Genomic DNA, 72,089 nt, shown 5'->3' on the forward strand with positions numbered 1-72,089 from the left:
TGATAGAAATACAAAGTGTATATTCTGAAGTCATTGCTGAACAGACCAGACTCCATTTTGTTATTCTCAAGTTAACAAAGACACAACATTTCTTTCCTTTCTCTATTGCTGACCGCTTAGCCAGAGCTGAATGGAATGTGTATATAAACAAACCAAATAGATAAGACATTGAGAATGGGGGTAGACAGACTGTATAAATTCTATTCCCAGACTTAGGTGACAGAGGAGATTAAACAATTAAATTTTACTTTCGATATTGTACAACGTCCCATTATAGTTTAAGGTGAAACTTAGTTCACAAACTATCAATTTTAGGAATTATAGCAGAATTTGCAGACGCATAGTCTGGACAAAACTGAGAAAAACTGTGTGATCTGACAGATAAAATAAGTTATTGGATACCTAAAGATAACGTAAATGACGTCAAAAATAGCCATGAGGAAAAGTTAACTCTTTCCTGGATAGGTATGTCTAGTGGAACAAGGCTGCCCTCTTGAGTTCGAATATTAAAATGATTACCTAGAAGGCAACCACACCCCACATTTGTGATTGGCTATCACCTAAGGAATTTTTCCCTTTAAAAAGTTAAGACAAGGGAAGAGAGGGAAGATTAGAAATATTTGGAAGATTCAAAGATTGAAGAGAGAGACATTACGACATAGAAACATAGAAACATAGAAACATAGAATGTGACGGCAGATAAGAACCATTCGGCCCATCTAGTCTGCCCAGTTTTCTAAATACTTTCATTAGTCCCTGGCCTTATCTTATAGTTAGGATAGCCTTATGCCTATCCCACGCATGCTTAAACTCCTTTACTGTGTTAACCTCTACCACTTCAGCTGGAAGGCTATTCCATGCATCCACTACCCTCTCAGTAAAGTAATACTTCCTGATATTATTTTTAAACCTTTGTCCCTCTAATTTAAGACTATGTCCTCTTGTTGTGGTAGTTTTTCTTCTTTTAAATATAGTCTCCTCCTTTACTGTGTTGATTCCCTTTATGTATTTAAATGTTTCTATCATATCCCCCCTGTCTCGTCTTTCCTCCATGCTATACATGTTAAGATCCTTTAACCTTTCTTGGTAAGTTTTATCCTGCAATCCATGAACCAGTTTAGTAGCCCTTCTTTGAACTCTCTCTAAGGTATCAATATCCTTCTGAAGATAGGGTCTCCAGTACTGTGTACAGTACTCCAAGTGAGGTCTCACCAGTGTTCTGTACAATGGCATGAGCACTTCCCTCTTTCTACTGCTAATACCTCTCCCTATACAACCAAGCATTCTGCTAGCATTTCCTGCTGCTCTATTACATTGTCTGCCTACCTTTAAGTCATCAGAAATAATCACCCCTAAATCCCTTTCCTCAGATGTTGAGGTTAGGACTCTATCAAATATTCTGTACTCTGCCCTTGGGTTTTTACGTCCAAGATGCATTATCTTGCACTTATCCACATTAAATGTCAGTTGCCACAACTCTGACCATTTTTCTAGTCTACCTAAATCATTTTCCATTTGGCTTATCCCTCCTGGAACATCAACCCTGTTACATATCTTAGTATCATCCGCAAAAAGACACACCTTACCATCAAGACCTTCTGCAATATCACTAATAAAAATATTAAAGAGAATGGGTCCAAGTACAGATCCCTGAGGTACCCCACTGGTGACAAGCCCAAGCTTTGAATATACTCCATTGACTACAACCCTCTGTTTCCTGTCACTCAGCCACTGCCTTACCCATTCAACAATATTGGAATCCAAACTCAAAGATTGTAGTTTGTTGATAAGCCTTCTATGTGCAACAGTGTCAAAAGCCTTACTGAAATCGAGGTAAGCAATGTCTACTGCACCACCCTGATCTATAATTTTAGTTACCCAATCAAAAAAATCAATAAGATTAGTTTGGCATGATCTCCCTGAAGTAAACCCATGTTGTCTCTGATCTTGAAATCCGTGTGTTTTTAGATGTTCAACAATCCTATCCTTTAACATGGTTTCCATCACTTTCCCCACTACTGAAGTTAGGCTTACTGGCCTATAGTTGCCCGACTCCTCCCTATTACCTTTCTTGTGAATGGGCACAACATTCGCTAACTTCCAATCTTCTGGGACTACTCCTGTTATCAATGATTGGTTAAATAAATCTGTTAATGGTTTTGCTAGTACACCACTAAGCTCTTTTAATAGCTTTGGGTGTATTCCATCAGGTCCCATTGACTTATTTGTCTTTACTTTTGACAGTTGAAATAGAACCTCTTCCTCTGTAAACTCACGTGTAATAAATGACTCATTTATCCTTTTTCTTAACTGAGGTCCCTTTCCTTCATTTTCATCTGTAAATACCGAACGACACTCTGGAGATTCAGAGAGATCCTGGCAGAATCGGACACTCAGAAAATCAAGACACTCCAGAGAGAAACATTCCTTGACACTTAGCTACCTGAGGATATCTGATGAGAAAATATCTACATAACTGGTAAATATACAGGCATTTAATTAATTAATTTAAATTAATTAAAATTAATAGCATGATATATGACTGGATAAATCATGTTTGATTTCATATTTAGAAATCTTAATTATTAAAGAATATATATATGGTTATAGCATCCCATCTGCAGCTGGGATCAATATAATCATTAATGTATTTGTGTGATTAATATCACGTTAGCATATCATGACCATTTATCCAGCTGTATTGATTGGCTCTAAAATAAGATAAAATATCTATTTAGACAAATTAATTAAAATATCAGCTAATATAACATAACAGATTTCTCTCATTGGATAAAATCAAGGAAATGGTTGAAGACTGGTTAAATGTTATTTATTAAAATTACATAGGAGTAGATCTTAACTACTTAGGAGGTCTAACCAGCATTGAAAGGGTTACTTCTGCCAGAAAGTTTTACTGCAGCTCTAAGGAATGCTCTGTCTCCTTAAAACTTTGTTTCCTTAGCTGTAAAGAAAGGGTCGTAAATCAGTCTTGACAGCTAATGGAGTCTATGCCGTATTAACCAGGAAGTAAATGGCCTATTGTACTGCATATACGATTTTATACTGAATATTCATTGATTATTGCCATATTGTATTACATATTCATGTTATACTCGAATTCCATTGATTATTATAATGCATGTTACTCATCATTATTATTTAAATTGTTAAGAAATAAATATCTATTTTTATAACAATTTGTGATTTTAATTACCGGTATATGGTTATACATTTCATTTAACACGATAACGATTAAGGATCTGAGAATTGAAAATCGTGGGCAATTCTCTCTGTTTACAATTAATATCCCATAAATATCCCCACAAATTGGAGGCACTGTCGCTGAGATCGTTTAAGTTGAAATTATATTCCATATACAATAATATTTGTGTAATTCATGCAATTAATCTTAATATAGAAAAGCGTTTTGTATTGAGATTAAATCATTGTATAAAATATGGCCAGCGATACATCTGTAACAGATAATACTGAAATAATTGAAGACTTAAGAAAAAATGCTCTAATCAATATTCATAAACATATGAAAAATGATTTAAGCTATGATGTTTGGTTAAAAAGTATTGAATGGGATGCTAAATGCACAATGATAACTGATGAACACATACTGAAACAACTTAAAGTAATTGCTGAACAAAAGAACATAGAGAAAAAGATGGGGTACATAATACACTCCTGGCCTTTCTTTATGACAGCACTTCTTAAGGCGTTAAATGAAAACAAGGTATTGAATACCAAACTGGACACGTACAGTGAACAATTTGGCATTCAAGATGGGAAACTCCAAGATTTACTTGCTGAGCATAAAACTCGTCAGGCTGATCATGAAAAAGAAATGACAGCTTTGATGGACAAATATGCACAGGAAATAAATCAGCTCAAAATGCAATTGGATAAATATGAAGAGGAGAGTCTGAAATCAGGCAGTGAGGTTAGTAGTCATCATTCTGTACCAAAAAGTTGCACAAAAATGAAAGAAAAGACTATCTATAAATCCCCTCCTTGTCATGATTTTCCCACACCAGACCAAGTTTTCATAAAACAGTCTGTAAGGAATGAGGTGAGTAATTCAGGAATATCACCTGTGAAACAGAATTCTCTATCTCCTGGCATTGCCAAACAACCTTGGCAATCTTGGGCAGAACAGTTTGAAAAAGCTGTCTTGGCCAAACTTGAGAGGGAGAGTCCAGTTCAAGGTGATAGGAATGAAAACAGACATGGTTCTGTGCACTGGCAGGATTCTGATGCTGATCAGAATTGTGACAGTGAACAAGAAGCTCAGAGTGATGGGAGTGAAAGTGATTGCACTGTCCACTCTGAAGGCCATGTGACTGATATGCCATCTGCACTGTTGTACGGGTCTAATTCCTCTTCAGCAGACAGATCGCATAGACGTTTAAAAAGAAACAGAAGTCGCAAATCAACGACGCCTGTTTATGAATCGCCAAAGGTTGTTAAGTTCCTTAGAGAGACTGTCCCACAATTTTCTAGAGGCTCAGGAAACATATCCGAACATCTGGAAAATTATGATAGAGCAATGAATTCATTGGGCATGTATGATGACATTCAAAAGAAATTGTTCATTACATGGACCTTTGATTCAATGTGCCGTGTTCATCTTGAAAGTCTTCAAGCTATGCAGTTAATGTCCTGGTCCAAGATGAAATATGAAATAATCATGGAATATGGTAAGTATAAAACCGTTGCTTCTGCAAAGAAGGCGCTTTATAACTTAAAGTGCCGTCCAGATCAAAGTCCCAGAGAATTTTTAGTAATTCTTAAAAATGCATACTCCGTGGCCCAAAGAAAACCCAGGTATGAAAGCACAGACTTCAAAGATCTGTATTTTCATGCCATGCCGGTAAGTATACAAATGAATCTAGCAAGAGATTATGATTGCAAACTACCATTAGAATGGCTAGTCAGTCAGTGCATGAAATTGTATACCATACACCATGCACATGACGAAAATCAGCCAAAGGTTAAGAAACCTGGTGATAAAATGGTGTCAGAGACTAAAATTCAGTTAGGTTTAGAAACCCAACAGAAAAAGAGGACCTATTCTGAGGTGGTGAAAACACCAAAGCCTCAGAAACAGGAAAACGCCAGAAGCAATTCTGCAAACTCCTCTGACAATAACTCTGAAAAATCCAATGCCAATGGGAATAAACGCCCCTGGGTTAATAAAAACCAAGGCAATTCCCAATGGAGAAGGAATCCTCAGGGAAATAGGAGATATGGAAACAGAAACAACCAATCTGCTTCCAATAGCTCCCAACAGTCTCAGCCATCCCAGCCAAATTCTAATGGGCAAAGACAAAACGGCAATGGGGGAAATAATTTGCGTCGTCAGGTTGGTCAATTGACAGATCAGATGGGCAAATTAATGGAGCAAATGACAAAGATCAACCAAGTCTTTGCTATCAATCCTTTTTTAGGGACAGCTCAAATTGCAGAGACACCTGTTCAATTGCAACAGCAACAACAAGTTCCGCAGCAAATATAGCTACAGTGACTAAACAGGATAGGTTGTCAGTAGATGTAATACCTAACCCTGTTTCCTTTCCAGGTACTAACAGTCAAATAAACAATAGTTGTGTTAGGAAACCTATTGCCAATCCCGTCACTTCACTTCCGGGTGAAGGAGGCGCAACGTGTTCCTCTGTTTTTTCATTTCAGCCAAAGGCTAAAATAGCCCCAGCAACCACTAGTTTCCAGGATCCAGCCCTGAAAGGGTTAACTGATGAGATGCCGACCACTAGTTCCCGCTTGACAGTTCAAGATAATCCTAAAAAGGATGGGCCTGTGGGTAAGACTGAGCACTCCTCAGTACAGGTAGAAACTACTGCTGTGACCGGTAATGTATGGAAAACAAGTAATATGTTGACACATTCTAAATTCTTATGTGAATTAGAAGAACATGAAGGAAGGTACTACATGTCTGTAGAAATACAGGATTCGCTACCCCAGCCTTTTAAAGGGTTAATAGATACTGGTTCACAAGCCACGATCTTATCCAATACCTACTTCCAGAAGGTAATGGACTTAGCAACGGATAAGCCGAAGCTAAGAAATTTCCCCAATGCTTTGTTGAGCGTTGGAGGAAATGCACTTCATGTTATTGGCAATACCTGGTTAAAGTTTAAAATAGGTAACAAAACCTTTAGACACCTGGTGATAGTGGTAGATCTCCCCTATAACCGACTGATTCTGGGTATAGACATACTCAGAAGACTTAACACAATTATTGACTGTGTGAATGGAATTGTATGGTCACAAGCTAAGGTTCCTATAACCTATGAGAAATCACATGTACAATCTGATCGTAACTGCCATGTAATAGAAGAAAGACCTGACTCGATAGAGGTACATTTTAGGAATAGTCAGTCACCTGACGTGACTATCCTGCAGGTGAATGACGCAATCGCACCTGTAGATGAGCATTCCGTAAGAATTGCTCCAGAGAGGATCCAGAATGTCTCTCTAGAAGGTGATGTTTTAACCATTTCTCTCCACAGGGACTATGTTGAATCTGTAGATCTGGCAGGTCATGCTCAATTCCTTGCCAGAATTGAAAGGGTTAATAACAACTTATTCTTTCCTATTCAGATAAATGACTTAGGAAGAAATAGGAATGCAAAGCTGGTCTTACAGAGTGAGAACAGCTATATTAGCAGAAGTCTGTTAAAGCAGATCGCTAATCCTAAAATGATCAGGTACGCTTCCCCACATGACAGGTGGATCCAGAACCTGGATGGCGAATCAGAGAATCATAATGTGATAGCAAAATGTTTACTATCTATTTCCATCGGAAATAAGACAGTTAAACATTTATTCCTAGTGATAGACGAACCTCGCTATCAGGTTTACATTGGCAATGATGTCATACATCGTTTTGCCATACACCTTGACCTGATTAATTCCAACTTGTGGACAAGGTTAAAAGGCAATCCTTGTGGATACCTACACGAGGAAAGCGCCCTGAAATCAGGACAAATACTCCCATATGCGGTAAGTATCCAAGTACCTGATGACATAACCATTCCACAAGGGACAAGTAATTTTCTTTTACCCCTACAGGTCAAGGAGGGTCAGAGATTAGAAAACTCTGATGCCCTAATCTGTTTATCCAACAGGATACAACAATTAGGGGTGGTGGTAACACATACACCAGAGGTAAGTATTGGTAAGAATCCCACCTATATCATGGTCAACAATGTTACACCCAATAGTGTTACTTTACCAAAAGGAACATTATTAGGTCTAGCATTGGATGCTGAGTACTATACATTTGGTTTCCAAAACCAAATTATAGGCCTCATCCCTGAAGAATACTTAACTGAGGACGAAATTGTCGATCAAATATTCCATTCCTCCCCAGAAGGATTATTTACTATCCTATCTGCATATCCCTTCAACGTCGAAGACGGCTCGTGTAAAATCGAAGAAGCATCAATCACCTTCGATCATCCGCTCAATGAGCAGGAATCACAAGAGTATCACGACCAAAGTGAAAAGGTAAGTCAACACCGAACTGACCTAACTTCTAGGCTTGAAGAAGCTTATGAGATAGGCCAGCCTGAAATCTTTCCAGGATTTCAGGAAAGGCTAGAAGAGCAAATATCTTTAGCTGACGGTTGCTCCAACGATGCTGAGCGACAGCAGCTAAAGGAAATCCTTTTGGAATTCCAAGATATTTTTGCCAAAGATTCCTACGACTGTGGGTTAACTAACCTCCACGTAGCCAGAATACAAACTGACCCAAATTTACCACCTGTATTTATCAAACAATATAGACTCCCATTAGCGTCATACGATGGTCTACAAGACATCATTCAGAACTTAAAGGAAAGGGGTATTATACGTCCAGTGCACAGTTCGTATAATAATCCGATCTTGGGGATTCTGAAACCTAATGGACAATGGCGTTTATGCGCTGACTTACGACAGCTAAATAAACGCGTCTATATGTCTGGTTGGCCAATGCCCTACATAGACCAATGCTTGGTACAAATGCAGGGATCCAAAATATTCACTGCCATTGACTGTGCGCAGGGATATTGGACTGTACCAGTCCATAATGAAGACCAATACAAATTGGCCTTCACATTTGGAAAGCAGCAGTATACCTGGACCCATATGCCTTTCGGTTACATAAACTCTGGTCATGAATTCGCTGTGTTCATGCATAAAGCTATGCCTGACGCACTCGAGAGAGGAACGTTATCATATGTCGACGAGGTCTTGCTGAAAAGCACTTCCTTTGATAAGCATATCATAGAGATTAGACATGTTCTCACTCAGTTAAGAGAGGCAGGGATTAAACTGTCTTTACAAAAGGCGCAATGGTGTCGCACCCATGTCAATTTCCTCGGACATGAGGTAACCTCTGAAGGATTAAACCCCCAGAGGAAGAAGGTTGAAGCCGTACTAAAGGCTAAAACACCTTCAAACATCAGGGAATTAAGATCATTCCTTGGTATGACTAATTACTCCCGTAAGTTTATAGATAACTATGCAGAAATAACGAAACCACTCTTACACCTGCTTAAAAAGGAGACTACCTGGAACTGGGGGAGCCTCAGGACCTAGCGGTAAGTGAACTGAGGAGGAAGCTCACTCAGGCACCCTGTTTAGCATACCCAGAGGGGGGTAAACCCTTCTATCTGGAGACAGGATATACCTATTTAAGCATCAGTGCTGTTCTGTATCAGAAGCAGGACAGTTTAAACAAAGTTATTGCATATGCTAGCAAGACTTTGTCACCTGTTGAAGTTAAATTCAACACGTGTGAGAAGGCGTTATTGTCGACTGTTTGGGCACTACAAAATTTTCGTAGCTATATCCAAGGTGAGAAAATAATTGTAGAAACAGCTCACCAACCTCTACAGTATCTGCAGAGTGAAAGAATTAGAGACGGTAATCTCTCTAGCAGTCGGATTACTGCATGGACTCTATCCTTACAGGGATGGCCGTTAGAAGTCCGTTATAAACATAATAAGAGAAGCCCAGTTGCCCAAGGTTTAGCAGAATTACATGATTGTACTGCTCCATCTCTGGATGATAATGACACCGGAGATGACTTCCTAGAAGAGCAATTGTTATCCCCTTATAAAGTTTATGACAAGGAATACTGTCGACCACTACCGTGGGTATACATTGATGGTTGTTCATACCACCACGTCGCTGGTGCTGAACGGAAGTTAGTTGCAGGTATCGGAATCGCCTGGTTAGGTGATTATCCCAATGTATCTATAGGATACAATATTGGTCCCGAAAGCAGTCAGATAGCCGAACTCTGTGCAGTATATAAGACCATTCAAATGGCAATAGAATATAGTATCACAGAATTTGTTATCATAACTGATTCCAACTATGTTCGCAACAGTTTCGTCGAATATCTGCCTAGCTGGAAACGTAACCAAATGCTGAAAAGCAATAACAAACCTGTTAAACATGGGAAATTGTTTTGTAAAATCGATGAATTGGTTAAGGAACATGGTTTAACCATATATTGGAAGAAAACCAAAGGCCATTCTAAGATAGAAGGTATTGACAAGGATGGTAATGACTTAGCCGATTCACTGGCAAAACAAGCAGCCATCAATGGTGAAACCCTAAACATTGATGATCTTATGGGTTCAATTCACGTTGAAGCCATAACTAGACGACAGGCTAGAGATAATGCCGACTTAAATGTCGTGCAATGGAGTCATGAAGCTCCTAGTGAGGACCTGATTACCAGTCAGAAGAATGATCCTGTCATAGGCATATTCTATAGACATATAGAAGACCCTACTGCCAATCCCATCACAGATGAGGATTGCAAAGATAATGAAGATTTACGAATCTTGATGAGATATAAAGTCCAATTTAGTATCATGGATGGGTTGCTGGTCAGAACTTCTAAACATGGTATTCAACAATGGGTAGTCCCAACTGTATACCGAGGGTTAATGCTCCAACACGCACATGATGCACCTACATCTGGGCATCGTGGTGATAAGATCACATATGAGATATTGCGTGATTATGCATATTGGCCACACATGTTAAGAGATGTTAAGACATACTGTCAGGGATGCTTGATTTGTCCGCAATATCAACCCCATGGTCCAACCCATCGTGCACCACTTCAGAAGAGGGGGGTGTCATTACCCTGGTCTGATATCCAAATTGACTTTATAGGTCCTGTAACAAGATCTTCAAGAGGTTACAAATACATGTTAACCGTTACATGTATGTACACAAAGTGGATAGAATGTTTGCCTTGTAAAGAGAACACGAGTACCGGGTGCGCCACTTTGTTGATTAACCATGTCTTTTCCAGGTTTGGTCTGCCTCAAAGAATTGAGTCAGACAGAGGTAGTCATTTTACCAGCGAAGTAATGGCTAAGATGTGGAACATTCTTGGTGTTAAATGAAAGCTACATATTGCATACCGCGCTGCGTCTAGCGCGGGGGTAGAGCGATATAACCAGTCTATCGTTAATATTCTGAAGAAGTATGTTAAGGAGTCTGGTAAAGACTGGGACATTAAATTGCCCCTAGTTTTAATGGCGATTAGAGCTACACCTAGCACTGCTACCAAATTGTCACCTTTTGAATTGATGACAGGAAGAAAGATGGTTTTACCACAGCATTTACTATATCGTACTTCGGATCATAATTTGATCAATGCTGCCACTACGCATCAGTATATCGAAGATTTGCGCAAGCATTTACAACATGCGTTTGCTTTTGCCCAAAAGAATCTAGAGAAAGCAGCAACAGGGGTTAAAACCTATTACGATTTAAAAACCACGAAAAAGGAATATGAGATAACAGATCAAGTCTATCTGTATAATTTTGCGCGAAATCAAGTCAAGGAAAATAAATTCTTACCTTCTTGGAAAGGGCCATATGTCATCATTGACAAAATTTCCCCAGTAGCGTACAAAATAAAAATTCCTAAGGATGGTGATTTTATTGAAAAGTGGGTTCACATTAACCAGTTGCGTGCTTGTCGTACAAAATCTCAATTAAGGATTATAGGTGTGGATTCGGATGCAGAAGGGTGAACGACTAACCTGGATGAATGCTTGATTCACGTGGTATCGTATGATGTGAAATGTTGTGATGTGCCATGATCTCATGTACGTTCATGTCATTAACCATTTCCTTGCCATCCAATAACTACATTTCCTAAGCAGGTTACTAACTTGTTTAACTGCTATAGGCATATTGCTGAGGAGTCAGTAATAAATGTAGTGAGGGATGAAGTTATAAAAATAGAATTAGAGAGAATACATATGTTGATGCATCGTAATAATGCGTTGTCCTAGGCCAAGTGATGTGACACTGTTATAAGTTTGTATACTTAACAAACCTTGAATCATTAGTAGATAAGTCTGAAACGAGTTCCTGATCCGTGACTGTCGAAAGATGTCTATGAAGGATGGGACCATCCTCCGGCATCCTGATTCAAGAGACACCAGGGTTCATCTTGACAGAGAAGAGGATCCTTACCCGGCGTGTGTTCGTCAGCTTGGACCCCAAGATTTCCATCGAGAAGGCGTACAACATTTCATCGATGCAGCTTCCTGAGTTACAGACTTGGTACCAGATGCACCTCCAAAGAGCACAGGACCGTGTGCGAAACATCTTGGAGCAAGCCCGGAAACCATTTGTATCCAGTTCTTTTTCGATGAGCAACCAACCAAAAGGTTCCTCACCGCTATAATTGTTGCATTAGTTTGTGCCACTGTTGGTGCAGTTGTCGCAACTGGAATGTCTGCCGCCAACTCTATTACTGTCCAAAAGCTGGATATGGAAATCTATGCGCTAAAGCAACACATTAACGATATTCATCAGGTGATAAAAGAGCAAAGAACACTTCTCCAAGACGTGTTAACTATTGTGGAAGACACAGTTGTTACAACAAATTTGCATTCGGAGTTAATTGCCCAATCCACTGAGTTGCACCAAAGTCATGACTTATTTAAGTGTGAACTTTTATTTCTGCATGACCCAATATTGTTCCACACACTTGCTTTTCTCGACGAAGTGCAAACTGGAATGATCGAATTGGCAGGGGGACGCATACCTCTGTATTTTGTATCCAAGGATATTGTTCATGCGATGCTTGCCAATGTGGATGGAGAAACAATTGAGCCTATGCAATTAAATCTGGCCTTTGAGATGGGGAGCGCTATACCTCTCTTAATTGATCCGGAACGTATGGAGATTTGCTTTTTATTGGCCATACCATATGTAACTCCCAAAAACATTTTTCAAATGAAAACAATTTACAACGTTGGTACATGGAAGGACAATATCCATGTAAAAGTCCAAACCCCAGATGTTTTGGCTTTTCAACCGTGGGTACCAGATTGGTATTCAATACCCATTTTGAATGACTGTGAGAAATTCAAAGACAATAATTTCCAATGTGATGGAAAACCTTTTGTGTACGATTCTACCAATGCCTTGTGTGGGATCGAGTACCTTAAACATGGCTCTGAAACATGTCAAGTGACTATGTCAAAAACCGACAGTAATGCGTTAGTACATGCTATCTTAGTAAAAGATAAATGGTTGGTAAGCACGTGTCTTAAAAACATGAGTGTTTTTCGCAGGGACCAGGTGACTAATAAAGTAATTGCCTTACCAGCACCTGTATCATTGATCAAGGTTCCCCACGACTCTCATATCACCATCGGTGACGTTACGCTATACCCAGTGTACACTGACATCCTCGAAAGTGCTATTGAGATGGTGGATCCCTTCCAGAATCTAGATATCCCTCTAGATCCTAATCTTAAGTTCTTGCTGGACCATAAGCCCAACCACACTATCCAAATGTCAATCAAGAAAGATAACATTTCTGTGGACACATTTAAATACTCTGAGTTAGATACTGACCTTATTGATCGTGTTGACTGGTTCATCCATGTTAAGATTGTTATTGGGTGTGTTATGATAATGATGTTACTATGGTTGATTGTACTAAGCATAAAGTTCAAAACACTTACAGGTACAAAAATATACAAATATGCTCATTCCACGCATGAGCCTATGTTAGAAATGATGTGATTGCACAATATGTCTTGTGACTTCCATAGTGCCTACTCATAAGCTAAATTACTTGGCTATGATATCCACTAAAGGGGGGTTATGTCAGGGTATTTATATCGGCAGACATTTGTGCTATGATAGAAATACAAAGTGTATATTCTGAAGTCATTGCTGAACAGACCAGACTCCATTTTGTTATTCTCAAGTTAACAAAGAAACAACATTTCTTTCCTTTCTCTATTGCTGACCGCTTAGCCAGAGCTGAATGGAATGTGTATATAAACAAACCAAATAGATAAGACATTGAGAATGGGGGTAGACAGACTGTATAAATTCTATTCCCAGACTTAGGTGACAGAGGAGATTAAACAATTAAATTTTACTTTCGATATTGTACAACGTCCCATTATAGTTTAAGGTGAAACTTAGTTCACAAACTATCAATTTTAGGAATTATAGCAGAATTTGCAGACGCATAGTCTGGACAAAACTGAGAAAAACTGTGTGATCTGACAGATAAAATAAGTTATTGGATACCTAAAGATAACGTAAATGACGTCAAAAATAGCCATGAGGAAAAGTTAACTCTTTCCTGGATAGGTATGTCTAGTGGAACAAGGCTGCCCTCTTGAGTTCGAATATTAAAATGATTACCTAGAAGGCAACCACACCCCACATTTGTGATTGGCTATCACCTAAGGAATTTTTCCCTTTAAAAAGTTAAGACAAGGGAAGAGAGGGAAGATTAGAAATATTTGGAAGATTCAAAGATTGAAGAGAGAGACATTACGACACTCTGGAGATTCAGAGAGATCCTGGCAGAATCGGACACTCAGAAAATCAAGACACTCCAGAGAGAAACATTCCTTGACACTTAGCTACCTGAGGATATCTGATGAGAAAATATCTACATAACTGGTAAATATACAGGCATTTAATTAATTAATTTAAATTAATTAAAATTAATAGCATGATATATGACTGGATAAATCATGTTTGATTTCATATTTAGAAATCTTAATTATTAAAGAATATATATATGGTTATAGCATCCCATCTGCAGCTGGGATCAATATAATCATTAATGTATTTGTGTGATTAATATCACGTTAGCATATCATGACCATTTATCCAGCTGTATTGATTGGCTCTAAAATAAGATAAAATATCTATTTAGACAAATTAATTAAAATATCAGCTAATATAACATAACAGATTTCTCTCATTGGATAAAATCAAGGAAATGGTTGAAGACTGGTTAAATGTTATTTATTAAAATTACATAGGAGTAGATCTTAACTACTTAGGAGGTCTAACCAGCATTGAAAGGGTTACTTCTGCCAGAAAGTTTTACTGCAGCTCTAAGGAATGCTCTGTCTCCTTAAAACTTTGTTTCCTTAGCTGTAAAGAAAGGGTCGTAAATCAGTCTTGACAGCTAATGGAGTCTATGCCGTATTAACCAGGAAGTAAATGGCCTATTGTACTGCATATACGATTTTATACTGAATATTCATTGATTATTGCCATATTGTATTACATATTCATGTTATACTCGAATTCCATTGATTATTATCATGCATGTTACTCATCATTATTATTTAAATTGTTAAGAAATAAATATCTATTTTTATAACAATTTGTGATTTTAATTACCGGTATATGGTTATACATTTCATTTAACACGATAACGATTAAGGATCTGAGAATTGAAAATCGTGGGCAATTCTCTCTGTTTACAATTAATATCCCATAAATATCCCCACATGTCATAATCAGACCACTTTTTTCCCTATCCAGAAGCATCTTGTCTTTTGTCGCAACCAGAGTTTGATATACTACCAACATTAGCGAGATCGCATTTTCTTAATTTCACTTACGGCCATACAAGTCTGAAAATGCCAGATCTCGGAAGCCAACCAGGCTCGGGCCTGGTTAGTACTTGTATGGGAGACTGTGGCGAAACCGACCTCGCCACGTGTCCTTGGAGGGGGCTGATTGCCCGCCTCTTGCCTTTGGACTATGGACCAGACTTTATGGGAATGTGATACCCCAGATAGCCATACCATGGAGCCTATTCATATAATGAAAGACTATGGGAAAGACTTTAGCTCCATGGCAATTGTACTGTGTGAGTAGGATCTGCGCGCTATTCGGTAGTTTTGTGCGTGCAGATCCCAGCTATCTGGGGATAGGTGAAATGTCTGTGTGTTATGTGTAAATGTGACTTTATGTATTTTAAAGTGTTTTATGTTGTTTTGCAACCACGTGGTTAATGGAGTCTGCCTTTAGTCCTGGGTAATTGGATTACTTCTCCAATTAACTCCAGGGCAGAAGGGAGGAAACCAGGGTGCATTGTGGGGATGTTTTTCTGCCAGCCAGAAAGGAACAAAAGATACTTTTAGTAACTTTTGAACCCCTGGTCGGATTCATGCCATTTTTTTAATATGTTGTTCCCCTGAATGGATTGATTGTGGATATGTATTTTTATGTGAATGTGATGTATGGTTTTAAAGTTATGAAAGTTGTGTAAAAGTATATTTTACACTGTATGCATAATGGGATTATGTGTCACACTAAGGGGAGGGGATGTGTGGGAGGTAACATCTATGTCATTGGTTCTTTTATGCCTCCCCCTGGGTGTGGCCTGTATGTGTGAGTTGGAAATAAAAGCCAGGCTGGATGAGCCAGTCCAGAGTTCCTGTTTTACCCTCAAAGTGATGTGTCGTCTCATTATTGGGGGAAGGATTTATTGTATGCTGTTCCAGTTGACTGCTAGGAGTACAAGCCTATTCGTATGGTTCCTATTCAATGGTCTACAGCATTCATATGCTTGGGAGAATTTAAAAGGTTTCTCGGATTCGGTGATGGTGGTGTCTGCCAGAGTGCTTGGAGTCCTCAGGAAGCACTAGGAGCATCCATTAACGGAGGTACCAAGTCGGGGTGCCAGGCGATCCGTTACAGAGACCAACTAGGAACCTCAGGTGCCGTAAGCTTTTGTTTATTTCTTTTTTGCATTATGATGTCATAATCAGACCACTTTTTTCCCTATCCAGAAGCGTCTTGTCTTTTGTCGCAATCAGTGTTTGATATTCTACCAACATTAGCGAGATCGCATTCTCTTAATTTCATTTACGGCCATACCAGTCTGAAAATGCCTGATCTCGTCAGATCTCGGAAACCATCCAGACTCGGGGCTGGTTAGTACTTGTATGGGAGACCAATTAGGAACCTCAGGTGCCGTAAGCTTTTGTTTTAATATGTTGTTCCCCTGAATGGATTGATTGTGGATATGTAATTTTGTGTGAATGTGATGTATGGTTTTGAAGTTATAAATATTGTGTAAAAAGTATATTTTAAACTGTATGTGTGCCGTATAATTGGGTTTACTGTTATCTGATGGGAGGGGATGTGTGGGTGGAACCATGTATGTGATTGGTTATTTTATGCCTCCCCCTGGGTGTAGCCTGTAAGTGTACAAGTGTAATAAAAGCCAGGCTGGATGAGCCAGTCCAGAGTTCCTGCTTAACCCTCAAAGTGGAGTGTCGTCTCATTATTGGGGGAGGATTTGTTGTATGCTGTTCCAGTTTGACTGCTAGGAGTGTAAACCTATCGTATGGTTTTTCCTATTCGGCTGTATACAGCATTCATATGCTAGAGAGGATTTCTATGCTTCTCAGAGTCGGTGGTTGTGGTGTCTGCTGCAGTGCTTGAAGTCCTCAGGAGCGCTAGGAGCATCCTTCAACGGAGGTACCCAGTCGGGGTGCCAGGCGATCCGTTACAAGAAGCGTCTAGTCTTTTGTCGCAACCAGAGTTTGATGTTCTACCAACATTAGCGAGATCGCATTCTCTAAATATCACTTACGGCCATACCAGTCTGAAAATGCCTGATCTCGTCAGATCTCGGAAGCCATCCAGACTCAGGACTGGTTAGTACTTGTATGGGAGACCAACTAGGAACCTCAGGTGCCATACGCTTTTGTTTATTTCTTTTTTGCATTATGATGTCATAATCAGACCACTTTTTTCCCTATCCAGAAGCGTCTTGTCTTTTGTCGCAACCAGTGTTTGATATTCTACCAACATTAGCGAGATCGCATTCTCTTAATTTCATTTATGGCCATACCAGTCTGAAAATGCCTGATATCGTCAGATTGCAGAAGCCATTCAGACTCGGGCCTGGCTAGTACTTGTATGGGAGACCAACTAGGAACCTCAGGTGCCGTAAGCTGTTGTTTATTTCTTTTTTGTATTATGATGTCATAATCAGACCACTTTTTTCCCTATCCAGAAGCGTTTTGTCGCAACCAGAGTTTGATATTCTACCAACATTAGCGAGATCGCATTCTCTTAATTTCACTTACAGCCATGTATGTACGTAGTGGGGAATCGCGATGCAGCCTAGAACAAAATCTAAACCCCATTAAACCCCCCAATAACGACAGACCACTTAGTATGGATGAAACAGGCCACAGCATTTATTATCACAACTAAATTACTGCATAACACATCCATAACTTTATTTATTAAATCTCTTCTTTTCTGTAACCAAAACATTAGACATAAATAAGCATAAATTAACATATATACATATATAACTCCACCCATAGTGTTATACAGTGACCCAACCGTCCTTGCCAATAAAAACATGGAGTGGTTCCTAATCACCACTCCCTCTCACCTCCCCCCTCGTCATAAAAATCCTTCCAATGCCTGCCATCAGCCGACCTTATCCACGCTCGATGGGCACGAGACCTCAGGCAACCTAAAGTTAAACCTTTAGAGCAGGGGAGGTTTGAGACCTTAAAAGACTTGTTCATCTCATTCCATCTACTTAAACGTAACCTCAAACTCAATTGGCAAGGACATACCCCCGGCTAGCTGCGACAAAATATAGTATAGGGTTGGCGGGAGGGAAGCTGTTTGCTGGCCCGAATCCCAAGTGGCACTGAGGTGAGACCTCCCCCACACTGTCTTACCCAGAACATAATCACACCCACAGATTCTTCACAACCAATCCCATGCATCTATCCCCACACTCCTACATGTGCCCTTGTCCGCTTAGCTGCGCTATCTCCCCAGGGCCTTGTATGTACGTAGTGGGGAATCGCGATGCAGCCTAGAACAAAATCTAAACCCCATTAAACCCCCCAATAACGACAGACCACTTAGTATGGATGAAACAGGCCACAGCATTTATTATCACAACTAAATTACTGCATAACACATCCATAACTTTATTTATTAAATCTCTTCTTTTCTGTAACCAAAACATTAGACATAAATAAGCATAAATTAACATATATACATATATAACTCCACCCATAGTGTTATACAGTGACCCAACCGTCCTTGCCAATAAAAACATGGAGTGGTTCCTAATCACCACTCCCTCTCACCTCCCCCCTCGTCATAAAAATCCTTCCAATGCCTGCCATCAGCCGACCTTATCCACGCTCGATGGGCACGAGACCTCAGGCAACCTAAAGTTAAACCTTTAGAGCAGGGGAGGTTTGAGACCTTAAAAGACTTGTTCATCTCATTCCATCTACTTAAACGTAACCTCAAACTCAATTGGCAAGGACATACCCCCGCCACAACCCCGCTGTTTTACGCCTAAATCAGCGGGGGACCCCACCACAACCAGCCATGGCCTGTTCCACCACTTCACGCAGCGCTAGAGTAACAGAGGTCAAGTCCGACCTCCAGCAAGCACACCCCTCCCTTCGAGATACCCAGGCCACCTTTGGCCAAACCCAAAATGCGAACTGGAAGTGTTCATGTTTTAGTTATTCATTTTGTCCATCATACGTTTAGTCATTTTTGTTATGGCCATGACAAACCTAGAAACCCATCTATTCTGATGACCGACGGCAGCGCACCAGGGCACTCACATTGCGGAGTGCACTGCCAACAGGAAAGGGCGATAGGCGCAGCCTAGCCCCTGGGAACCTCAGGGAAGAAACAGAATGCGTAACATGTCCCGATCGAAGAGCATCCAAGTCCTAACCCACCACCGACCCACGTCATTCCACCCAGGGAGGACAAAACCCCTGGTACCCCATGAGGCGGGGCAGCTGACCCCGTATGAGGAGGAGCCACACTCCCTTCACGTAGCCGGAGCCAGACCACCGAACCTCCGCCATTCGAGCCCTCTGAACCATCGGCGCAGGCACGCCCAGCCTGGCGGTGTCTGTAGCCGCCCCCAACCAAAATAAATGCCCTTTGAATTCCCCACCATCCTTATCCAGGAAGTCGAGCCCCCAAGAGGAACACCCCAACTAGATGGACGCGGGGGTGAAAAACCCATCTCCGAGAAACAAACCGGGGAGGAGGCCGAACAATCCCAGGGACGGAACAGTACTCCCAACGAAAACAGGCAAATGACGGAACCCTGCACCGCCCCCGATCGGAACGGTATATTACAGACCATCCTGGAAACCCATTACAGCTTGCTAGGACAAAATACAAACAGTATATCTACATATGATACCTCCAAATTAGTGACAATGGCATCTAGATATACCCACACTTATCTGGTGTAGTTACAACAGCCTCTCAAGGTCGTGGCCCAGTTCCTGACCTTTTACAACATATACATAGACACAGAGGGGAATGAGATACGGCTGTACATAATCTAAAACAGGAACAGAAAAAAAAAAATTACATAGTGTAATACCGCAAAAGAAAAGATAATGCGCTGATACAAGATTGCACGCACAAGATCAAAGTGAATAAATCACCAGAACAAGTGCCTGCCCACAAAGAAACATTCTCATACGTCCCAATCACTCCCACCTTACTGGAGCGGGCCACCACGCCGCCGCAGAGATCAACCCACGGACCAGTCTCATCAGACCGGTGGACCAAGCGACCACCCCTCCACCGCCTTATAAATCGACACCGCGCCCTATAATGAACAAGGCAGAGCATCGGCTAACACAATGGTAATAACCGGCAAAAAACCCCGGAAGAGCCGCCCCTAGCCCAAGCCACTCCGAGCCAGGAGCCGCAACCAGAGTACCAGAGCACCACCGGGGAAGTGGTTACCGACACACGATAAAGACAGCCAGCACCCCCCATGATGGTCCCCAAGGAAAAAACCTACCCACTCGTTCATGAGCCGGGTACCCCATGCCTGCCATGCTACCAGAAAAGGGGGACCTCCAAGAACACCAGAGTCCGCCAGAGCCAGCGTATTGGGCAAGAGGCAGCACACCACCGAGAGCCCAAATGGCCCAAAACCCCAAAAACCTGCTGCGGCGGCAAAACAGTTGGAAGCCAGGGGACAGGACACAGGGGGCCAGATTGCACAAGCCAGCGTTAAAGGAGGCCCAGCAGGAACCCCATACAGTCCCAAGGGCAACCCCAATAGGCAACGCCCAGCGTACCCAGGAGAGCCCACAGGTAGCGCAGCCGAAACCCACAACGCCCCTCCAAACCACCGACGCCTCCTGCCTGACGCCCCAAACCGCAGCCAGGGGGACCGACGTCCCCTTAGTGGAATTGATCCCACTGACCAGGAGACAAGAGCACACCCCGACCCACGGAACTCCAAAACACTATACCAAGAAAAACACTGCAGCAGCAGAGTGCGCACATGCGACACTGACGGCCCCACACATAAGCCACACCGGGAGCAACTTACATGGAGGCATATAGCCAACTAACCTGACCGTCAGAAACACAGCCCGGATCAAACTCGACGGGCGTACCGGCAGCAGCCGGAAGACCGAGTCCACCGCCGCCTTCGGCAGCAAGGCCCCAGGGAGGATACGACAATCGAGTAAATAAGGAATCAGGGGATATCAACCCCGCTCCTCCATGGGCACCACATCCCAAAGGGGGGACCCGCAGAGCGGACTCCAGGGGCACCTTAAACTATTAGGAAGTAAGCTAGTCGAGCGCTCTTGGTAAAGTGGACCCACACCACCCGAAGGAGCTCTCGCATGGACTAAGGGTCCAGCTCCGAGAGCACCCACGTCCCCCTCCCGACAGATTGCAGAGAGGACGAAAAAAACACAGGCCGAAGCCCACCCGGCCCCAGGCCAAGAAGGGTTGCACCGCCAACGAAAGTGCAAAAATGTACCTCCACCAACCCAGCTCCTCCTAGGGACTACATGCGTCCCGAAAGTGTCCTGACCGCAGAACCACGCAGCGCAGTCTCGGGGAGCCCTTTCCCCGACCACGCTATCCAGAGCACAGGGTGCATTCGAATATGCACCCTGGGGTGTAACCGACCACACCCCTAATGTCCCTCTTAGCCAAGGGACCCCCGTGGCAGGATGGAACACACTCGTAAAAAAGCCCCTTCCCCCATATGCTCCCTAGTAGTGCGCGCAAGCCAAGCGGGCCATATTAGCTCAGCAACACCCAGCGTCATGCGAACCTGGGAGGCACCGCCGGCGTTATCCGCTGCGCCAGACGCTGCAGGAATGTGTACCTAAACGAATGAGACATACTGAAAACGAAGGGGGGAAAGCGCTGTCCTTGTACCCAGACATTCTCCGTTCATATATATATATATATATATTTTCTGTTTGGTAATTAATGTCTTATTTTTTTTTCATGGTCGTCTGTTTTTTTTTTTTTATTTATTTATTCATTTATTTTTTTGCTTGATTATTCACCACCGTGTACTTGACAGTTAAATCACGGTTGTATGTTCTGTTATATGGCTGTCGTTTAACTCATTCCATGCGGTAATGGACACAATTCATTTTTTGTACTGCAAATTACTTATTATTTCTGATTTTTTTTTTTTTTTTGGTATTTTTATTCATTAATTATTATTTTTTTTTTTTATTTTTTTTTTTATTATTATTATTATTATTATTTATTTATTTGTATTTAATTTTTTTTTTTTTTTTTAATTTACCGTGCTAGGAGGATTAGACTGAACAAAGAAGGAACAACGCATGCACGCAAAGCGCCAAAAGAGGGGGGAAAAGTACTCACCAGACGCAGAAGGACAAGGCAAAGAAACAGCAGCACCAGCAACCATAGAAGACAACAGCTGTGATCCAGGCGCCACCTGCTGGACGGTCCGCGAACTGCAGCAGAGTCCAGAGGAGAGAGCAGTGGAGAAGAGGAGAGCCCACGCCCCAGAGGAGATGGCCGAGGTAAGTGACCTGCAGGGTGGGGAGAGGGGCCCAGGCTAGATAGAGGGGGGGGGGGAGGCTAGCTAGAGGGGGGGAGGGGGACCAGGCTAGATAGAGGGGGGGACCAGGCTAGATAGGGGGGGGGAAAGAACATAGAGGGGTAGACAGAAAGGGAATGTAGCCCCAGGGGAGGGGAAAAGAAAACATAGGAGAGGGAAAAAGGAGGGGAGAGGGCAGGCCCACTAGAAGAAGGAGGGGGGAAGGAGGCAGAAAAAGGGGGGAGAATAGGGGGGACTCGGGGGCCCAAAAAGGGGGAAACTGGGACCCCTGGCAGAAGAAAAAAGGGGGAGACAGCCCTGGGAGCCTTCCTCACCGGCAGAGGAGGCTCCCGACGGGCAAAGAGACCCCCCCCAATCCCATACGGCGGTACCAAGGTACCCCGCGCGGCCCGCGGGGGCCTAATCACCGCTCCAACCCCCCGCCGGCCGCGGGGGGGACCTGGACTGGTGCCGGGCGGCCGCCCGCCGCCCGGAGAGATGAATCTGCCGCCCACCGCCCCTGGCCCGCAATCCAGCGCTGGCGGCCGGGGCGGATGGCGTGGTAGGGGGCCCAAGTGTGTGCCGCGCGGCAGACCCTCCAGGTGGACTCGCGGCAGTAGCAGGCCGCATCCCCGGCCTTGCCGTGAGAGCCCGCGCGGCCGTGCACACAGCAGGCCGCGCGGGGGTAGGAGGCCGCATCCCCGGCCTGGGAGTGCCAGGCCGGGCGGCAAAGGAGGCTGCAGGCCGCGCAGCAGTGGCAGGCCTCGTGGCAGAAGGCTGTGCCACGCGCGCGGCCGCAGAAAGCCTCAAATCCAGGCCCCTGTTGGTAGGCAGCGTGTCTGGAGCCCCCAGACATGCGGTCCTGTCGATGCCTCGGGCCCGGGCACCACCTCATCAACCGGGCCTGAGGAGAGGGATCAGGGGAGAGCAGGGGCAGGGGCAGGGACCGCATGGGAGGCAGCAGGGGAGACCACAGGGGGTGCTCCAGGGGGAGGTAGGCCGCGGGGGGGGCCCACACCGGTAGCCATACCTCATTAATGCTTGCCAATTGTTCCCACAGGTGCCGGCCACCATCCACGCTGCAGCAGCCCTGAGGGAAGCTAGAAGCCTCAACCATCAAGCTGTGTCAATCTGCAGGCCCAGGCAAACAGGAGCAGGAGACAGGAAGCTGGCCTGAATCCCAAGTGGCACTGAGGTGAGACCTCCCCCACACTGTCTTACCCAGAACATAATCACACCCACAGATTCTTCACAACCAATCCCATGCATCTATCCCCACACTCCTACATGTGCCCTTGTCCGCTTAGCTGCGCTATCTCCCCAGGGCCTTACCAGTTTGAAAATGCCTGATCTTGTCAGATCTCGGAAGCCATCCAGACTTGGGCCTGGTTAGTACTTGTATGGGAGACCAACTAGGAACCTCAGGTGCCGTAAGCTTTTGTTTATTTCTTTTTTGCATTATGATGTCATAATCAGACCACTTTTTTCCTTTCCAGAAGCGTCTAGTCTTTTGTCGCAACCAGAGTTTGATATTCTACCAACATTAGCGAGATCGCATTCTCTTAATTTCACTTATGGCCATACCAGTCTTAAAATGCCTGATTTAATCAAATCTTGGAAGCCATCCAGACTCGGGCCTGGTTAGTACTTGTATGGGAGACCAACTAGGAACCACAGGTGCCGTAAGCTTTTGTTTATTTCTTTTTTGCAATATGATGTCATAATCAGACCATTTTTTTCTCTATCCAGAAGCGTCTTGTCTTTTGTTGCAACCAGTGTTTGATTTTCTACCAACATTAGCGAGATCACATTCTCTTAATTTCACTTACTTGAAAATGCCTGATCTCGTCAGATCTCGGAAGCCGTCCAGACTCGGGCCTGGTTAGGACATGTATGGGAGACCAACTAGGAACCTCAGGTGCCGTAAGCTTTTGTTTATTTATTTTTTTGCATTATTGATACCGGAGAAACTGACGGAAGCCAAGCACAGAGAGATGGACACAGGTTTCTTCAGGAAGGAAGAGATTCTTTATTGGATCACCGATCGGGACTCAGAGGGACTAACGTCACCAAAATACAGCAAGTTCTGAGCCCCGGACAATAGTGCAGGCTCCTTATATAGGCACATAACTCCTCCCATATTAAGCTCCACCCGCACATTCTCTTAACCAATCAACACAAATAAGAATTAACTTCCTGTTTGACCGCATGGCTTGTCCAGCACAATGGAGGAGGGGGAATACTACATCCTGTATTCTTGCACATGCTCCGTACACTACTGATCGTATCTTGCCTCGTGCAACCAACTGATCGATACGTCAGCATATGCACGTACACATGCCACGTGGTAATCTCGGCCTACTAAATTTATTTTTACCGAGATTCCACCACATTCCCCCCTTTGATGCCTCTTGATATTTCACAATTACTTGAGGCATCACTTAACCTTGGTTTGCATACACCGCAAGTTACCATGAACCAGACCAGACTTATCTTATGATGTGAATCTTCAACACTCATCTTCCTGCATTGGTTCTCCCTGATCTAAAGCCTTATACTTATAAATCGCCATTATCTGTGCAGCAGCCTTCCTCTCTGCTATATTTTCTATCAGGCTTTGCACAGACCTAACTACTAAGGGTATAAGACATGGCAGGAGTAGACACAACATTAAAATCAGTAGGACTCCACCTACCACTGCCTTAAGCCCTCCAAACCACTCATACCAGCTACCAAACCAACTACTTGGATTATACCCTTTCCATACCTGAGTAGGCACATGCGCTAGTTTAACCATATGGCTAGTAAGCTCAGCTATTGCTTGCCCTTCGTCATCTATTTGAAGACAGCAATTGCTCAGGTTAAACTTCCCACATACACCTCCCTCTACTGCCAAAAGGTAATCCAAGGCTAATCTATTTTGGTAGACTGCTGTCCTCATCCTGGTGTTATGCTTTGCTAGAAGATTGAGCGCTTGTGATGTTTCGTTGGTGATAATCTCAACCACCGCCTGTAATCTTATAATACGGTTGAGCATATAAATAGGGGTTCTATAACCAAAGGTACCATCCTCAGCCCACGTGGCTGGCCCATAATAATCTATGATACGCTGGGGAGGCCATTCATTATCTTCCCAGGTGCCTATCTCTATGGGTCCCCTTTTCTTCCTATGATTCACATCATACACTTTAACACCTAAAGTCTCACCTGTTTCAATCGGTAACAAGAAGAAGGATGGTTTGAGCATACCCAACACACATGCCCCTTCCCAGTCCTGTGGCAACTCCGAATAGGCTTTCTTACCACAGATCCAGTACAAATTTACTGGGGCTCTCCAGGTAGATGTGATGGATAAATCAAACCACACATCCTTTAAATTGGCGTATCTAGCAAACGGGTTAGATGGTTCTGAGACATTTGAAGCCGACCACCAGGTTGTATTCTTTGTATCATCATCATAAGCTTTTTGCCCTAGACAAGTTAATTCTCCTACAGAAGTATTATACATTATTCCTTTCCTTGCTATGCAAACATAACCTATGATGGAGGTCTTTAATCTCCACTCAGATTTACCTCTAACACTCATATGATAATCGGCTTGTGTAGATATTAATTGGTCAACTGCCTCAGAACCGGACATTACCTCCTTTGCTTCCCAAGGCCATTGGTCTCCCATGTTAGTACCTCCACACACATAGCAGTTGGTAACATTAAGACTACCGGCAATACTTTCGGCTAAATCAATGAACAGGTTTTTAGCATTATGGGGGATCTTATTATCTATACTCATCTCTTCATAAAAGGAATGGTATACTTGATGAGTTTGGGAGGATACCGTATCAGTCTCTATCCCTATAAACAATAATGTCCCGGGATCTAAACCCGTCCCGTATATCTGAAACCCAAATAAATTGCCATATTTGTCTAAGAACTTATCGGGGTTATTTATAAGTATATGGATGGGATTACATTCCATAGACTTACAATATGGGCTAGTCGGCAACTTAGTCACTATCATGTCTTTGTCTACTGTCTGTCCCCAAGTCGCCCACCCCACACAAGACCAATATGGGCAAAAGTTATAGTCTTTATTTGGGCATCTAGGACTTACATATTTATTTTTACTACTGGGACAAATATATTTATCATTAGACCCATACGTCCTCTCCCATCTAAGATCCCCACATACATTCCACGGCTTTCTACCACTCGATATCGCTTTACACGCATCAAATAGCAGAACACCCGAAGAATGTACGGATTCTAACACCGTCTTATTAATTAGGGTCCCCTGAGGATCTCCATTCCTGAGAGTCAACCAAATTGTACGAGGTTGATACTCTGGACTGAAGCACTTAGGTTCTCCTACTCCTAAATGGCACACACTATAGTCTATATTTAAGTATCTACATCTCGATACATCTCCTTTACACTCGTATTGTGAATGCCAAATTAGGGTTTGGGAAATATGGTTACCTGTTCTCGTAGTCTTAATGCATACCTCACAGCTAGGAGTGTCGGTACCTCTACCTTCCTGAATATAAAAACACATATAAATAAACACTATCAAAAGCACATCTTTCGCCGTCATCCTCAGTCTTCGTCCGTGCGAAGGCGCCTCAGCTTCCAGGATGTGAGGGCTGCAGGGAATGGAGTTCTGCTCGTCTTCACAGGTGTCCCTTCGAGACTTTCCTGGCTTATATACTATGTGTTGGTAAGCGGACAGGCTTTATTATGGCCTTCTCACTCACGCACCAAATCCCTGTAACAATAAAATTTGTAATCCACAAAAGTTCCTCGTTACTCCGACTGAGTAGTGCGTTTTAACCGGATCTTGCAGGGATTCTCTGGATCTGCTGTAACTTGCCAAGAATCGACTGCTGCTGGTTTAACCCTGGAGTGATGTATCCACGGAGTCACTTCGGCTACTTTTATCGCTGTAGGGGTAGACAAAAGAACAACATAAGGACCTCTCCACTTGGGCCCTAACGGTACATTATTCCACTCTTTAATCCACACTTGATCTCCTGGATGATAACTATGAACAGGGGGATAAATATTCACAGGTAATCTATCTTGTACCCATTTCTGTACCTCCTCCATAGTCTTACCCAACTCTACAACCTGCTGCCGGGTAATTCCTTCTCCCAACTGACTCAAATCCCCCCTTAAGTTACCAAGTACGGGAGGTGGTCGCCCATACATAATTTCAAAAGGAGAGAGGCCCATCCTTCTGGTAGGGGTACTGCGGATTCGCAATAGAGCTATGGGTAAGAGAACGTTCCACTTAAGTTGGGTTTCCTGACACATTTTAGCCAACTGGTTCTTAATAGTTCTATTCATTCTCTCTACCTTACCAGAACTCTGGGGTCTATATGCAGTATGAAGCCTCCACTTTATACCAAGCATATGAGTCAGTTGTTGTAGGCATTGATGAACAAAAGCTGGACCATTGTCCGATCCTATAGAACAGGGTAGTCCATATCGGGGTATTATTTCTCGTAGCAGGAATCTTACAACTTCTCCTGCTTTCTCTGTACGAGTAGGACATGCTTCTACCCAGCCTGAATAGGTGCACACAATTACCAACAGGTAACGATGTCCACCCGATTTAGGCATCACTGTAAAGTCTATTTGTAGATCGGACATGGGGAGTCCCCCCATAAACTGGACTCCTGGTGGCTTTACTGGTCCTTGTCTTGCATTATTTTTAGCACACGTTACACATCTTCGTACAATGGCCTGAGTCAAGTTGGACAATCTTGGTATGTAGAAATGTTTTCTAAGAGATTCTTCAGTACTGTCTCTCCCAGAATGTGTCCCGTTATGATAATTTTGGACAATTTCTACCGCTAGTGATGCTGGTATGACTATTCTTCCATCTTCTAGCTGATACCACTTGTTCTCCAAATACTTTCCTGGTTCAGTCTTTAACCACTCCTCTTCTTGAGCTGTATAAACTGGAGTCCATTGGGACAGTGGAGTTGGTATAAGAGCAGCTATATGCCCCACATACTCCTGTCTTCCTGATTCAGCAGCACGCTTAGCTGCACTATCTGCCATCCGATTTCCCTTGGTTACATCACCATCTCCTCTCAGATGCGCTCGACAATGTATGATACCGACTTCTTTCGGCTCCCACACTGCTTCCAATAGTTGTAGGATTTCAGCTGCGTATTTGATTTCTTTGCCTTCTGAATTCAGTAGTCCTCTTTCTTTATACAAAGCTCCGTGGGCATGAGTGGTTAAAAACGCATATTTAGAGTCCGTATAGATATTCACTCTTAAACCTTCAGCCAATTGTAACGCTCGTGTTAGTGCTATTAATTCTGCCTTTTGTGCTGATGTTCCTTTCGCCAGTGGCCGAGCTTCTATCACCTTGTCTATTGTTGTTACTGCATATCCTGCATAGCGGATCCCTTCTTTCACATAACTACTGCCGTCGGTGTAATATTGAACATCGGGGTTCTGGATGGGAAAATCACGAAGATCTGGTCTACTTGAGAATACTTCATCCATTACTTCCAAACAATCATGTTGACTTTCAGTAGGTTGTGGCAAAAGGGTAGCTGGATTTAAGGTGTTTACAGTCTCTAAATGCACTCTTGGGTTTTCACACAACATTGCTTGATACTTGGTCATACGGCTGTTACTAAACCAATGATTTCCTTTGTAATCCAACAACGTCTGTACTGCGTGTGGGACTCGTACATAAAGTTCTTGACCCAGAGTGAGTTTATCGGCTTCAGCTACTAGCAGGGCGGCTGCAGCTACGGCTCTTAGACAAGGTGGAAGTCCGCTGGCCACTGCATCCAATTGCTTAGACATGTAGGCAACAGGTCTTTGCCATGATCCCACAGCCATTCTTCTTTGCTCGTGTACATATAAGTAGAATGGTCGTGTCTGATCAGGTAGACCTAATGCTGGGGCACTCATCAAAGCCTTCTTCACATCTTCAAATGCCGTTTGCTGTTCTTGGGTCCATAAGAAGGGGTTGTGCTCTGTACCTTTGATAGCTGCGTACAGAGGTTTTGCCAGTATCGCATAGCTGGGAATCCATATCCTACAGAAGCCTGCTGCCCCCAAGAATTCTCGCACTTGTCTTCTATTCTTGGGTATTGGTATTTGGCAGACAGCTTCTTTTCTCTCTGGCCCCATAATTCTTTGACCTTCAGAGATATGAAATCCCAGATATTTGACAGTTGGCAAACACAACTGAGCCTTCTTTCTAGACACCTTGTATCCTGCCTTCCAGAGAATGTGTAGTAGATCGTGCGTTGCTTGTTGACAGATTTCTTTTGTAACTGCTGCTATCAACAAGTCATCTACATATTGTAACAATACACACTCTCCTGGGATGGACTCGAAATCCAGTAGATCTTGACTTAGGGCTGAACCAAATAGGGTAGGTGAATTTTTAAACCCTTGGGGCAGTCTTGTCCAAGTCATTTGGCGTTTTGAGCCCGTTACAGCGTTCTCCCATTGGAAAGCGAAAATACATTGACTTTCTGCGGCAATTCGGAGGCAAAAGAAGGCATCTTTGAGGTCTAAGACTGTAAAGTAGGTAGCCCCGCCCGGAATTAAAGCAAGCAGGTTATATGGATTGGGTACAACTGGATGTATACTAACAACCGCATCATTGACTGCTCTCAAGTCCTGCACAGGTCGATACTCATCTGTACCGGGCTTTTGAACAGGCAGCAATGGGGTGTTCCAGGGGGAAGTACAGAATTTTAGGATACCATACCGTATGAACTTATCCAGATAGGATTGGATGTTCTTCTTAGCCTTCTGCGGGATGTGGTATTGTCTTAGGCTCACTGGATAAACCCCATGTTTTAGTTCAATTTTTATAGGTGGAATATTGCGGGCCAGTCCTGGTGGGTTGTTCTCTGCCCAAACTCCTGGTATGTTAAATAATGTCTCATCACTCCTAGGGTTTTGGCTAGTCAACGCTGTATAAAGTCGCCACTCTTCTTCCTTTGGTACGGATAATGTCATGATACCTGAAGGTCCATTAAACTTTAAGGATGTTGTTCCATTTGGTAGGAACGTAATCTGCGCTTGTAATTTTGATAGCATATCACGTCCCAGCAATTGGACTGGACATTCAGGCATATAAAGGAATTGATGTTTTACTACGTGGCCTCCCAATGTACAGAGTCGACTTTTAAGAACCGGTTTTTCAGCACTTCTTCCAGTTGCTCCTATCACAGTAATAGTCCTTCCAGATGGAGGAGCAACTAGATTAGTCACCACTGAATGTTCAGCACCAGTGTCGATCATGAACGCACTCCTTTTCCCCCCTATTGATACATCGACCATAGGCTCCGCTCGACCAAGGGGGATGGAGCCCGGTCGGTATCAATAGTCCTCCATGACCGTGTCAGCCAATCCTACAAAGTCCCTACCTTCTCTATCGCGGGACCTTTGCGCTGCTGGAATATACCTGTCTTCCCTAACACTTCCTCTGTTCCCATTACTCCCTCTATAACCATTACTCCCTCCGGGGCCTCCTCTACCTCTCGCTCTGCCTCTAGAGTTTCCATAACCTATCCTAGGTCTGTCTTTCTCACACTGTTCTCTTCGAGGACACTCATTTCTCCAATGCCCTTCTTCCCTGCAGTATGCGCACTGATTTCTACTTAGAGGTTCCTCATTCCATCTACTATCGCCTCTATCTGGGCCCCGTCTATCTACGCCTGCGATCGCTACCGCTAGCATATCAGCCTTTTTACGCATCTTGCGCTCTTCCTCTTTCTTACTTTCTGTTTCCCTATTCATATAAACCTTATTCGCTACCTCCATTAGTTGGGTGATTGACATACCTGCGAACCCTTCTAACTTTTGTAGCTTGCGCTTAATATCTCCGTAAGCTTGGCTGACAAAGGCGGAGTTCACCATTCGGGAATTATCTGCGTCTTCCGGATTAAAGGGGGTATACAAGCGGTATGCCTCCAATAATCGGTCATAAAAGACACTGGGCGCTTCATCGCTTTTCTGAATCACCTCAACTGTCTTCGACATGTTAATAGCTTTCTTTCCTCCGGCTTTCATGCCAGCAATTATAGCGTCTCTATAGGCTCTGAGTTGAACCATATCAGCACCATTTACGTTCCAATCGGGATCGGTGTTGGGATAGTGTGTTGCGGCCCATGCTGATGGATTGGCTTGGTTTAAAGTACGGGCTTTATCCTCTAGTGCTTTAATGGCTGCTTGATTTATTCTCGTCCTTTCCTCATTGTTAAATAAAGTCATTAATAACTGCTGACAATCAGCCCATGTCGGGTTATGTGTCTGTACTATTGAGGTGAACAGATCAGTCATAGCTTGTGGTTTCTCAGTATACGAGGAATTGTGGGTCTTCCAATTTAAAAGATCGGTTGTCGTGAATGGGACATATACAAAGACTGGGTCAGCATGTGCCATTTGGCCTGCGGCATCGATATAGGCTGACCCAGGATTCAGACGAAGAGGCATCTGATAGTGTTTTAATTGTTGGGCACCGGTCAACTGTCGGGTCTGTATGGGGCTACGTGGAGGGGCGTCAGTCATAGGTTCCAGTCGGGGAGAAATAGGGTATGGGGATGTGGGAGCTTGGTTTTGGGAAAAGGTGGTAAATAAAACACTTCGAGCCGAGCTAGATGAAGCTTGACCGGAAGTCTGAAGTGGCGCCAAATCAGGATATTCGTTTTTAATGGGGGTTGGTTCTGATTCCGGAAGGGGAGATTTAGTACGAGGGGGGGTGGATCCTGTACTGGAGGAGGAAGCGGAAGTGGATGGGGGTAATGAGGGGAGGGTTGCAGGACTTCCTGCTTTTGCGTCACTTCCTCTTAACGGAAAGTAAGGGGGCGGCAAAGGGATCTCGGACTCAGGGGGCGTGTCCAAAATGGGCCTAACACCAGTCCTAGTGGACGAACAAGTCCTAGCTACCATGAGGCGACACTGCTCCTCGTGGCATGTCCGGAGCCATTTTGGCGAGTCATTTACTGCCTGTCTCCAACAATCAATATAAGGAAACTGGCCGTAAAGTTCAGGCCTACCTGATACAGCCACGTGTAAGCGCTGTACCAGAGTTGGATCCAAACTGCCACGTGGCGGCCATGCCGCAACCAAAGTAGGCCACTCCCTAGTACACAAAGTGACCAAACGTACAGGAGACATTTTAACCCCAAAATCACAAGTTTTAAATCCCTTTTTAAAATTCTTCACCATACAACCTAAGGGATCCGGAATCGTTGACTGCGACGCACCCATACTTAACAATGGAACGTCGTCGACAACAAATACTATACACGCGTACTATTCAACAGTCACACCCGTTTCCTCTGGCAACAGCACCACGTGGTACGGTTACCAAGTGAAACGTACACAATAACAATAAACACTCAGGGAATTCCCGTACACACACAGCTGTTACACCAGTCACTATATAATCAATATTATGCCCTTTGGCGTAACTATACAGTCACCCACGCTATAATTCCCTATATACGAATTACCCGTCTATAACACACCCCAGTAACATCGTCTTTTACAAATAGCGGTTACAATACGGTTAGCATAGGTCAAAGCACAAGTTAAGGTCACAATACAATTATTAGTGGTTATGGTGTTAAACTTGCAATGGACGACAATGATTAGTACTTATATACAGTGTCAGTAAATATACAGGGTTATGGTACCGTGCACTATAATACAGCAACACACTATTAACACTCTCGCTAGACGGCTGAGCTCGCGCTATCTAACAAGATATACACTTTACTAAACAATCGTTAACACATTTACAATTCCCAACTAAACTATTGGCCAGTACCTTGAATGGACTACCTAAAAACAATCTACATACGTTTTGGTTAGCCACACTGCCCAATCACCACATATATAGCGAGCTAGAGGACCGAATTTACACAGACGCCTCTTAGTCGCACTATCAAAAGTCTAGTGGGTTCCAAATTTACACGCCTTCCCACTTAGCCCAGATAGGATGAGATCTAGTGAACCGAATTTACACAGACGCCGCTTAGTCTCCCGGTCCCTCCGACCTAGCGAACAAAATATACACCCTAGAACGCTAGTCTAGACAAGACACCGGTGTCCGGCTAGGGCTATTTACACCAGAGCCCCGCCTGACTAACAAAATCAAACGGTCTGACTAAAGAGCGTTCGATCGAGCGGTGCGCCTTCGCTCCTTCCCTCCGACAGAGGGGGCAGATACACAGATTCAAAACCCCTTTGGGCCTACCGCACAATCGGTATACCCCTAGTGGGTCCTGCCGTCTAAAACAGCAGTTGTCTTACCTCCTCGTTCCTGAACCTGAGTTGTCACTCATCGACGGGGACACCCCAGCACTTCTCACGTAGAGGCCGATGATCTCCTGGACAACAGACCAGTGGCGCCGAGACGAAGGGAGGTCCACGCAGAAGTTCAGGGGTGCAGCCGTAGAGAACGTGGGCAAAGATAGACCGTCTCACGCCTCTGCCTCTCAGCTACCGTTGAACGATGAGCTTCCCGGCCAATGCACCAAATGATACCGGAGAAACTGACGGAAGCCAAGCACAGAGAGATGGACACAGGTTTCTTCAGGAAGGAAGAGATTCTTTATTGGATCACCGATCGGGACTCAGAGGGACTAACGTCACCAAAATACAGCAAGTTCTGAGCCCCGGACAATAGTGCAGGCTCCTTATATAGGCACATAACTCCTCCCATATTAAGCTCCACCCGCACATTCTCTTAACCAATCAACACAAATAAGAATTAACTTCCTGTTTGACCGCATGGCTTGTCCAGCACAATGGAGGAGGGGGAATACTACATCCTGTATTCTTGCACATGCTCCGTACACTACTGATCGTATCTTGCCTCGTGCAACCAACTGATCGATACGTCAGCATATGCACGTACACATGCCACGTGGTAATCTCGGCCTACTAAATTTATTTTTACCGAGATTCCACCACATTATGATGTCATAATCTGACCACTTTTTTCCCTATCCAGAAGCGTCTTGTCTTTTGTCGCAACCAGTGTTTGATATTCTACCAACATTAGCGAGTTCGCATTCACTTATTTTTACTTATGGCCATACTAGTCTGAAAATGCCTGATCTCATCAGATTTCGGAAGCCATCCAGACTCGGGCCTGGTTAGTACTTGTATGGGAGACCAACTAGGAACCTCAGGTGCCGTAAGCTTTTGTTTATTTCTTTTTTGCATTATGATGTCATAATCAGACCACTTTTTTCCCTATCCAGAAGCGTCTTGTCTTTTGTTGCAACCAGTGTTTGATATTCTACCAACATTAGCGAGATTGCATTCTCTTAATTTCACTTACGGCCATACCAGTCTGAAAATGCCTGATTTCGTCAGATCTCGGAAGCCATCCATACTCGGGCCTGGTTAGTACTTGTATGGGAGACCAACTAGGAACCTCAGGTGCCGTAAGCTTTTGTTTATTTCTTTTTTGCATTATGATGTCATAATCAGACCACTTTTTTCCCTATCCAGAAGCGTCTTGTCTTTTGTCGCAACCAGTGTTTGATATTCTACCAACATTAGCGAGATCGCATTTTCTTAACTTCATTTACGGCCATAGCAGTCTGAAAATGCCTGATCTCGTCAGATCTCGGAAGCCTTCCAGACTCGGGCCTGGTTAGTACCTGTATGGGAGACCAACTAGGGACCTCAGGTGCCGTAAGCTTTTGATTATTTCTTTTTTGCATTATGATGTCATAATCAGACCACTTTTTTCCCTATCCAGAAGCGTATTGTCTTTTGTCGCAACCAGTGTTTGATATTCTACCAACATTAGCTTGATCGCATTCGCTTAATTTTACTTGTGGCCATACCAGTCTGAAAATGCCTGATCTCATCAGATCTCGGAAGCCGTCCAGACTTGGGCCTGGTTATGACTTGTATGGGAGACCAACTAGGAACCTCAGGTGCCGTAAGCTTTTGTTTATTTATTTTTTTGCATTATGATGTCATAATCTGACCACTTTTTTCCCTGTCCAGAAGCGTCTTGTCTTTTGTCGCAACCAGTGTTTGATATTCTACCAACATTAGCGAGTTCGCATTCGCTTAATTTCACTTATGGCCATACCAGTCTGAAAATGCCTGATCTCATCAGATTTCGGAAGCCATCCAGACTCGGGCCTGGTTAGTACCTGTATGGGAGACCAACTAGGAACCTCAGGTGCCTTAAGCTTTTGATTATTTCTTTTTTGCATTATGATGTTGTAGCGGAGAGCTGATATCCCACAGCTATTCTCCACTGACGATCCCAGGAAGGCTCAGGAACAAGGCAATAGTAGATCCATAGGCAGAGTTTCCAGCAGGCAAAGTAACACAGCGATATCCCCACAGCAATCCCAATAACTGGACGACACACAGTTTCAGGAACAGAACTGCTGGCTGGTACATCCAGCCTCCCTTTTATTACAACTGTACACAGACAAGCCGCACCCAGGGGGAGGCATAAAACAACCAATGGTATCTTGGGTACAACCCACACATCCCCTCCCCTAAGTGTGACACATAATCCCATTATTGTACAGTTTCAAACATAACTTTTACACCATATTCATAACTTCTATAATATTCATCACATTTGCATAAAAATACATATTCACAATCAATCCATTCAGGGGAATAACATATAAAAAAATGGCATGAATCAGACCAGGGGTTCAAAAGTTAGTAAAAGTATCTTTTGTTCCCCCTGGCTGATTGTATTTTAATCTGGCTCAAACAGTAAAAGTAAAACCATCCCCACAATGCATCCTGGCTTCCTCCCTTCTGCCCTGGAGATAATTGGAGAAGGAATCTAATTATTTCCAAAGACAGAGCCAAACTCCATTACCCACATGGCAGACAAAAAGACAGTAAAAGACATAAAATTACATACTGATACATTTAGTACATAAAACACACATTTCTACATATCCCCAGATAGCTTTGATCTGACTGCACATTATTAGATGAATGGCCCTCAGATCACACGAAGAAGCCTTTCTGCAGGGAAAATAAACAGTTTAACCTGCAGGGGCATAGTCCAAAGGCAAGAGGCGGGCAAGCAGCCCCCTCCAAGGACACGTGGCGAGGTCGGTTTCGCCACACTTCTCCCCTTTGCCCCCCAGACTAACAGGGTAGATGAGGGCAATCCATAATACAGGGAGGACAGCCACAATAGGGTTCCGCTACAGATGTCATAATCAGACCACTTTTTTCCCTATCCAGAAGTGTCTTGTCTTTTGTTGCAACCAGTGTTTGATATTCTACCAACATTAGCGAGATTGCATTCTCTTAATTTCACTTACGGCCATACCAGTCTGAAAATGCCTGATCTCGTCAGATCTCGTAGGCCATCCATACTCGGGCCTGGTTAGTACTTGTATGGGTGACCTACTAGGCACTTCAGGTGCCGTAAGCTTTTGTTTATTTATTTTTTGCATTATAATGTCATAATCAGACCACTTTTTTCCCTATCCAGAAGCGTCTTGTCTTTTGTCGCAACAGAGTTTGATATTCTACCAACATTAGCGAAATCGCATTCTCTTAATTTCACTTACGGCCATACCAGTCTGAAAATTCCTGATCTCGTCAGATATCGAAGCCATCCAGATTCGGGCCTGGTTAGTACTTGTATGGGTGACCTACTAGGCACTTCAGGTGCCGTAAGCTTTTGTTTATTTCTTTTCTGCATTATGATGTCATAATCAGACCACTTTTTTCCCTATCCAGAAGCGTCTTGTCTTTTGTCGCAACCAGTGTTTGATATTCTACCAACATTAGCGAGATCGCATTATCTTAATTTCACTTACGGCCATACCAGTCTGAAAATGCCTGATCTCGAAAGCCATCCAGACTCGGGCCTGGTTAGTACTTGTATGGGAGACCAACTAGGAACCTCAGGTGCCGTAAGCTTTTGTTTATTTATTTTTTTGCATTATGATGTCATAATTAGACCACTTTTTTCCCTATCCAGAAGCGTCTTGTCTTTTGTCGCAACCAGTGTTTGATATTCTACCAACATTAGCGAGATCGCATTCTCTTAATTTCACTTACGGCCATACCAGTCTGAAAATGCCTGATCTCGTCAGATCTCAGAAGCCATCCAGACTCGGGCCTGGTTAGTACTTGTATGGGAGACCAGCTAGGAACCTAAGGTGCCGTAAGCTTTTGTTTATTTCTTTTTTGCATTATGATGTCATAATCAGACTACTTTTTTCCCTATCCAGAAGCGTCTTGTCTTTTGTCGCAACCAGTGTTTGATATTCTACCAACATTAGCGAGATCGCATTCTCTTAATTTCACTTACGGCCATACCAGTCTGAAAATGCCTGATCTCGAAAGCCATCCAGACTCGGGCCTGGTTAGTACTTGTATGGGAGACCAACTAGGAACCTCAGGTGCCGTAAGCTTTTGTTCATTTCTTTTTTGCATTATGATGTCATAATCAGACCACTTTTTTCCCTATCCAGAAGCGTCTTGTCTTTTGTCGCAACCAGTGTTTGATATTCTACCAACATTAGCGAGATCGCATTCTCTTAATTTCACTTACGGACATACCAGTCTGAAAATGCTTGATCTTGTCAGATCTTGGAAGCCATCCAGACTCGGGCCTGGTTAGTACTTGTATGGGAGACCAACTAGGAACCTCAGGTGCCGTAAGCTTTTGTTTATTTATTTTTTTGCATTATGATGTCATAATTAGACCACTTTTTTCCCTATCCAGAAGCGTCTTGTCTTTTGTCGCAACCAGTGTTTGATATTCTACCAACATTAGCGAGATCGCATTCTCTTAATTTCACTTACGGCCATACCAGTCTGAAAATGCCTGATCTCGTCAGATCTCAGAAGCCATCCAGACTCGGGCCTGGTTAGTACTTGTATGGGAGACCAGCTAGGAACCTAAGGTGCCGTAAGCTTTTGTTTATTTCTTTTTTGCATTATGATGTCATAATCAGACTACTTTTTTCCCTATCCAGAAGCGTCTTGTCTTTTGTCGCAACCAGTGTTTGATATTCTACCAACATTAGCGAGATCGCATTCTCTTAATTTCACTTACGGCCATACCAGTCTGAAAATGCCTGATCTCGAAAGCCATCCAGACTCGGGCCTGGTTAGTACTTGTATGGGAGACCAACTAGGAACCTCAGGTGCCGTAAGCTTTTGTTTATTTATTTTTTGCATTATAATGTCATAATCAGACCACTTTTTTCCCTATCCAGAAGCGTCTTGTCTTTTGTCGCAACAGAGTTTGATATTCTACCAACATTAGCGAAATCGCATTCTCTTAATTTCACTTACGGCCATACCAGTCTGAAAATTCCTGATCTCGTCAGATATCGAAGCCATCCAGATTCGGGCCTGGTTAGTACTTGTATGGGTGACCTACTAGGCACTTCAGGTGCCGTAAGCTTTTGTTTATTTCTTTTCTGCATTATGATGTCATAATCAGACCACTTTTTTCCCTATCCAGAAGCGTCTTGTCTTTTGTCGCAACCAGTGTTTGATATTCTACCAACATTAGCGAGATCGCATTATCTTAATTTCACTTACGGCCATACCAGTCTGAAAATGCCTGATCTCGAAAGCCATCCAGACTCGGGCCTGGTTAGTACTTGTATGGGAGACCAACTAGGAACCTCAGGTGCCGTAAGCTTTTGTTTATTTATTTTTTTGCATTATGATGTCATAATTAGACCACTTTTTTCCCTATCCAGAAGCGTCTTGTCTTTTGTCGCAACCAGTGTTTGATATTCTACCAACATTAGCGAGATCGCATTCTCTTAATTTCACTTACGGCCATACCAGTCTGAAAATGCCTGATCTCGTCAGATCTCAGAAGCCATCCAGACTCGGGCCTGGTTAGTACTTGTATGGGAGACCAGCTAGGAACCTAAGGTGCCGTAAGCTTTTGTTTATTTCTTTTTTGCATTATGATGTCATAATCAGACTACTTTTTTCCCTATCCAGAAGCGTCTTGTCTTTTGTCGCAACCAGTGTTTGATATTCTACCAACATTAGCGAGATCGCATTCTCTTAATTTCACTTACGGCCATACCAGTCTGAAAATGCCTGATCTCGAAAGCCATCCAGACTCGGGCCTGGTTAGTACTTGTATGGGAGACCAACTAGGAACCTCAGGTGCCGTAAGCTTTTGTTCATTTCTTTTTTGCATTATGATGTCATAATCAGACCACTTTTTTCCCTATCCAGAAGCGTCTTGTCTTTTGTCGCAACCAGTGTTTGATATTCTACCAACATTAGCGAGATCGCATTCTCTTAATTTCACTTACGGACATACCAGTCTGAAAATGCTTGATCTTGTCAGATCTTGGAAGCCATCCAGACTCGGGCCTGGTTAGTACTTGTATGGGAGACCAACTAGGAACCTCAGGTGCCGTAAGCTTTTGTTTATTTATTTTTTTGCATTATGATGTCATAATTAGACCACTTTTTTCCCTATCCAGAAGCGTCTTGTCTTTTGTCGCAACCAGTGTTTGATATTCTACCAACATTAGCGAGATCGCATTCTCTTAATTTCACTTACGGCCATACCAGTCTGAAAATGCCTGATCTCGTCAGATCTCAGAAGCCATCCAGACTCGGGCCTGGTTAGTACTTGTATGGGAGACCAGCTAGGAACCTAAGGTGCCGTAAGCTTTTGTTTATTTCTTTTTTGCATTATGATGTCATAATCAGACTACTTTTTTCCCTATCCAGAAGCGTCTTGTCTTTTGTCGCAACCAGTGTTTGATATTCTACCAACATTAGCGAGATCGCATTCTCTTAATTTCACTTACGGCCATACCAGTCTGAAAATGCCTGATCTCGAAAGCCATCCAGACTCGGGCCTGGTTAGTACTTGTATGGGAGACCAACTAGGAACCTCAGGTGCCGTAAGCTTTTGTTTATTTCTTTTTTGCATTATGATGTCATAATCAGACCACTTTTTTCCCTATCCAGAAGCGTCTTGTCTTTTGTCGCAACCAGTGTTTGATATTCTACCAACATTAGCGAGATCGCATTCTCTTAATTTCACTTACGGCCATACCAGTCTGAAAATGCCTGATCTCGTCAGATCTCGGAAGCCATCTAGACTCCTTCCTCCCCAGCGGCAGTGTGTCCCAGGGAGCAGAAGGTGCCATCCTTCCTCCCCAGCGGCAGTGTGTACCCCAGGGAGCTGAAGGTGTCATCCGTCCTCCCCAGCGGCAGTGTGTATCCCAGGGAGCTGAAGGTGCCGTCCTTCCTCCCCAGCGGCAGTGTACACTCCAGGGAGCTGAAGGTGCCGTCCTTCCCCCCCAGCGACTGAGTGTCCTGCAGGGAACAGAGACCGTCAGTCTCGCACCCCAGCAGCAGCGGGATTTTTTGGGAATTGGGAGCCCAGTCTCCATTCCCCAGCAGCCGAGTGATGTGCCGGGAATTGGGAGCCCAGTCTCCATTCCCCAGCGGCCGAGTGATGTGCCGGGAATTGGGAGCCCAGTCTCCATTCCCCAGCGGCAGAGTGTCCAGCAGGGAATAGAGAGCCCAGTCTCCTTTCCCCAGCAGCAGGACACTGTATTGGGGGCGGAGACAGTCGTTCTCCCTCCACAGAGGATGAAAGTATGTATAGAAGAAGAGCTTGCTACCACCTCTCCCCAGCGGTGGATCATTAATGGGCAGGGAATAGAGAGCTCAGTCTCCTTTCCCCAACGGCAGAGTGTTCTATCGGGAGAGGAGCTTGTTACCCCCTCTCCCCAGTGACAGCTTAATGTACCAGGGGGAGACTGTAGATATTTTATTTAGTTTTGTAAAATGCTTCCAAAATTAAACAGAATAACAAAATAAATAACAAAATAACAATAGCAACCAACTCAAACATAATACCAAATGAAACATAAATACCCAAAAATTAAACATAAATACTGAAATAAACTCTGGAAGGCGCACTATTAGGGGAGTAAACCCATACCAAAATTAAATAACTGGGAAATAACAGGGAGAGGGATTAACATAAAGGGGGGGGGGACTAAATCATAAGGGGAGAAATTTAAAAGGCGGGGGGCTCCATTACATCATGGAGCACTGGGGAGGGGAGGAGAAAGGCTGAAAATTTCTCTAAGGGGGTCTACATAACAAGGGGACAAGGGGGGGACAGGACCCAATTGACCTCAAGTCCACAGCCAGCTAAACATAACCACATACCAAAACATAATAATAATAATAGACATAATAATAAACCTAGTAAAACCCACCACCCACTTGGAGTCCATTTCTCTGTCCATCACCATAACCCACCACCCACATGGAGTCCATTTCTCAGTTCAAAACCACACAACCCACCACCCACCTGAAAACAAGTCCATAACCCACCACCCAAAAGGAGTTCATTTTTCTGTTCAAACCACATAAACCCACCACCCACATGAAAATTCTTGTCCATAAACCCATCACCCATAACCCACCACCCACATGAAATCAAGTCCATAAACCCACCACCCGCAAGGAGTCCATTTCTCAGTTCAAAACACACAAAACCCACCACTCGCATGAAAATTCTTGTCCATAAACCCACCACCCACATGAAAACCATTTTGTTCAAACCCACCACCCTCAAGGAGTCCATCCCTCCGTCCATAAGACACCCTTAGTGTTTTACCCCCCACCCAAAAGCAGAATGTTCAATTGTCCATATTACAAAATCACACACAAAACCCACCCTAACCCAAACAGTACCAAAAACCGTGCAAAACCATTACCATAACCTAACTACCCTACACTACCCTACCTATACGCAGAGGAAGGTACTCGTCTGCTAAAGTGTGGTAGCCTTCCATGAAAAGGAAAAAAAAAACAGTTCAAAATCTAAGGGGGAAAGGTAAAAACAGATTCGGAATTCCCCTTACCAAGACAAGGGCGCCCATGGAGCGGTTCAAGGCGGGTGGACCTTGAGATTTCGCCACAAACGCTGCCAAATGGACGAATCCATAGAGGCCCTTTCGGTGGTATAGATCCCACAAACCGCCCTCAGAATGTCTGCTACCACCACCTGACAGGAAAGGTCTTTACGTTGAAGGGAAACCTGACACCGTGCCATCCAAGTGAAATACTTAACCACTGAACTGACTACATAAAGAGTGCCCAAATCAAAAGCCCTCCTCCCTGAGTTGGACATCCCATACGCCCACTCCGCGTAAGTCCAGCGGGATAAGCAGGGGATGCCCAAGGCGGCTGAGACCTCTTTGTAGACCTGTACGTTAAAGGGGCACTCGAGGAGGAAGTGGTCCATGGACTCCACCTCCCCGGAACATTCCACCCGTGGACAACCACGATCCGTTATGTTCCTGTACTTCAAGTTCCCTCGAACGTAAAGTCTACCGTGGAAGGAGAGAAACGCCACGTCTCGGTATTTCTCCGGAAGGCGCCTGGAGTTGATGTTTTTCAACCCCGAGGCGAGAGTACTTCAACCCCGAGGCGAGAGTCCTTCAAAGCAAGCTGAATGCCAAAGTGGGTGGCCAGGACCCTCCCGTCGAGAAGCTTCTTGGGAGTGTCCCGAACCTCCTCCACCGTGACGTTCCACCTGCGCAGAATTCCCACTCCCTCGATGACCGAAGTCGGAAGATAGCTAGAATGTCGAACTCTCATGCTCTTCACCCTCCCACCCTGAAACCAGTCTACCAGGAAAGGTGTGACCCACTCCCTGAATATACATACCCAGCCAGGCTGCTCATCCTTCAGGAGAGCCCCAAAGTTCCTTTTCAGGAAGTTGTTAGTTAAAAAGACGATGGGGTTGACCATGGCCAGACCCCCGTCTTTTCTGGCCAGGTAAGTGACCTCTCTTTTGATGAGGTTCAGCCTGTTCCCCCACAACATGCGGAAGAACAGCGCAAACATCCGAGCGTGGAGGGACCTGGGCAAAAGGAAGATGTTACTGACGTAGCCGAATACGGTCAGAACATAGGTTTTGATCAAGTTCACCCGTTCTCTGAACGTCAGTTTCCACCTGTGGCTCTCCTCCACCTTGCTGGACGCTATGGCAAGCCGTTCGGTCCAGTTCCTGAGAGCCAGATCCCCTGGTCCGAACACCACCCCCAAGATCTTAATTTCAGGCTGGGCCCTCGGGAAACCGTCTGGAAGAGGGAACTGGTCCCCCTCCTTCCCGCACCAGAAAACTACGCTCTTGTCCCTGTTGACACGAGAGGCTGAAGCGGCAGAATACGCTAGGATTAAATCATCCACCTCCGTGGCCTCCCGAGTATCGGAGACCACTATGGAGATGTCATCAGCGTAGGCAACAACCCGTAAAGGCCTCTCCGGAGCCCTAGCCACTCCCTGTAACGTGCTCGCCTCGACCCTTCGGATGAAGGGATCGACTGCAAACACGTACAAGAGTGGGCTGAGAGGACAGCCTTGCCGGACCCCGGATCGGATCCTAAACGTCCCGCCCCTCCACCCGTTCACAAGAGCGAAGCTTTCGGCCCCTCTGTACAAGGTGATTATCCAATTGATGAATTTTCCCGGCAAGCCATACTTCCGCAAGACTGACCACAGATAACGGTGATCTACCCGATCAAAAGCTTTGGACTGATCAAGTGCCAGAAGGTATATCCCCCTTTCTCCGGCCCTGCACTTCTCGAGGGCTTCCCTGACTTCGAAAACGGCATCAAAGACAGTTCTGCCCCCGATTGAACAGTACTGGGAGGTGGATAGGACACGCCTCGCTAGGCCCTGCACTCGTTTCATCAAAATCTTTGCCAGGACCTTCCTGTCGACATTTAACAGGGATATGGGGCGCCAGTTCCCCACATCCGCTGTGTCGAGCACGTTCGGCTTGGACAGCAAGATCAGGGCAGAAGTCCTCATCGAGGGTGGCAATAATCCTTGAGCCAAGCTCTCATTAAACACCTCGGTCAGATGAGGGGCCAAGAGGTCGCAGAACTGTTGGTAAAACTCAGCCGTCAGACCATCAGGACCTGGCGACTTACACTTGTTCTGCTGTTGGATACTCTCTGTGACCTCTTCTATGGTGATCTCGCTGACCAACTCGTCAAAAGAGAGGTCGCTATGCTCAGGGAGCGTGAGCTCGCTTAAGAAGTCATCCACCCTTCTCCCGTGGGAGGTTCCCGCCTCGCTACATTGGGGGCTGCCCTTTCCAAGGAGCTCAATATAGTAGTCGCGGACCACCTTCAGAATCCCGCGAGGAGACTCCTCGAGGGTCCCGTCGGTGCCCCGCAGACTAGGGATGGACTTGGTACCTTCCTTCCGCTTGCAGCTAAGATAAGGATCGGGCGAGCGGTACGGCCCATGATCCCTCTCTTTTACAAGGGAGGCGTACCTGTCATACTGATAACTCCTCATCAGGTCTTTAACCGCCGCAATGTCCTCGGGGTCACCTCCCTGCGAGATCAGGATGTCTAACCTCCCAAGCAGGCCCAGATACATCTTGTACCTGGAGGACTGCATGTTTCGGGCGAGATTGCGAAACAGCCGTTGAGTTCTGGCCTTCACCATCTCCCACCACTCAGACTTCGTTTGGCCTAAGTCGGCCAATGTCATCTGATCGTGAAAGAATTCCATGAAGGCTTGCTGAACTCTCTGTTCCACCAGGAGGTCTGAATTTAGCCGCCAGATCCCCCTACCCTTAGGTGGGGTACTATGGACGTTCAACTCGCAAGACAAAATGTGATGATCGGAGAACTCCACCGGTGTAAGCACGGGTGCCGCCACCAGGAAATTCTCCTTAAAGAAAAACCTATCTATCCTACTCTGACAGCTACCTCTGTGATAAGTGTACCCACCCGTGGGATTGGGAGTGTGATGAAGGTACACATCGACCAATCCAGCCTGACTAACCATCTTATTTAAAAAATAGGAGTCATACCCCAGCCTCTGAGTGGCGTCTCTCCTGTCTTGAGGCCTAGTTATGGTGTTAAAGTCACCGCCAAACAGGATTTGCTGGGATGTATAAAGGTAAGGCTCTATCTCAATAAACAGGCGCTTCCTCTCCCACTTAGATTGGGGGCCATAGATGTTAATTATCCTGAAAGGTTGCCTGCCCAGTGAGACATCTAAAACCACACACCTTCCTTTTTGCAACTCAATAACCCTGTTGATGCTAACATCAACGTCCTTAAATAGGATGGCGATTCCCCCATATCTCTCTGTGGCTAGAGAGAAGTAGGAGGGCCCCCATCTCCAGTCCCGCTTTGCAGCGTGCAGGGCCGCGAGGGTTTCCAGCCGGGTCTCCTGTACCAAGATGACATTGTACGGAGCCCGGCTGAGGTGGTCGTAAACCAAAAAGCGGGCCCTGCTGGACTTAATGCTGTTTACATTCACCGTAGCCACAGAGAGTACAGGAAAAGTCGCCATAAGGGCATTAAGTATAAGGAGACTTTCCCTTCCTTCTGCGATACCCCTCCTCCTCCGTGTCAGAACCGAGGAACCTCTTCACTGAGACTCCGGGATATAGTGGCCCGTCGTCTCTCAGAAGCACCTCCTGTCCCACCTCAACCTCTGCCACCACCTCGGGGAGGTTCGCCATCTCCTCCTCGAACTCACAGTCGGCCCAGCTGGAGGACAGTGCCTCGTACCTGTTAGATACGGGCACCGGGGCCTCCTGCAAGCCCGAAGAGGAGGATGACGCCCTTGCCACACCACCCTTATAAGTGGCGTCTCCCCCTTTCGGGGGTATGGCGGTCTTCCGGGGTGAGGGCAGCGTCGAGGTCTTGGAGGGGGGGGTTTCTTACCTTTCACCGTGCTCCACTCAAGGGACTGTGCATCTAAGGAACGTGCATCTGGGGACTTCTCAGTGGGGGTAACCTTCACCGTGGAGAGTTTAGGAGGGGGGGGCCTAGGGGGAGGGGGCCTAGGGGGAGCCATAATGCCTGTGGAGGTAGTGCTTTCTCTACGTATACTTTTTGTGAGGGGACGTGAACTTGCTGCCTTCCCAGGGTCCTGAGATGGTGCAGAGACCGAGGGGAGGATGGGCTGTTGCTGGGGCAGGGAAACCCCTGTGCCAAAGATGGGCACCGTATTCGAACTCGCAACCTGAATCCCTAACCCAGCAGAGTCCATCTCCACCGGCTCCTGACTCCAGATGGACTCGATATTGTGCTGGGCTTCGGGGCAGGTGCGGTACGTGTGACCCATCTCTGAACATAGATGACACCGGATCTCCCTGCAGCTGTCCCGGAGGTGCCCCACAGCGCCGCACATAGTGCATTTGAGGACCGTACAGGCATTGCTGTAATGCCTGTACGATCCGCACTTGTGGCATACCCTGGGCTGACCAGGGTAAAAACAGGATACCCGGTCAGCCCCGATAAAAAAACTATTAGGCATATGCTGTGTGACACCTCGAATCTCTCGCAGCAACACTGAAACAGTCCATCCGCCTGTCCAAATCCCATCCTCATCTAAAATCTTAACTGGTGAGGATTTAACATCCCCAAACCTCTTAGTCCAAACAAGGATGTCTGCTATGGGGATGGATTCATTTCTCACCAGGAAGGTGACCTTCTTAAGACCCTGGCGAGAAATGGCCACAGCGGTGAATCCTGCCCACTTTGTACCTTGTGCAGACCTGGCCGCTTCCCACCCAGCCCAGAAGCGATCCAGGAGCTGCGACGTCATAAAGGAGACGTCGAACTCCCGGGTGCCCGAGGCATGGATGAGCGCGTACAGGTCCACGGGCGCAAATCCCATATCCTTTAGCCGGGTCACCAGCCACCGTCTGTCAGGCACCTGGGTCTCACCCCCACAGACGAGCCGTACCACGTTCCTCCTGTTCCCAAAGGAAACCTGAGGACGCGCAGCAGGCCCATCCGCAGATAGGCGAGGTGGCCCAGATGCCCAAGCATTGGGCGCACCGGGACCCGCCGTCTGGGAATGATTCGGGCGGACTCCCCTCGCTGAACCAGAGGCCTCGGTCACACCAGAACCCTGGGTGACAACCTGGGAGTGCCTAAGGGGAACCCGTGTACCTGCTTGTGCGTCTAAACTATTTATAACCGCGGCACCCTTTGTTAGGGTGCCTGTACCCGTGCTCGTGCCCGCCACCTGTGTACCAACTAACTCCAGTGAACCAGGGGCAGGGGCAACATAACCTGAGGCGGGGGCAACATAACCAGGGGCAGGGGAAACAATACCAGGGACAATAGTATTGGGGGCGGGGGCAACAACACCAGGGGCAGGGGCAACAACACCAGGGGCAGGGGCCACAACACCAGGGGCAGGGGCCACAACACCAGGGGCAGGGGCCACAACACCAGGGGCAGGGGCCACAACACCAGGGGCAGGGGCAACAACACCAGGGGCAACATCACCAGGGGCAGGGGCAACATCACCAGGGGCAGGGGCAACATCACCAGGGGCAATAGTACCGGGGGCAGGGGCAACAACACCAGGGGCAGGGGCAACAACACCAGGGGCAGGGGCATCAACACCATGGGCAATAGTACCGGGGGCAGGGGCAACAACACCAGGGGCAGGGGCAACAACACCAGGGGCAGGGGCAACAACACCAGGGGCAGGGGCAACAACACCAGGGGCAGGGGCATCAACACCATGGGCAATAGTACCGGGGGCAGGGGCAACAACACCAGGGGCAGGGGCAACATCACCAGGGGCAACATCATTAATACAAACAGGCTGGCTGTGGACCTTTTTACTAAGGTCAATGGGTCCCATCATTACATTTACAGTTACATCCATACTCCCATCATCCTCAGCCATCCCCAAACCACCAGTGGAGTCAAACACAATGTTAGTCATACTTTTCTTACCTCCACTGGCGGTTTCCTCAGTATGGACTGCTGGCTGAGGATGATGGGAGTTTCCTGCAGTCCTGTCTTCCATAGCGCCAGTGGCACCCGCGGCACCGGTACCCGCGGCAACAGGGGCACCAGGAACAACAGGGGGACCAGTTACACATGCAGACATAAGGGGAACACATAGGGAAGCAGGGGGAACAGACTGGAAGACAAACTTGGACACATCCAGGGAAACAGACTGGGAGACAAACAGGGGAGGAGACTTGCTGGCAGGGGAGAGCAGTGGAGCTTGCTCCAAGGGAGCAGAGGGAAAAGGAGGGCCACTACTCAGAAATGTTTGGTGCTGCACAGCCCCAGCAACCTTCATGGAAGGTCCAACAGTGCCGCTATTCCCCCCACAGGGACGCCCCGCTTCAGGAGCAACCACCATGGAGGGTCCAGCGACACCGTCTTTCCCCCCAACAGGCCGCATAGCGCCGGGAACTGCGGCAGCACCTTTCATGGAGCAGCCATCTACACCCTGCTCCAGACTGTTCCATCCAGTGCCATCCTGCCCAGCAGCCGCCTGAGGACAGGAGGCAGAGGTACCAGCCACCCCAGGGGACGCAACCACATGGAGAGGAAGGTCAGAGGGAAGGCAGGTAAGGGAGGGAGTGGAAAGGGAGTAAGGGAAGGGCCCCTCCATGGGATCACCGGTACACGCCATAGTACCGGCGGGGATGGTCTCCCTGTCACCATGGAGGGCGGCGGGGGGCCCAGATACTTCCACAGAGGCAGGTTGTGCAGGTTTCTGGGGCATACAGGTGTTGCCACCTGTAGGGTTAGTATCCCTGGCCCCAGGCTTCTGCAAGGCCTGAACATCATCATTGTACATATACTCAGTATTTGAGCACTCACCCTCCTCTGTGGAATCTCCAGACCCCCTGACAGAGGTCTCAGGCTGACGCCGGGCGATGTTTTTCTTATTCTTCTTTTTCTTCTTTTTGTCCTTTACGGAGCCCTCCCCAAGTTCGTTTCCAAACTTGAGGAGAGACTCCTTAATCAGCCCTCGACCTCTGTCCTGCACTTTCATCTGCCACTCTTCACCTTTCTCTCCGTCCCACTCCTCTTCACTGTCCTTCTCTCTGGCCCTCCTCTCCGTCTCAGCAGCGCCCCCTGGAGTAGCAAGGACAGAGGTACATGGCTCCCCAGGTGAGTGATGGGAGTTGGAATCCAAGTCCTTGCTGGACTCCTCACCTGGGGACATGTCCCTCCTGCCCTCCATAGCCCTCTGCCTCCTGGACCTCGCAGCGTCCTTGGCTCTCAGCTATAGCGGCCCTCAAAGGACCTCTTTTGTAATTAGAGGTCCTGTTTGATATTTCCCTCTGCTCCCTTAGCTCCGCCTGGACCCCAGCTAGGCCCGAGTCTGCCTCGGCATGCTGGGCCTTCAGGGACACAAGCAGACCCCGGAGCCTGTCAGAAGGTAGCCCCGAAAAGACCCTAGCCTCAACCCCCTCACCTTTTGCAGCCTCAGCATAGGTGAGGGAGGCCTGAGGGGCCTTGCTGGTACTAGCCACCTCAGGGGGGGGTCTCAGGGACTACATTCTCCTCGGTACCCTCTCCCACCTCCAGGGACGGGGGGGGGGCTGCTCTAGGAAGTGGAGGCCACTGCTGGCAAGTTCACGGCACTCAGCCAGCAGCCCAGAGAGCAGCTGGATATCGGCCCTGGTGTGGGCCGTGGCTCCCTGGGGGACCCCCACTCCCCTTTTCCATGCACCAAGCTTCCTGGACATCCCCCCCGCCAGTTCCTCCAACAGGGAGACCTGGTTCCGGACTTGCCGGGAGAGGGCCTGGTGTTCAGTCCAGGACAGGCCCCTGGTATCTGCCTTACCTTCCCCAAAGGCCAGCTCAGCCTGCAGCTCGTCCAGCCTGACCTTCCATCCCCAGGCTGGGGAGGAAGGCCCGAGGGCCATGCTGCCTAGGCCCAGGCAGAGCCCCCTGCTGCAGTAGTCCTTAGCCCAGTAATTGAGCTCAAAAAACGGATACAAACACACTCAGAGTTCCTGGGAACACCCAGAGCAGGCAAGCACAGCTCCACTCCCCAGCAGCAGTAGCGAAACTCCTCCCACCCCAGTGGGAGGAGAGACTGTAAACCCCACAGCTGTGCAGATGGGACCGTGGTCTCTGCACTTACCCCCCCCACGACAGGGCTGTTTAGCTAAAGGGGAGACAGTGGGTCTCCCCCTCCGGCAGCAGAGCTGTGCAGCTAAAGGGGAGACAGTCGGTCTCCAGCAGCAGAGCTGTGCAGCTAAAGGGGAGACAGTCGGTCTCCAGCAGCAGAGCTGTGCAGCTAAAGGGGAGACAGTCGGTCTCCAGCAGCAGAGCTGTGCAGCTAAAGGGGAGACAGTCGGTCTCCAGGAACCAGGCTCCAACCAGACTACTTCGGTGGTAGTACTGGCACCAGGACAGAGTACCGCTGGTCTCTACCCACTCAGCAACCCACCAAGCCGTGGTGAGGCACCTGGGCATGGACAAGTTTCTCCTCTACCCAGGTGTAGTAACCGTTTATTGTGGATGGGCTGTACTGCTGTTTCTGTCTTGTGGGTGGGCTGCTGGACTAACAAGGGCACTGACCGGCAGGAGGTCAGGTACCCTGTTAGTCTAGTTGGTAAAGGGGAGAATGTGGCGAAACCAACCTCGCCACTGTGAACTGGAGAAGCCTGGTTGTTAGCCTCCTGCCCTGTGACTATGGCCCTGCAGGTTAAACCTTTTATTTTCCCTGCAGAAAGGCATATTTGTTCGTTTCTGCCAGGGTGTTCAGTAGATTTGATCTACCGAACAAACTGACGAATGCGCGACCACCTGGGAGTTGGAGTGTGCCTTCAACTTACCTCCCTGAAGCTGCAGTTAACCGCAGCTGAATTGACGAATCCAGGGTGGTCTTTGTTCGGTTGCCAACCACGACGCGGCGGCCATTTTAATCGTGCGAAAGACCAGCGGTGTTCGGCGAGGATTCTATGGAACTAAAAACGGACACTTATTTGCACGAACACCGCTGAGCCGTCCGTCGCCTGGTTCCTATTCGTGCAGGTTAACCGAACACCGGCATTCGGTATTTTGTATATGAGAATGTAGCGGAGAGCCGATCTTTCACAGCTATTCTCCACTAGAGATCCCAGTGAGGCTCAAGAACAAGGTGATGATAAGTCCACAGGCAAGGTTTCTAGCAGGTAAAGTAATACAGCAATATCCCCATCGCAATCCCAATAACTGGACGACACACAGTTTCAGGAGTAGAACTGACAAGCTTTATTCCACAGTTCCTTATAAAGCCCTCTAACATGCAAGGGAGGAGGTTCTATCACTTAAGACATTATCCAATCTGTGAACAGTAACCTCCCACACATCTCCTCCCCTCCTCTAGCATCATAATCCCCTTATCATGTACATAGTTTTACCCAAGTTTTGGATGTACCCTAAATACTTGGGGTACATCCACAAATCCAATATCTCCAGATAGCCCTAGTCTGGAGGAACAACATATTTTAAAATCAGCCCATTCGGATAAAGCGTTCGGGAGTTATGGGACTTTAAAGTATTGACCGACCGCAGGGGTAAAGTATCCGAAAACAGTTCCATGCATTTTGGCCCTGCGGTCGGTCACAAACAGGCGAATACAAACGGGTGAAGTATTGCTGTTAAGTGGCCTGACGGGGATTCGGATGAATCCCCTAGTTCGTGGGGTTCTTTCTACCGAACGGCGGGCCGTTCGGTAGTTTCCCCACGAAGTATTAGGAGTCTGGAGGTCTCAGCGGTGGTTGCCTAGTCAAGTGTCCGATTTCGGTTCCAGACACTCGACGGCAAAACACCGCTGTTCGGCAGTTTAAGATGGCCGCCGCCACGTGTTCGTATCCCGAATGGCGGCCACCCAGAGGACAAAGACCACACTGCACGAATAGGTAATTACCCGTTTGCAACATTGTTGCAAACGGTAATTGAAGGCACACTTTACACAGGGTGGTCTGGTTGTTCGGTAGTTTCATTCCCTTGTTTCATTCGAATGATTCTACCGAACAACCAGAGGAATACAGTTCTTTACACACATTCAACTGCCAATATAACCGGATACCATGATTTCTATGCATGTTCACACACATTAAACTAGCAATATGACCAAATACAATTATTCCCATACATGTTGTAGGACAGCCCGGTACCAATCCGCTACACTGCTCCCCCTTGCCCACAACCCGGCATACACAGTCTGATCCAACACGGATCGGCTTGGGGATGTCCGGGGGCTCACGGATCATTTCTCTAAGTCAGTTTGTCTTGACAACCCGTCAGCATTTCCATTCTGCTTACCCGGCGTTACTGGATATTAAAGTCAAAAGGCTGTAGCGCCAAACTCCAGCGAAGCAGCCTGGCGTTGTCCCCAGCCACCCGGTTCAGCCAGACTAACGGGTTGTGATCCGTGAGCAAGGAAAAGGGCTGTCCATATAAATAGGGCCAGTGGCGGCTCTAGACTTTGTGAGGCCTTAGGCGAAACTCAAACATGAGGCCCCCACTAACACCTAAAGTTAAAAATAGGGGTTGCATTGTGAGTATAAGGTGCTGTTGTTGTATTTAAGGACGAGCTTGCAGCGCTGGATACAGAGAGCTAGTCTCTGTATTCATCGTTCAGAGGCTTGCAGTGTAGCGGCTCCCTGTGCCGCCGCATTATGATCTCTCTGACTGTAGTTATGGCATAATATGCAAACTAACTTAATTTGCAATAAACAAATTTAATTAGCAATTATGCCAATCGTTTATACATGACTGAGGGCTATGGTTACATAGCCTTGCAGTCGTGTATACATAAGTGCCGGTGTATGTATATATGAGTGTATCTGGCATTGTCTACCTATGTGTGACAGGGTTTGGGGTGAGTGTTGCACAGTTGGAGTACAGGATTGTAAGGGTTTATGTAATAGGGTGAGTGTGGCAGGGTGAAGGGGGTGAGTGGGACAGACTGATAGAGGATGAGTGACAGGGTCGGGGGGTGAGTGTGACAGTGCAAGAGAAGGTGAGTCTGACAGGGTTGATGGGGGGGTTAATGCAATAGGGTAGGTGTGGCAAAGCAATGAGTATTGTATGGTTGCAGTGGGTGAGAGTGACAGGATTAGGAGGGGTTATGTAAGTTTGGCTGGGTGTAGGGGGCGGCAGTGTGTTGGTGTTACGACACTCACCGCCTGGAGAGTGAAGCCGCCGTTTAGTCGATAAACCCCTTTCTCCAGAAATGCAATTCCAGTATACCCGATCATAAAACTCCCGAACGGAGCATACGAATGCGGTAACTCCCGATCAGCAATCCATCCGAAATCCTTCCACAGCTAGAAATAAACGAAAGCGCTGTCCCAATAGTCAATCCCTCCACAAACGAGACAAAGCTCCGTTTTGAAGGTCAAGCAGAATGTGTTTAATGGGGGCTACCTGCCCAGTATTTATGCAGGTCTCCACCAGGTAGACACTCCCCTAGGGGACCTGGTGGAAGACTGTAAAATATATTAAACAGTAGCTAATCACAGTGGCTATAACACAAGCCCTTCCCATTTTACCCATAATACATCTCTTCCTATCCTGGAGATAATTAGAGAGAAACCTAATTAACTCCGAGGATAGGAACCATCGCCATTTTAAACCCAAACACAAAAAATGCAATAAAATACATAAAATCGCAGAAATGTTAAAATTTCTATCGTTAAATGTCCAAGGTTTAAATACCAATAAAAAAAGGAGCAGATTATATGATACTCTTGGGGAACACAACATCCAAGTGGCATTCTTGCAGGAAACACATTGGTTGCAGGGTCTTAAGCAAAGATGGGGTGGAGACAAATATAATAATATAGTTCATGCTTCCTTAAGAGACAAGAAAAAAAGAGGAGTTGCAGTTGTTTTCAACAGTAATATAGATTTGCAAATTGAATATATCGAATTGGACCCAGAAGCTAGATATATAATTATCGTTTGTGTAATGGATAAATTGCCCTATACTTTAGTAAATGTTTATCTACCGAATGTTGACCCTATGACAAAGTTTCTATCTATAATGGATAGACTTGATAAAGTATCTAAGGGATATCTAATTATAGCTGGCGATTTTAATTGTGTGGTGAACCCTAAAATGGATAAGACATATACCCCGACTACTTCAATTGATAAAAGAATGGTCAAACAGTCTAAAAAATTTAATAACATCTGTAAACAATATAATTTACATGATATTTGGAGACTATTACATCCACTGGAAAAAGACTACTCCCACCAATCGTGTGCGCATGGTTCATACTCACGTATTGATCTATGTCTATTAGATGCAAATTCGATACCCTTATGTAATTCAATCGAAATTAAAGAGAGTCTATGGTCTGATCATAGTCTCATTCTAATAGATTTTGGCAAGAGATCTTCTAGGGTGCGTACTACTTGGAGACTGAATGATGCTCTTATCAATGATACGAAAAATAAGGAAGAATTAATCCAATTATTAAAATTCTTTTGGTTAGAAAACAGCTCCTCTGATACATCGCCGGCAAATAACTGGTGTACACACAAATCAGTTATGCGAGGTTATCTAATTAAATTAGCCCATATAACGAGGTCTATGAAGGGTAAGACCCTATCTGATCTGTATATCGAGTTCTATAACTTGTCTAAGTTAAATAAACAAAATCCATCTGCAGAAATGAAAACTAAAATAAATGAAGTACAAAAACTAATTAATTTAAAAGTGGAAGAAAAAATTAAATTAAATATTTACAAACTAAGATTAAAAAACTATTGTACAGGCAATAGAGCTAATAAAAATTTGTCAAAAAGACTACAAAATTATCACGCGAAAAATCGAGTAGAACAACTGATAGATGGCCAAAAGGTCTATTCAACACCCGCTGCAATAGGGGAGAGATTCAATCAATTTTATGAAGATCTATATAACCTCAAAATGTCCCCTAATCTAATGGATATTCAAAACTATTTAGCGGACACGCAGATCCCAAAAGTTTCAGCGCATGATCTATTAATTTTAAACAGGATTATTTCGGCCGATGAAGTTAAATTCCAAATAAATAGACTCCCTATTAATAAAACACCAGGCCCTGACGGTTTTACGAATTTATATTATAAACAGATGCAGTCCTTATTAATCAATCCTTTAACAGACATGTTTAATCAAATAGCTCTAAACAAATTTTTTCCAACTGAATTACTACAGGCTAATATTATTCCGATATTGAAACCTGATAAAATTAGTAACAACCCTAGTAATTATAGACCTATAGCTTTGATTAATGTGGATATGAAGATCTATGCGGCCATAATTGCTGACAGAATAAAGACTATTATTGCGACATTGATCCATCTAGATCAGATAGGGTTTGTCCCGGGTAGGCAGGCATCAAACAATACTAGAAGAATAATTGACACTCTAGACTGGGCCAACAGATATCGGATTCCCTTCCTGGCCCTGTCATTAGATGCCGAAAAAGCATTTGACAGGGTCGGGTGGGATTATCTTAGCGAACTTCTTATTGCATTTGGGTTCACTGGATGGATACACGACGCCATCATGGCTCTGTATTCCTCCCCCACTGCGAGAACGGTAGGACCAAATATCACAGCAGGGTGGTTTGCACTTAAAAACGGTACACGACAAGGATGTCCTCTTTCCCCCCTGCTGTATATCTTGTCTATTGAGCCCTTGGCAATCAATATTAGAAATAATCCTTTGATCCAAGGTGTCCATACGAATTCGATGGACGCTAAAATATCATTATACGCGGACGATGCGTTACTCACTCTTACATCCCCAGAGTCTTCTCTAAAATTTTTAATGATTGAAATTAATAAATATTCTACAATTTCGAACTTTAAGCTAAATATAACCAAATCCACAGTAATGTATGTGAATATGAACAACGACCTGGTAAACACTTTAGCCCACGCCTATAAATTTGTATGGACAGACTTGGAATTAAATTATCTAGGACTATATATAACTACCAAAGTGACAGCTATAATGGAGAGGAATATAATGTTCCTTATGAGAAATATGAATCTCAAACTAAAAAGATGGAAAAATTTAGAAACTTCCTGGCAAGGCAAAATAAATATTATTAATGCGTATATATTGCCTAAATGGCTATACTTATTTTCTATGATTCCACTCAAAGTCCCTGGGCCCTGGCTGGCTATGATTCAATCCAGTTTCAATAATTTTATCTGGAATAATAAAAAACCTAGAATTGCTCACAAGATATTAACTAGAAAACTGTCTAACGGGGGTTTAAACTTTCCTAGTATTACCTACAGTTATCATGCTAATATCATTAGACATATCTACCTCCTTCAGGACCCTGAGCAGGTCTTAGAACCATGGTATAATATTGAATCTGAAATGGTCCAAACAGACAGATTGCAACACTCGATGTGGATAGTTACAAAGAACTCTCTAATGAATTTGTTTAAGAACTCAACGATACTATTCCAAATTCTAGAAGAGTGGTTATTAATTAAGAAAAAACTAGCCCTAGGAAATATGATACCCAAAACATGCACATTAGACATACTGCAAATTCTTATAGAAGATCTCTCTTTAAAGAACTGGGCTAACGCTGATAGAATAAAGTTTTCACAAATTATGCAAGGAGATAATATTTTGCCATTTCAGAGCATTAGTGATATTTTCCACATTCCACGCAGGGAAATTTTTACTTATCTACGGATAAAAAACTATATTCATAAAAATGTGCTCAAATCGTCTTCTATCTATGCGAAAAAGTTGGAAGTTATATTTAAGTCTCAACCCATTAAAAAAAGCATGGCTGTCGCCTTATCAATGCTGGAACTTCTTAAAGAGTCCCCATATAGTTTGATTAAGAAGTGGGAACAAGATTTAGAACTACAAATCTCTTTAGACGATTGGAATTCCTCTTTAACTCGGGTGAATAAATATATCCATTGTCTGAACCTGTCGGAATGCCACTTCAAAGTTCTCTATAGATGGTATTATACACCTGCTAGACTAGCTAAAATGTTTCACTCTTCTGATCCAACTTGTTGGAGATGTGGTAGCCATTTAGGCACGTACATACATATCTGGTGGACATGTCCAGCTGTTAAGTCTATTTGGTCTTGGGCGTTTAATATTTTTTCATTAATGACTACAAACAGAATTCCGGAGAATGCTGCTTCGGCTATTTTACATCTGAATATGTCTTTAGATTCACAAAGAGATTTCTGTTTTGCCATTCATTCTTTGATTGCGGTTAAAATCATTATCGCAAGACACTGGAAAGTATCTAAGTCGTTTGACAAACGACTATTGATAGACCAAATTAGATTCCAATTATCAATGGAATATGAGTTGATCAATAATGCGACTTTTACTTCTAAGAAAAAGAGATGGTATTGTGAATGGTTAGACAAATATAGTATATTATTTGGATAGTTCTCCTATGGTTAAATTAGATATCTGCATAGACAGAGAAAGAAGCGATAAAATTAAAACAGAAGCCAATAACCTCAGTCCATGGAAAGGGAGTTGTTTGAAAAGATGCTCTAAGGAAATTTTTTTTTTTTTTTTTTTTTTTTTTTTTTTTTTTTTTTTTTTTTGTTTTTTTGTTTTTTTGTTTTTTGGTTTTGTCGTGATTAATCTATGTTAGTATGCTGTCATGCGGGTCTATAATTGAACATGCGATCACTGTGTTTGATCATGTACCATCTATCACTTATGTATTTGTTTGATATTTGTGCACACTTGTTGATCTGTATTAGTTTCAGCATACTTGTTGTCTATGTCAAATAATAATGAAAAACTTTTTCAATAAAGACATAATTAAAAAAAAAAAAAAAATACATAAAATCAGAAGTACCGAATATATAGTGTTCGTGCAACGTATCCCCAGATAGCCTGGATCTGAGGGCATATTCCTACCGAATAGCGCTCAGGTCCGATGTACACAGTCCAATCGCCATGGAGTCAAAGTCTCTCATAAGTCCTTCGGTATACGAATGACTCCATGGGACAGCTATCTGGGTAAGTTCATACGGATGAAAGAAACTCCAGAACGGAACAGTGTTCGTATGCCTCCAAGGGAATAGAAGGGGAGACGGCTGTCTCCAGCGGTGTTCGGTAGATAAAGAGTCCGTTTTTAGATCCATGGGTTTTGCACCGAACACCGCTGATTCGCCTCGTGTCCAAAATGGCCGCCGCCTCGTGTTCGGCATACGAACGACGACCACCCGTACGAAATGGAATGGAGAGGTGTTTGCGGTTAACCACAACGTTCTAATTTGTGGTCAAGGTGTTAATTAGCCGCACACTCCTCTCCTGGGTGGCCGATGTTCGGTAGTTTCAATCGGTACTTTAGAAAACGTACGAACAACAGCGTACGGACAGGAAATCCACGAATCCAATGAAAACAGACGAACCAGCAATACAGGTCTATGCAGCAGGGTTCGTCACACGGCTCCCCCCTTGTGGAACACTCCGGCAGACCCGGCTTGGCCCTTTAGCGGGTCAACTTGGGGATGACCGGACTAGGAAGTAGCAAGGACGTCGGTTTGCCGTGATAACCCATCTGCATTCCCATTATGCTTACCGGGTCGGTAGCTGATGGTGAAGTTATATGGTTGTAATGCTAAACTCCACCGCAGCAGTCTACCATTGTCTCCTGAGACCCGGTTAAGCCAAACAAGGGGATTGTGGTCCGTGATAAGGGAAAATTCCTGTCCATACAAATAGGGACTCAATTTTTTCAATGCCCAGACCAGGGCCAAACATTCTTTCTCCACTGCCGCATAACTCACTTCCCGGGGTAACAGCTTTCGACTGAGATATGCGACAGGGTGTTCTCCTCCATCCTCCCCGACCTGGCTTAAGCACAGCCCCCAGTCCATACATGGAAGCATCTATATGAACGAGAAAACGTTTGTTAGGAAGTGGGGCAGCCAGGACAGGGGCATTCACGAGAGCCTGCTTAAGTGCTTGAAACGCAGCTTCACAAGCTGGAGACCACAGGACCTGCTTCGGGAGGTTCTTCTTAGTCAGGTCTGTCAGGGGTTTAGCTATAGAGCTGTAGTCGGGGACAAAGCGTCTGTAATACCCTGCTGTCCCTAGGAAGGCCAATACCTGGGTCTTAGTGATAGGTGTGGGCCAGTTCGCTACTGCCTCTATCTTGGCCGGCTCTGGTCTCTGGCTCCCACACCCCACCCTGTGACCCAAGTATTGTACCTCAGCCATGCCTAGATGACACTTTTCTGGCTTCAACGTCAGACCAGCGGCCCAAATTTTATCCAGTACTACCCCTACGTGCACCAGGTGTTCCTCCCAGGACTCACTGTAGATCGCAATATCATCCAGGTATGCACAAGCAAATTCCTGGAAGCCATCAAGGAACCTTCCGTTGGAAGGTAGCTGGGGCATTCTTCATCCCAAATGGCATAACCTTAAATTGGTATAAGCCAAAGGGGGTGACGAAGGCCGACTTGGGGATAGCGTCCTTGGCCAGGGGAATCTGCCAGTAGCCCTTACACAGGTCTATGGTGGTCAGATAGCGTCCCCTGGCAATGCGGTCTTATAATTCGTCTACCCGTGGCATCGGGTAGGCGTCAGTGGTGGTCCGCTCGTTGAGCCTCCTGTAGTCCACACAGAACCGGGTGGTCCCATCTTTCTTAGGCACCAGGACTACAGGGGAGGCCCAAGGGCTATCGGAGTGCTCGATGACCCCAAGCTGGGTCATCTCCTCTATCTCCTTCCGCATTCCTTCTCGGACTGCTTCAGGGATACGGTAAGGGGGCTGTCTTAAGGGGTTCTGTCCAGGGGTCTCTACCTTATGTACAGCTAGGGTAGTGTAGCCGGGTTCTTGGGAGAACGTCGCCTGCTTCTCCCACAGAAGCTGTTTCGCCTGTTCCTTCTCTGCGGGGCTTAACCTGTCCCCTAGCTGTACGAGATCAGTCAGATCCGTCTGGGCACCTCTTGCTAATAGGTCGGGTAAGGGTAAGCTTTCGGTATCGTCTGCAGCGGGGGCACATACTGCAGCTACATCCTCAGGTCGTTCCTGATACTCCTTTAGCATGTTCACATGAAAGGATCGCTGGATCCTGTCATCTGAACAGCTGGCTATAAGGTAAGTAGTATCACACACTTGAGCTAATACTTTATACGGGCCCTGCCAAGATGCTTGCATCTTGTTCGCCTTCACAGGTTTGAGCACTAGTACCTTCTGCCCAACCTGGAATACTCGCTGCCGGGCACCCCGATCGTACCATTCCTTCTGTCTCCCCTGGGCCACCTGGAGGTTCTCTCTTACCATCAGAGACAGTTTCTCCATGCGGTCCCAAAGTTCCAGAACATATGGCACTATGGGGGTCCCTTCCTGCTCTGTCTCCCCCTCCCAGTGGCCTCTAATGAGATCTAGAGGTCCGCGGACCCTTCTCCCATAAAGCAGCTCAAAGGGGGAGAACCCAGTAGATTCCTGGGGCACCTCTCTGTAGGCAAACAACAGATGAGGCAGGAATCGCTCCCAGTCCCGGCAAGTGTCAGAAAAGGTCCTCAGCATCTGTTTGAGGGTACCATTAAATCGCTCGCAGAGACCGTTAGTCTTTGGATGGTATGGGGAACTAAGTATCGGTTTAATGCCGCATACCCTCCACAGCTGCTGGGTGAGCACAGCGGTAAATTGGGTTCCCTGGTCAGAGAGAATCTCTTGAGGGAACCCGACCCTGGTAAAAATCCTAACCAGGGCATCAGCAACTGTCTCTGCCTCTATATTAGACAGCGCTACTGCCTCTGGATAGCGAGTGGCATTGTCCACCACGGTGAGAATGTATTTCTTACCAGATGGACTAGCCCTGGCCAGTGGACCCACAATATCAACGGCTATGCGGGCAAAGGGCTCCCCAATAATAGGCATCGACATAAGCCTACCTTTTGGGTGGTCCCCCCGCTTCCCTACCCGTTGACAAGTGTCACACGTGCTACAATATATCCGCACAGCCTGGTTAATTCCTGGCCAAAAAAAATTCTGCATAATCCTATGGCCTGTGCGGCGGGACCCTAGATGTCCGGCTAGCGGGACATCATGCCCTATCCGCAGAATCTCCCGCCGGTATTTCGCGGGCACTACCAGCTGTCGATTCGGCGGAGGGGCAACACTTTTCTGGGACGGCTTAGGGATCCGATATAACCTGTCCCCCACCCACTCATACCACTCCCCCTCTGCTCCTTCTTCTCCAGTGTCTGCTCTGCCCCTATACCTCTGGAGAGATGGGTCTGTCTGGGTTTCCCTCTCGAACTCCTCTGGGGAATCCCAACTAGCTAACGTCTGCCCTGGGGTATCAGTCGGGGAATCGGTTCTTACCTGGGTCTCAGCAGCAGGTGGGCCGGTTCCAGCAGCACGGGTCTGAGCACGGGTAGTCACTGGATTGGCTTCGCCAGGTCCCATAGTAGCATAGGCAGAAATCAGAGGGGCCAAATCATTTCCCAGCAAAACATCGGCAGGCAAGTCCTTCATAACCCCCATATTCACATGTCCAGCTCCCACTCCCCAGTCCAAATGAACCCGGGCAACAGGCAGGCGGAACACGGCGCCTCCTGCCACCCTTACTGCCACAGTATTCCCGGTGTGTTGGTGTTCCGAAACCAGGTTCTTTTGGAGCAAGGTCATAGTAGCTCCGGTGTCTCTTAGACCAGTGACCTCTTTCCCATTCAACTTAACGGTCTGCCTGTGGTGTTGGCGGTTGTCCTGCTGAGCTGCTTGGACTGGGTCTGCTTCGTGAAGGAAACCCCAAAACTCCTCCTGCTCAAGGCAGTGAGCAGACGGCTGAGGTGGCTGCTGGGCTCCGCCGGCTGGGTTTCTCCAGGACGGTGCTTGGTTGGCATGGTTTAAAGGGCATTCTGGTCTTTTATGTCCCATCTGCTTGCATCCATAGCACTGGACCTGGTTGGAGTAACCCCGTTTGTTGAATCGGGCTGACTGCCCCTGGTTGGTTGCTGGCGGCATAGCGGGGGTACGTTGTGCTGGGGGGTGATATAGGTTGGTGGTTGGAGGTGCTGCCGGTTTGTATTCCACTCGGGCAGGGACCTTGGCTGCTGTCTGATCGAGCTTACGGGCATCAGTGTATTCGTCAGCCAGACGAGCAGCTTCATGGAAGGTTGCGGGTTTACGGTCCCTGACCCACTCTCGAACCCCTGCAGGTAACTTGTCAAAGCAGTGTTCTAGCAGGAACACTTGCAGCACCTCTTCCCCAGTTACCGCTCGACACCCTGTCATCCAGTGGGCTGCCGTGCGGTGTACCCGGCATGCCCATTCCACATAGGAATCACCAGCCTGTTTATTATTGTCTCGGAATCGCCTCCGGTACGCCTCAGGGGTAACAGCGTACCGGGTCAAAAGGGCATCTTTTACTGCCCGGTAGCTAGTGAGTTCTTCCTCTGGGATGGCCCGAAAAGCTTCACTGGCCCGGCCGGATAATTTCCCAGAGAGGATAGGAACCCATTCTTCTGCGGACACCTGGTGTAAAGCACACTGTCGTTCAAAGTCCGCCAGGAACCCGTCTATCTCTCCTTCAGTCTCAATAAAATTTTTAAAAGCAGCAAATGGTACCTTTTTCTTCCCATTGTTATTATGGGGTACCTCTGCTGCTGCAGCTCCGCTTCTCTGGAGCGCCTGTTGTGCTGCCACTGCGGCTTGTACTTGCACCACAATATCCGCTGCAGGGTTGGGGCCAAAGTGTGCCAGCCTTATCTGAACTGCCCGGTTAAACGCTATCTCCTCGGGTGTTAAATCCAGCAGGCCAGGCACATTAGCTATCTCCCTTCCCTGTGCTGTATCCATCTCTACCAATATAGCAATAATCTCTCTTTTCTTGAGATTGCTCGCTGATCGACCTCTGCGCTCCAAAATGTCTTTAAGGGTAGCACGCCTTAATTCCTCATATTGCATTTCCAATCCGGGGTGTGTAGCTGGCCTTCAGGGCGGTGGGATTCATCCCGTCGCTTGCCACCAATTGTTACGACACTCACCGCCTGGAGAGTGAAGCCGCCGTTTAGTCGATAATCCCCTTTCTCCAGAAATGCAATTCCAGTATACCCGATCATAAAACTCCCGAACGGAGCATACGAATGCGGTAACTCCCGATCAGCAATCCATCCGAAATCCTTCCACAGCTAGAAATAAACGAAAGCGCTGTCCCAATAGTCAATCCCTCCACAAACGAGACAAAGCTCCGTTTTGAAGGTCAAGCAGAATGTGTTTAATGGGAGCTACCTGCCCAGTATTTATGCAGGTCTCCACAAGGTAGACACTCCCCTAGGGGACCTGGTGGAAGACTGTAAAATATATTAAACAGTAGCCAATCACAGTGGCTATAACACAAGCCCTTCCCATTTTACCCATAATACATCTCTTCCTATCCTGGAGATAATTAGAGAGAAACCTAATTAACTCCGAGGATAGGAACCATCGCCATTTTAAACCCAAACACAAAAAATGCAATAAAATACATAAAATCAGAAGTACCGAATATATAGTGTTCGTGCAACGTATCCCCAGATAGCCTGGATCTGAGGGCATATTCCTACCGAATAGCGCTCAGGTCCGATGTACACAGTCCAATCGCCATGGAGTCAAAGTCTCTCATAAGTCCTTCGGTATACGAATGACTCCATGGGACGGCTATCTGGGTAAGTTCATACGGATGAAAGAAACTCCCGAACGGAACAGTGTTCGTATGCCTCCAAGGGAATAGAAGGGGAGACGGCCATCTCCAGCGGTGTTCGGTAGATAAAGAGTCTGTTTTTAGATCCATGGGTTTTGCACCGAACACCGCTGATTCGCCTCGTGTCCAAAATGGCCGCCGCCTCATGTTCGGCATACGAACGACGACCACCCGTACGAAATGGAATGGAGAGGTGTTTGCGGTTAACCACAACGTTCTAATTTGTGGTCAAGGTGTTAATGAGCCGCACACTCCTCTCCTGGGTGGCCGATGTTCGGTAGTTTCAATCGGTACTTTAGAAAACGTACGAACAACAGCGTACGGACAGGAAATCCACGAATCCAATGAAAACAGACGAACCAGCAATACAGGTCTATGCAGCAGGGTTCGTCACAGTGGGGTCTGAAAGTGTTTGGGAATGGTGATAGTGTATGTGAAGGGGGTGTCAGTGTGTGTGGTAATGATAGGGTACGGGTGGGGAATGACAAGGTGTGCGGTGGAAGGCTGTGACAGTGCGTGTGTGTGGGAAGTTTGTGATTGGGTGGGTGTGGGGTGACAGTGTAGAGGAGCTGTGAGAGGGTAGGAGACTTTGACAGGACAAGGGGTAGTGGGGGGGCTGGAGCAGGGGGTGGTGGGGCAGGTGGTGGTAGGGGGGCTGTGACAGGGTAGTGGGGTGGTAGGAGGACAGTAGGAGGGCAGAGGGTGGCTGGGGCAGAGGGTGGTAGGGTTCCCCTGGGGCAGGGGGGTTATGACAAAGCACGGGGTGGTAGGACGGCAGTGACAGGGTACGGGGTGGTAGGGTGGCTGTGACAGGGGGTTGCAGGAGGGCAGTGACAGGGTACGGGGTGGTAGGGAGCAGAAGGTGGTAGGGTGGCTGTGACAGGGCAGGGGATGGTAGGGGGTATAGGATGGTAGGAGGGCAGAGGGTGGTAGGAGTACAGTGACAGGGTAGTGGGGTGGTAGGAGGGCAGAGGGTGGCTGGGGCAGAGGGTGGTAGGAGGACAGTGACAGGGTAGTGGGGTGGTAGGAGGGCAGAGAGTGGCTGGGGCAGAGGGTGGCCTGGGCAGGGAGTGGTAGGAGGGCAGTGACAGGGTACAGGTAGTAGGGAGCAGAGGTGGGTAGGGTGGCTGTGACAGGGCAGGGGATGGTAGGGGGCATAGGATGGTAGGAGGGCAGAGGGTGGTAGGGTGGCTGGGGCAGGGTAAGAGGGCAGAGGGTGGCTGGGCCAGGGGGTGGTAGGAGGACAGAGGGTGGCTGGGGCGGTAGGGGGGGCTATGACAGGGCAGGGGGTGGTAGGAGGACAGTGACAGGGTAGTAGGAGGGCAGAGGGTGGCTGGAGCAGAGGGTGGCTGGGGCAGAGGGTGGCTGGGGCAGAGGGTGGCTGGGGCAGTGGTGGTAGGGTGGCTGGGGCAGTGGTGGTGGGGTGGCTGGGGCAGAGGGTGGTGGGGTGGCTGAGACAGTGGTGGTAAGAGGGCAGAGGGTGGCTGGGGTGGTAGGTGGGACTATGACAGGGCAGGGGGTGGTAGGAGGACAGTGACAGGGTAGTAGGAGGGCAGAGGGTGGTGGGGTGGCTGGGGCAGTGGTGGTAGGGTGGCAGGGGCAGAGGGTGGCTGGGGAAGTGGTGGTGGGGTGGCTGGGGCAGTGGTGGTGGGGTGGCTGGGGCAGTGGTGGTGGGGTGGCTGGGGCAGAGGGTGGCTGGGGCAGTGGTGGTGGGGTGGCTGGGGTAGTGGGTGGTTGGGGCAGTGGTGGTGGGGTGACTAGGGCAGTGGTGGTGGGGTGGCTGGGGCAGAGGGTGGTAGGAGGGCAGGGTGGGGAGCGGAGGCATAAATACCTTAGGATCCCTGGTGGTCCAGTGGGCGGCCAGGCTGTTTCCCTGGTGGTCCGGTGGGCTCCCTTTACGGTCTGCAGCTCCGCCGGGTGCAGAGCTGCAGACCACGTGGTAAGTTTAGTCTCGCGATCTCAGCCAGTCAGAGCATTGCCGTGGTAACCCGCGGCAACGCTCTGATTGGCTGAGATCGCGAGACCCACTCAGTCTGCAGCTCTGCGCTCGGCGGAGCTGCAGACAGGCTGGCTCTCCCGGGCAGGCATAGGAGGGGCCTTGCACCCGGCGGCATTAAGGGCAAGCCGCCGGGCCCCCTCCTGTGTCGGGTCCTCGGTCTCTGACCGAGGACCCGACCTGTCACACTGCCCTAAGGCGATTTAGGCGGCCGCGAGGCCCCCATCAGCGCGAGGCCTTAGGCGGCCGCCTAAATCGCCTAATTAGAGAGCCGCCTCTGAATAGGGCTGCAGTTTCTTTAGGGCCCACACCACAGCCAGGCACTCGATGGCGGCGTAGCTTACTTCTCGAGGTAACAGTTTGCGACTGATGTAAGCCACTGGATGTTCGCCGCCATCGGCCCCGACTTGACTCAGTACTGCCCCCAATCCAAACATTGAAGCGTCTGTGTGAACAAGAAAACGTTTAGTTGGATTGGGAGCTGCCAAGACAGGGGCATTTATCAGTGCATTTTTCAATTGTTGGAATGCCTGCTCACACTCCGGGGTCCAGTTTACTTGGCGGGGAAGGTTCTTACGGGTCAGGTCAGTGAGGGGTTTGGCCAGGGCGCTATAATTGGGAACAAACTTCCTGTAATACCCCGCTGTCCCTAGAAACGCTAAAACCTGGGTCTTAGTCTTAGGGGTGGGCCACTGGGCTACAGCCTCTACTTTGGCGGGTTCGGGTTTCTGTTTACCGCACCCTACTCTATGTCCCAGGTACTGTACCTCAGCCATTCCGATACTACACTTGGCCGGCTTCAAGGTCAAACCTGCTTCCCTTATCCTATCTAGCACAGCTCCTATGTGAGCTAAATGTTCCTGCCACGTATTGCTAAAAATAGCAATATCGTCCAGGTAGGCACAGGTATAGTCCTGAAATCCATCCAGGAGTCGATCCGCCATCCTTTGGAAGGTGGCTGGGGCGTTTTTCATCCCAAATGGCATGACCTTAAACTGGTACAAGCCAAATGGGGTGACAAAGGCCGACTTCGGGATAGCGTCTGGGGCCAGGGGGATTTGCCAATAACCTTTACACAAGTCAATAGTGGTGAGGTATTGGCCCCTGGCCATTCTGTCCAGTAACTTGTCTATCCGGGGCACCGGATAGGCGTCGGATACGGTCTTCTCGTTCAATCTCCTATAGTCCACGCAGAAGCGGGTCGTACCGTCTCGCTTTGGTACGAGGACTACAGGAGATGCCCAAGGACTGTCTGAGGGTTCAATCACCCCCAGTTGGAGCATCTCGATGATCTCCTTACGCATGTTTGCCCGTACCGCTTCTGGGATGCGGTAGGGAGTCTGGCGCATGGGTAGTTGCCCTGGGGTCTCGACCCGGTGAGTTGCCAGAGGCGTGTATCCAGGTACATTAGAGAACGTGTCGCGTTTTTCTTCTAATAGTTGCTGTACCTCGATCCGCTCCTGTGGGCTCAGCCGATCTCCCAGCGCAACCTCCCCTAAATCCCCGGACAACCGCCCATCCCCCAGCAAATCGGGGACGGGTAAGCTGTCAAACTCTTCCGTGTTAGGGGCACAGATGGCGGTTACCTCCTCAGTACGCTCGTGGTAGGGCTTCAGCATGTTCACATGGAGCATGCGTCGCCCCCCAGTCCCTGTGCAGGGGCCGATAATATAGGTGGTGTCACATCTTTGCTCCACCACCTTATATGGGCCCTGCCAGGCGGCCTGTAACTTATCATGTCGGACAGGTTTTAAAATTAGTACTTTCTGCCCGACCTGAAAGCTACGGTCCCTGGCTCCCTGATCATACCATGTGCGCTGGCGGGTCTGGGCCTCCTGAAGGTTTTCCCTTACCGTCTTGGTCAACGCTTTTAGGCGGTCCCGAAAGGCCAACACATATGGTATGATGGGGGTGCCGTCTGTGCTCCGGTCTCCCTCCCAATGCTCTCTAATAAGATCTAATGGGCCTCGGACCCTCCTCCCAAACAGTAATTCAAACAGGGAGAACCCTGTGGATTCCTGCGGCACCTCCCGGTATGCGAATAGGAGGTGCGGCAGGAATCGTTCCCAGTCCTTGTGGGTCTCTGCGAAGGTTCGGAGCCCGTTCGTCTGGGGGTGGTAAGGGGCACTGATAATAGGCTTAATGCCACAGATCCTCCAGAGGTGTTGGGTGAATTCTGCGGTAAACTGGGTACCCTGATCCAAGATAATCTCCCTGGGTAATCCCATCCGGGAGAATATCCACATGAGGGCATCCGCGACCGTTTCAGCGTGGATGTTGGTCAGAGCCACTGCCTCTGGATACCTGGTGGCATAATCTACTACCGTTAAAATATACCTTTTTCCTGACGGGCTAGCTTTATTGAGGGGGCCTATCAGATCCACCGCTATTCGGCTAAAAGGTTCCTCTATTATGGGTAAGGGGTGAAGTTTAGCCTTCCTGCGATCTCCCCTTTTTCCCACTCTCTGGCAGGTATCGCAAGTCGTGCAATATCTGCGTACTTCCTGGCTAATCCCTGGCCAGAAGAAACTCTGGGTTAGTCTGTACCTGGTGCGACTAACCCCTAGATGTCCGGATAGCGGAATATCATGCGCTATCCGGAGTAATTCAGCCCGGTACCGCTGCGGTACCACTAATTGTCTCCTCGCTATCGGGTCTGACCCCGTAATCTGCTTGCTTGTTTCCCTGTACAAAAGTTGTTTATCCCAGATAAATCTCTCTCCCTCCGCCCCGGGGGGACCCGTGACAACCTTGTCCCTATACACCTGAAGCGTGGGGTCTGTTGCAACTTCAGCTACAAATTCATTAGGTGGAGCCCAGGGGACACATTCTAGAGGGGGGGTAGGGTTGCTTACCTGGACCTCCGGCAGTGTGTTGTGGTCCTGGATGCGGGCCTGTTGTCGGGTGACTACAGGGTTGACCTCCCCTGTGGTGGGCGACTGGGGCTCAAAAGCAGAAGTGAGCCTCCCCAGATCGTTCCCCAATAAAACCTCCGCCGGTAAATGCGGCATCAACCCCACCTCCACTTCCCCTGCCCCCGCTCCCCAATGTAAATGTACCCTTGCTGTAGGTAGCCGGTACACTGCTCCCCCAGCTACCCGGGTGGCAACAGTTTTGTTCAGTTTTGCCTGATCTGAAATCAGGTGGCTCTGTACCAAAGTGATGGTGGCTCCCGAATCTCGTAACCCCCGGACTGCTGTACCATTCAGATATACGGTCTGTCGATGGTGCCGTAGATTTTCCACATTGGCCTGGACAGGATCTGCCTCGTGCACTACCTCCCATTGTTCCACAGTGGTAATGGGGACTACGGAACCATACGGGGTGGCAACTAGGTCCTGGTAGTGGTGGGCTGCGGCGGCCCTGGGTGGAGGTGGGCCTGGACGAATCCAGGTGGAACGGTCCCGCAGCTGTGGGCATTCCCTTTTATAATGTCCCCACTTCTGGCAGTGATGACAGGGGCCAGCGGTGGGTTGTCGGAACCGGGGCTGTGCAGTGGGTGGTGGTGGTGGTGGTAGTGGTCTCAGTGGAGCTGGGGTGTAGGTGGTTCCCCTGAATGTTTTAAAGGTTGCTTTTGGAGCTGCAGGTTTTTGTTGCCTGCGTGCATCCAGGTAGTCATCTGTGGCGAAACCAACCTCGCCACTGGGCCCTGGAGAAGCCTGTTTGCTAGCCTCCTACCTACTGACTATGGCCCCTGGGTTATTTGGGGCATATTGTACTGTATATTGCTGCTACTGGCCCTTTTAACAGCATCTATGGACATATTGGGACTTTTGGGACTACTGTCCCTTTAAGACTGTGAAGCATATTCGAGTGTACTGCCTGTAATATTATATATGTATTTATAGATGTGTTAAGTGTATCCTGGGTGATTTGTATGCAACATTCATCTGATTGTTCGGTAGAATCACTCCATTCAGTATATTGAGTGAAACTACCGAACAACCAGACCACCCAGGAATGAGTGTGCCTCCAATTACCGTTTGCAACAATGTTGCAAACAGGTAATTGGCAATCAGTGCAGTGTGGTCTTTGTCCTCTGGGTGGCCGCCATTCGGGAAACAAACACGTGGCGGCGGCCATCTTAAACTACCGAACAGCGGTGTTTTGCCGTCGAGTGTCTGGAACTAAAATCGGACACTTGACTAGGCAAACACCGCTGAAACTACCGAATGACCCGCCGTTCGGTAGAAAGAGCCCCATAAACAAGGGAATTCATTCAAACCCTCTCCAGGCTCTATAACACAGGCAATTCGCCTGTTTTCATTCCCTTGTTTGTGACCGACCGCAGGGCCAAAATGCATGGAACTGTTTTCGTATACTTTACCCATGCGGTCGGTCAAATCTTTGGAACCCCATATCTCACGAACCATTCATCCGAATTACTTGAATTTTGGATATGTTGTCCCCCTGAATAAGGGCTATCCAGCGATGCTGGATTTAAAGGTGTACCCCCGGGTTTTGGGGTACATCCAGAACTTGGCTGAAAAAGTGTACCGGATAATTGAGTTTAATGTTATCTGAGGGGAGGGGATGTGTGGGCTGAACCATGTATGTGATTGGTTATTTTATGCCTCCCCCTGGGTGTGGCCTGTATGTGGATTAGTGTAATAAAAGCCAGGCTGGATGAGCCAGTCCAGAGTTCCTGTTTTAACCTCAAAGTGATGTGTCGTCTCATTATTGGGGGAAGGATTTATTGTATGCTGTTCCAGTTGACTGCTAGGAGTACAAGCCTATTCGTATGGTTCCTATTCAATGGTCTACAGCATTCATACGCTTGGGAGAATTTAAAGGTTTCTTGGATTCGGTGATTATGGTGTCTGGTGGAGTGCTTGGAGTCCTCAGGAAGCACTAGGAGCATCCATTAACGGAGGTACCCGGTCGGGGTGCCAGGTGATCCGTTACATCATCTGCTTTTATAGCAGCCTCGGAGAGGGAAGTAGGGTTTCTGTCCCTTACCCATTCCTGGACCTCACTGGTTACTCCCTCATAGAACTGCTCCATCAGCAACATCTGTATTACATCCTCCATAGAACGTGCCTTGCTAGCTTGCACCCACCCGAGTGCTCTCCTCTGTAATCGGCATGCCCACTCTGCGTGCGAGTCCTTCTCTGCTTTCTTTAAATCCCGGAATCTCCTCCGGTATGCCTCGGGTGTTATAGCATACCTGGCGAGTATAATTTCTTTTACTTTACTGTAATTCCTTATTTCGTCATTAGGTACAGTCCGATATGCCTCTGCTGCCCTCCCGGTTAACCTTCCGGCCAAAATAGGTACCCAGTCCTCTGTGTTAATTTTATGCAGTGCACACAGTCTCTCAAAGTCTTGCAGGAAAGCGTCTATATCTTCCTCTGCCTCCACATATGTTTTAAAAGCCTGGTACGGTATTTTAGGCTTACCTTCCTGTGGCACACTACTTGCAGAGCTTTGTTCTGGAACGGTTGTCGCCTGTGTCCTTAGGATGAATTCTTGTACCTCGGACACTGTCCTGGTAATAATTTCTGCTGGGGGGTTTTCCCCATAAAGGGATAGCCTGAACTGAACCTGCCTCTGGAATTCCGATTCTTGTGGTGTTCCTCCCGGCTCCCTCTATGCCGGAACTGAATCGCCCTCCATTCTGTACTCTGCCATGAGTTCTGTAACAAGTACTGCTTTCTTCTTATTGCTGGCTTGTATACCCCTTGCCTCTAGGAGGTCCTTTAGCATGGAGCGTTTTAGCGCAGAAAAATCAATCTCCATCCGTACTCCATTTACGCTTGTTCCTCTGTGAGTTTGGATCCCAGCGCTGCCAACCAATGTAGCGGAGAGCCGATCTTTCACAGCTATTCTCCACTAGAGATCCCAGTGAGGCTCAGGAACAAGGTGATGATAAGTCCACAGGCAAGGTTTCTAGCAGGTAGAGTAATACAGCAATATCCCCATCGCAATCCCAATAACTGGACGACACACAGTTTCAGGAGTAGAACTGACAAGCTTTATTCCACAGTTCCTTATAAAGCCCTCTCCCATGCAAGGGAGGAGGTTCTATCACTTAAGACTGTAACGGACCGTTTCAGCATATGAGGGGTTAAAATCCGTTTAGGCGATAATCCCCTTTTCTCAGAAAGGCACAGCTACTGCAGAACATCAGAACTCACGAACTGGATATAGGTGAATAAGGTAGCACTCCAGCTGGAACCTCACAAATAGCTGCTAGCAGATGAATAGGAAAAGCAGACATCAGCTTACACTCCTAGCAGTCAAATCTCCAACAGCATACAGTGAATCCCCCAAGAACGAGACTGTTACAAATCGCCATTTGTAACTGGCCCTTTAAATGAAAAATTGCCCTGCTTCCCTGGATTGTGGAGAAGCCTATTTGCCAGCCTCCTTCCTTATG

The 72,089-nt window shown here is 46.6% G+C and overlaps 12 pseudogenes; all 12 read left to right on the top strand.

Annotated features, from left to right (window-relative positions):
• The first annotated feature begins 16,201 nt into the window (after nt 1-16,201).
• LOC134579834 (5S ribosomal RNA) lies at nt 16,202-16,320 on the top strand (annotated as a pseudogene).
• Nucleotides 16,321-23,780: 7,460 nt separating this feature from the next.
• On the top strand, nt 23,781-23,899 carry LOC134580149 (5S ribosomal RNA; annotated as a pseudogene).
• A 10,392-nt stretch (nt 23,900-34,291) lies between these two features.
• LOC134579733 (5S ribosomal RNA) lies at nt 34,292-34,410 on the top strand (annotated as a pseudogene).
• A 134-nt stretch (nt 34,411-34,544) lies between these two features.
• Nucleotides 34,545-34,663, top strand: LOC134579738 (5S ribosomal RNA; annotated as a pseudogene).
• Nucleotides 34,664-35,304: 641 nt separating this feature from the next.
• LOC134579791 (5S ribosomal RNA) lies at nt 35,305-35,423 on the top strand (annotated as a pseudogene).
• A 1,105-nt stretch (nt 35,424-36,528) lies between these two features.
• Nucleotides 36,529-36,647, top strand: LOC134580173 (5S ribosomal RNA; annotated as a pseudogene).
• Nucleotides 36,648-37,276: 629 nt separating this feature from the next.
• LOC134579619 (5S ribosomal RNA) lies at nt 37,277-37,395 on the top strand (annotated as a pseudogene).
• A 377-nt stretch (nt 37,396-37,772) lies between these two features.
• Nucleotides 37,773-37,891, top strand: LOC134580124 (5S ribosomal RNA; annotated as a pseudogene).
• A 135-nt stretch (nt 37,892-38,026) lies between these two features.
• LOC134579621 (5S ribosomal RNA) lies at nt 38,027-38,145 on the top strand (annotated as a pseudogene).
• An 872-nt stretch (nt 38,146-39,017) lies between these two features.
• On the top strand, nt 39,018-39,136 carry LOC134579622 (5S ribosomal RNA; annotated as a pseudogene).
• A 377-nt stretch (nt 39,137-39,513) lies between these two features.
• Nucleotides 39,514-39,632, top strand: LOC134580125 (5S ribosomal RNA; annotated as a pseudogene).
• A 135-nt stretch (nt 39,633-39,767) lies between these two features.
• LOC134579623 (5S ribosomal RNA) lies at nt 39,768-39,886 on the top strand (annotated as a pseudogene).
• The last annotated feature ends 32,203 nt before the right edge of the window (nt 39,887-72,089 follow it).

Source organism: Pelobates fuscus, chromosome 12 (assembly GCF_036172605.1).
Source record: "Pelobates fuscus isolate aPelFus1 chromosome 12, aPelFus1.pri, whole genome shotgun sequence".
Lineage (NCBI taxonomy): Eukaryota > Metazoa > Chordata > Amphibia > Anura > Pelobatidae > Pelobates > Pelobates fuscus.